Source organism: Spinacia oleracea, chromosome 6, assembly GCF_020520425.1.
Source record: "Spinacia oleracea cultivar Varoflay chromosome 6, BTI_SOV_V1, whole genome shotgun sequence".
Taxonomy (NCBI): Eukaryota; Viridiplantae; Streptophyta; class Magnoliopsida; order Caryophyllales; family Amaranthaceae; genus Spinacia; species Spinacia oleracea.
This window is the reverse complement of record NC_079492.1, coordinates 115,259,982-115,332,070: the sequence shown is the minus strand read 5'-3', so window position 1 is coordinate 115,332,070 and position 72,089 is coordinate 115,259,982. Positions and strand designations below refer to the sequence as shown.

Below are 72,089 nucleotides of genomic sequence, written 5' to 3'. Positions count from 1 at the left end.
TAGAATCGCCCTTAAGGTACTATTATTTTCGGCACTTTATAGGCAAATGTGTGACTGAATTTTTCTCTCAAAAACTCACTTTGAATACTTTGAAACTTGTGTTATAAATTGTGAGCCCTAGCCTCATATTTATAGCGGTATGGAAAGGGAATCGAAATCCTATTCAGATACAAATTAATCAAACCTAGAATCCTACAAGAACTCTAATTTAATTAATTTATCAAATAGAATTAGGAATTTAATCATTAACCGAACTCTGCATGTTTTAGGAAACGTGCACGAACACAAACACTTGCACACACACACACGACAGCCACGATGGGCCTCATGCGTGCGCGCGAGCAGCAGATCACTCAGCGCCCGCGCGCGCTGCGCGCTGCGCGCAGCCTGCTGGGCCTGGCCTTGCTGTTTGTGCGGCGCGCTTGGCTTGCTGGGCGATGGCCTGGCTTCGTGCTGGGCCTCGTCCGGCAGGCCTCGTCCGATGCTTATTCGTACGATGCGCTTCCGATTAAATTTTCCGATTCCGGAATTCATTTCCGATACGAACAATATTTAATATTTCCGATTCCGGAATTAATTTCCGTTTCGAACAAATATTTAATATTTCCGTTTCCGGAATTATTTTCCGATTCCGGTAATATTTCCGATTCTGACAATATTTCCGTTTCCGGCAATATTTCCGATTCTGGCAATATTTCCATTTCCGATAATATTTTCCGATACGTACCATGTTTCCGTTTCCGGCAACATCTACGACTTGGATAATATTTATATTTCCGATACGATCCATATTTCCGTTTCCGGCAATATCATCGTTTCCGGAGTATTCATTTCTTGCCTGTGACGATCTTAGCTCCCACTGAAACCAAGATCCGTCGGTTCCGAATATTCATAGATAGAGTATCTAATGCCATTAGATACTTGATCCGTTTACGTACTATTTGTGTGACCCTACGGGTTCAGTCAAGAGTAAGCTGTGGATTAATATCATTAATTCCACTTGAACTGAAGCGGCCTCTAGCTAGGCATTCAGCTCACTTGATCTCACTGAATTATTAACTTGTCAATTAATACTGAACCGCATTTATTAGACTTAACATAGAATGCATACTTGGACCAAGGGCATTATTTCCTTCAATATAAACTCATACTCCTGTTTATTCTATCATTCAACCTTAAATACAAACTCATGCTCTTCCGGTACTCTAACAATCAACCTTAAATAATTCATAACATAAAAGTTCCTTAAAATAATTCATATCCACAAAATCATGCTTTTATTAATTCTTTCATAAACTTCCTTGAGGACATTAATGATCCTTAAACATTTCATAACATGTCCTTGACAAAATATCTATGACATGATTCAAATCTAAAACAGGAAACTTAGGTTCAAACGTACATAAGAACTAAATTGAAATGGTATCAGCGTTGGCGTCATCTTCTTCTTCCTTGTCAGCTCTCATCATGTAAGCTTTTCCAGATATTGGTGGTCGTGGTGGATCATGATTAACCCTAGCATTGTTGTTGTTTCGTTCATGATTGGTCGAGGTTGCTCTTCCAGTATCTGTGGGAGGTGGTTTAGGGCAGTCCCTGACAAAATGATCTTTTCCTCCACATCGATAACACGTCTTCGTTCCTGCACGATATTCACTTTCAGTATGGTTTCTCTTTCCACACTTAGCACACCATACACTACGAGCTGCTCTATCATTATGACCTTGGTCTCTTCTATAATTATGGTTTCCTTGGTTTGGCCTTTTAGCTCCTCCATGGTTTTGATTATCATTCTTCCTTTTATCACCAACATTTTGTGCTTCTCGTAGTAATACAACTCGTTCGACATTAACTGCAATATCAACCATATCTTGATAGGAAGTAAACCTTTGAGGTGCCAACCTATCTTGGTATTTCAAATGAAGACCTCGCTCAAAACGGTTCATCCTAGATTGTTCTGTCGATACCAGCTCCAGTGCAAATCTTGACAATTCCATGAACTTGTTTGCATATTCCATAACACTCATTGTTCCTTGTTGCAAGTGTAAAACCTCGTCTTCCTTTTGTTTCCTCAGGGATGGTGGATAAAACTTGTCACTTAATAATTTTTGCAGTTCGGTCCAGCCAAATCTAGGCTCATTCTTCCTTTCCTTATTAACTTTCCACCATAAACTTGCTTGACCCGTTAAGTAAAACACGGCGAAATCGACTCTCCATTCCTTAGGACATTGCAAGGTTTCAAACAACTGATCTATGCGATTAATCCAATCCTCGAATTCTATAGGGTCGGGCTTGCCATCGTAAGATGGGGGGTTTAGGGATGAAAACTTCTTGAACATTGATGCATTTTCGTTCGCCTTCGTCGATTTCTTTTTCTGAGAATCTTTGATTAATTCAGCTAACATCATGCTAACGGTTTCTAATCGTTCCATCCTTTCTTTGTGATCTTCGATAGGTTGATCGTCATAGGGATCATCGTGGGCAACATCCTCGTAGATAGTGTCATCGTTGACATGGACGTTGTGCTCGTTGTAAGCTCCATCGTTAATATCGTTAGCAGCCTCGATAGTCGACATTCTGCGTAATATACTCGATTAGGAAACATAAACAACAGGAAAATAATCCCTTTTTAGCCCGTTCCTACACTCACACTCATTTCATTTTAACTTAACATGATTTTAACATATTCTTTTTAACTTATTCCTTAAAATTCTTTGCTTAAAGCCTATTGAATTCTACTACGCGCAAAACCCGTAAGGTTTAGCACTTATGGTCCAGAACCTTGGCTCTGAATACCAAACTGTAACACCCCGACCTCTAAATCACTTATTAAGGAATACTTAGCAGCGGAATTAACCTAATTCGGTCGGGACATTACCTGCCGTAACTCCCTCTTGGGAATTACAAGGCAACATCAATCATAAGCTATTAAATCCTCCAAAATTAACATAATAATCCTTTATATTCCCAAAGTAAAAGTACATAACTTACTAAAAGTCTTTAATTAAACTATTAAAGCATTAAGCATAAACTAGGTGAATAATATTAAAGTGAAATTTCTCGCCTCTACTCGTTTCCATCGATCCCCGCAGTACCTAAAATGGAAAACAAAACGGTGAGTCGAAGACTTAGTAACGAGTTACCCTAGCATCGTAACATCATTTCAATTCATTTTATTTAATAAACAGGGAGAATAGAATATAGTAAAACATTTAATAAATCAACATTTCAGAAGCATCATTTCGAAAATATCATTTCAAGAACATTAATTTCAAGAACATCGTTTCAAGAACATTATTTCAGGAACGTCATTTCATTAATCTTTTTCCTTTTAACAGTATTATTCTGGTCGTCAGGACTTTACAGGAAAACATGGTAGGACGTCTCCTACGAACAGGGGAAGCCAGTGCTTCATAACAGGGGGAGCCAGTGCTCCATAACAGGGGAAGCCAGTGCTTCTTATCAGGGGGAACCTTGGTTCCATATCAGGGGAAGCCAGTGCTTCTTATCAGGGGGAGCCTGGGCTCCATATCAGGGGAACTTGACCAGTTCTTACACTTTCATTTATCATGTTTACATTTCTTTTAGTTGAACATTAATCAGGAAAATCTCATTCATTCAGGATTGTTCAATAAAACCATTAAATCTCGTTATTTCATAAAATCATTACTTTCAGGAATAATAAGTCATTAAATCAATACTTTGCATAAAGCTGCATTATCGTAAATCAATTCAATCAAAACATACTTGTAATCCCGCAAATCATAAAACATCATTATAAAACATCAACCATTCATAACATCATTCGTACATAAATACATTTTGAAGGGATTGCGGGTACTAGCAATAACCGTTACCTCAACCGCAGTTTTTATACTCCCTATCTGATGGATCGTCCTTCCTGAGCTCCAAGTCCGATTTCTTTCAGAATATTAAATTATTGGATTAGTACTACAACGGTAAATAATCTAAAATCAATATTTTATAAATGATAAATTTTATAAGTAATGAATTTATAGTTAACGAATTTTAGTAAAAAGTATAATTCCGAAATTTAATAAAAATATTATTATTAAACGAAATTTTAATCGAAATATATATATATATTTATATTTCTTAAAACCGGTTTTCATGAAAATATTATCTAAACTCCGTTTTTATAAATAAAACCAATAACTTATTTTAGGAAAATCAATAATTAAACCTGAAAATAATAAACAATTTATCAGTAAATAATAATTATTATATCATAAAAAAAATTTATTAAAACATGGAGATTAATAAGTTACAAAATCTGAAATAGCAAACTAGTTTCTTACCAAAAGCCCAAATTAGAGTGGCCCAATTAAACTATGGGTTTGGTTAAAGCAATAAAACAAAGTCTGTATTTAGTTTTTGGTTTGTGGAGGTCGACCAAAAGAGAGAGAGGAGGGTGAGAAACAGGGGAAGCACGAAGAAGCAGGGGAAAGCAGGGCACGAGGGAGGAGGAAAGGACGGCGGCGACTGGGTGGACCGGAGCTGCCGGATTTCGCCGGCTAGGTCGACGGTAGTGGGGTGGGGTTCGCGGCGGCAGAGCCACGAGGAAGGTGAGGGAGGTCAAACGGAAAAGCAGGGGAGTTTGTGCGTGACGTGGGTGGTTCTGGGGGGGTAGCAGTGGCTCGGGGTGAAGGTGGATGCAGCGGTCTACCCAGGAGGTGGTGAGGTGGTTGGAAGTGGTGGTAGCTGCGGCGTGGGTGGTGTAGCGTAACAAAGAAGGGGAGGGAGACAGGGGAACGGGGCAGGGGATGCGTGCGGAGGAGGGAGAGGGTGAGGGAGGTGTGGTGGTGGTCGAGGGTGGTTGGGCGGTATTGAGTGGTGGTGATAATGGTGGTGGACGGTGGTGGCTGAGGTGGTTGTTGATGGTGGTGATGGTTCGAAGCAGAGAGGGGAATGAGAATTGAAAAATTGGTTTTGATTTTCTGATGTTGAATTCCAATTGGTATTATGACTTATTTGTATAGTCAAGTAGAGTGAAAGAGAAGCTGAAATTCTTGGTAAGCAAGGCATGAATCAAGACTGAATTGAGGGAAGGAGAGAAATGAAGAATTTTTCTTCATTCTTGTTTTGTACGTGGAGAGCAAGGAGAGGAAGTGAAATGGAATTTTGCTCTTCAAGGGCATTTTCGTAATTTCACAATATTAGGCCAAAATTCAGAAAATTGATTTATATTATTAGGAAATTAATTAGAATAGAAATGGTTAATTAAAACTAAGTTTCGAAATAATCTTTTTTTTTTTAAATATCGTTAACAAAAAATAAATTTAGTTTTCGAATAAAATAAGAACGTTTCGAAATTATCAAAAATCCGAAAATAATTAAGATTTAAAAAGGTCGTTAAGCTCGTAAATATAAAAATTAAATTATAAAATCCGAAAAGTAAATCGTGTAACAAATCTTAGAATTTCAAGAGAAATAAAACTTCGTAATTAAAAATAAAGTTCGAAATTAGGATTTAAAACGATTTTAAGCTAAATAAAAATAATTAAGCCTAATTAATCGAGTTTTAAAAATTCGGGGTATTACAAGAACACATGAGCATTTCAATTTCTATCTTCAATATTCAACGTTCTATATTCAATATTCAATGATGTTTAAGTGAGATCAACTTCTCTTTAAACTAGAATCACTTTCAAGTCATGGAGCATATTAAAGGTGAGGCCTTTTAACATGGAAAGGCCTAATCTTTAAGAGTCAAATACCCTAATTTCAATATTCAAGTTCTATATTCAAGTTGAAGTTTCATTCCAAATTCTATATTCAAAATCAATGATGCTTCAAGATGAGCAACTCATCTAAAGTTAAGATTTTCTAGAGAATTGAATCCGTGTCAGGCACACTTATTTTTAAGAAGTTGCTTAGCGTTCGGATTTCAACTATAATAGTACAATTTCAATATCGTCATTTCAATATCACACTTTCAATATCGCACTTTCAATTCCTCACTTTCAATATCGCAATTTCAATATCTCACTATTTACTCGTCTTTTCAAGGCGATGTGGTTTTGTACGCATTTCGATAAATCCTATTATTTGTAATGATGCTTTACATGTTTATCGCTTTCATCGCTTAACATCTAAATACAACAATATACAAAAGGTTACACCACGCTTAACAAAGATAATTTTTGGACAAACCGGCCTTAGGATCCCTTAATTAACTTTAAAGCAAAGTGACCACCATCAAATCCTTATTCAAAACCTTTCAAAAATAGAGTTCCAAATCCAACTTCAAATGCCTCAAACCTATGGCGGCATAATGTCGGGTTTTCAAGTTCAAAAGTTCCAAATCCTTCAAACTCCAAATTCAAGGTTTCATCTTCTATACAAAACCTCTCTTTTAAAATTCCAAGTTCAATCTCCAAAATCAAACTCAAGTGTCAGATTCAATGTTCGAGCTACAAAGATACTTGTCTACCATTACTCTAAAATACAAATTCCAAAAACATTTCCAACGGGTTGAAAATCCCTAGAAATAATACACAATTCAAAAACATTCCTATTGGGTTGAAACTCCCTAGAAATAATACCAGATTCGGTCTCTTCCATTGGGTTGAAACTCCCTATAAATAATACAAGATTCAATCTCCCTTGGGTTGAAAATCCCTAGAAATAATTCCAAAACCTTTAGGTTGAAAATCCCTATAAATAATTCCAAAGCCTCTTCCAATGGGTTGAAACTCCCTTGAAATAATCCATACCCCTTTACTAACTCCAAATACAAATCCAACGGGTTTAAACTCCCTAGAAATAATTCAAGATTCAATCTCTTCCATTGGGTTGAAAATCCTTAGAAATAATACAAATTAGATTTCCAAGTCCATGGGTTAAAATTCCCCTAAAATGTTCCAAATTCTATCTCGGGTTGAAAATCCCTAGAAATAATACAAACTCGATTTCCAAAATTCTATCGGGTTGAAATCCCCTTGAAATATTCCAAGTTCTATTGCCGGGTTGAAATTCCCTTGAAATATTCCAAGTTCTATTGCCGGGTTGAAATTCCTTTGAAATATTCCAAGTTCTAATATCGGGTTGAAACTCCCTTAAAACATTCCAAGTTCTTATTCAAAGAAAGGTAGCCTCCACAAAAGAATGAAGCTCCTTTTGAAATATTTCCAACGGGTTGTAAATCCTGATACAAGTAAAAGTTCCAATAGGTTGAAATTCCTTTGAAATATTTCCAATGGGTTGCATATCCCAATACAAGTACGAATATCCAAAATCCCGAGTCTTCGGAGTGGCACATAGAGTCAAGTCTAGGTCTCATTCATCTTCATGCATATCATATCATGTGTCGGGAAGTCCAAGTTCTAAACCCAAGTCGCGTATCTCATAGATGCTCGGACTCGTTCCCTCAGAATACAATTCAAGATGACGTCACTGGCAGCAGCTATCGCCGAGTCTATGGCCGCGTTGATGAAGCTGAAGCTCTGATAAGGGCTCTCGAAGACAATCAAGAAACTCTTTTCAATGTTGTAGGCCCTTTCTAGGTGGAGGAAATTTCTCGTACCCATGTGAGCTATCTCAACAACCTGGAACCTACACTTGACCCTGTACAATCTAATGTGGTAAACGAAGATTCATAGTGTGGGTTCATTACTGGGTTTGCTCAAGGGGATATATCTGGGATATGGGCTAGCGACGACGAAGATGTGTACCATTACCCTCCTATTGATGAATGTCAAGAAATTGTGAACGCCGATTGGTACTTGGGCACTAAGGCAGAAAAAAGTGTTCAGGTCATAACTCGATCCGACATAATTCAAGAGCCAGTCACCAGGGCTGCCCCAGCAACTAATATACCTCCACTCACCGAGGAGAATCCCCTGATAAAGTAATTGAAGCGTATAAAAGCAGAAGTTGACATTTGACAGCTCATAACTTCCTCAGTTGAGCATTGCACTTCCCTGATCAATGCTCTAGTCAAATTGAACATCACCCCCGAGGTTACCCCTGATGAATTGGTAGGGTTGTTAGCAAATCTAGAAGAGGGGATTACTTTCACAAATGAAGACCTTCCACCCGAGGGGGCGAGCCACCATAAGGCACTCTATATGACTGCCGAATACAAAGACAAAATCATTCCCATGACTCTAGGGGACAATGGATCGGCCATCAATGTTTACCCACTCCGCACTGCTGAAAATTTGGGGTTCACTCCAAGTGACTTTTCTAGTTCCTCCCAGGACGTTCGTGCCTATGATAACACTCATCGAGAAGCAATGGGAACCCTCGGCCTTCTCCTACGGACATGCCCAATTGAGCGCAAGGTGAGCTTTTAATTAAGTGCTCAACATCAAAGCAAGTTTCAATCTCCTTCTGGGTAGACCTTGGATCCATGATCTCAAGGATGTGCCTTCTTCACTCCATCAGAAAGTTCGAATGGAGGTCAAGGGGAATATCATCACCCTGAACCCGTCTCATCCAAGGACCAAGATAGCTGACAAAGATCTGATACTGATAGAGCACGATGACAATGATGAAGACCTTTGGGGGTTCAGTGCTGAGGTAGGAGCCATCGAATCCAAAATGAACCCCATGGCAAGGCATATAATGATCAAACATGGACGCTTCTTGGGCACCACTCTGCTACCACCTATTGAGTCTCCTTTCAAGATTTCGGGACAGACTAATTTCTTTGGTCTGGGATACAAGCCAACTAGGCACGACGACAAGCAACAAGAGGCCAAGCTAAGGGCCCGTCGAGCCGGTAACGATCAGTTCGAGCTATACCACCATCAGCGCACACTCAATGGGCAATTCGTGAAGGAAGGATAAGATGACTTGTACGTCGACTTTCCGGAACCTTTCAATGACACTTCAAATGGGATCATCTACCCTGGGTTCGTAATCTTCCAAGACTTCCATTTCCTCGAAGATGCCCCTCTAGTACAAGACAAAGTTGTCTCTGAATGCCTTGATTCATCAGCTTTTGGTCTGCTGTTCGGCCAAGAAATAGCACCGATCATCTCCGAAGACACCATGGTCCTGTTAGGTTATGATACATATGACAATTCATAAATCATGCGGAAAAACCATAAAGCCAGGAATACATATTATTTACACATAATCATTTAGCATAGTTTAGATGCATACTATTTGTTGCGTGCCTTCCCTAGCTGCGCCCGAACCGAACAAGAACAAGTCTTTAGGGCTCCAAGTGTCGTCCCTCCGTAGATAGTCCACAGCACGTCCGGATCCGCCTTAAGATTGACAACTAGAATCGCCCTTAAGGTACTATTATTTTCGGCACTTTTAGGCAAATGTGTGAGTGAATTTTTCTCTCAAAAACTCACTTTGAATACTTGAAAACTCTATGTAAATATGTGACCCTAGGCACCTATTTATAGAGTTATGGAAAAGGATTTGGAATCCTATTAGGATACTAATTTATTTAATTATAACCCTACTAGGACTCTAATTAAATAATCATTATCTAATAGTTTTAGGATTTAATCATATTTCGAATCCCGATTGCTTCAGGATTCCCGCACAAGCATTGCACGAGCACCGTACACCCGCGCAAGCCTTGCGGCCCACGCTAGGAGCACAGCGCTCGGCCTACTGCTGCTGTGCTCTCGCGCGCGCGCCCTTGGCCTTGGCTGGGCCTGGCCTTGCGCTGGGCCTGGTCGAGGCTTGGCATGCGATGGTGCGTGTTGGCTCGCTGGGCGATGGCCTGGCTTCGTGCTGGGCCTTCGTCTAGCGGGCCTCGTCCGATGCTAATTCGTACGATACGCTTCCGATTAAATTCCCGATTCCGGAATTCATTTCCGATACGAACAATATTTAATATTTTCGATTCCGGAATCAATTTCCGTTTCGAACAAATATTTAATATTTCCATTTCCGGAATTATTTTCCGATTCCGATAATATTTCCGATTCTGACAATGTTTCCGTTTCCGGCAATATTTCCGATTCCGGCAATATTTCCATTTCCGATAATATTTTCCGATACGTACCATGTTTCCGTTTCTGGCAACATCTACGACTTGGATTAATTTTTATATTTCCGATACGATCCATATTTCCGTTTTCGGCAATATCATCGTTTCCGGAGTATTCATTTCTTGCCTGTGACGATCTCAGCTCCCACTGAAACCAAGATCCGTCGATTCCGAATATCCATAGATGGAGTAATTAATGCCATTAAATACTTGATCCGTTTACGTACTATTTGTGTGACCCTACGGGTTCAGTCAAGAGTAAGATGTGGATTAATATCATTAATTCCACTTGAACTGAAGCGGCCTCTAGCTAGGCATTCAGCTCACTTGATCTCACTGAATTATTAACTTGTTAATTAATACTGAACCGCATTTATTAGACTTTAACATTGAATGCATACTTGGACCAAGGGCATTATTTCCTTCAGTCTCCCACTTGTCCTTAGGGTCAAGTGTGCATTTCCTAATTCCTTTGTCGCTCGATGCTTGCTCTTGAACATAAGGTAAGAGTTGTCATCCTTATTATGTCCAGAGGTGTTTCTCGGTTTCAGAGTTCAACTGATCAAATAAACAGATAATCATAGCCTATGATTCATCCGAGCACGGCCATGCATTTCACAGTTTCTAGCTCTCCGAGTGGCCTTGTACAACTTTTAAGCATCTCATCCCGATTTATGGGAGGACAATCCCAATCTTGCGATCTTGAGATTAGACTTCGTTTGATAGGTGATTACCTGAGCGTTGCCTTTATAGCCTCCTTTTACGGTGCAACGGTTGGTCAACGTCAAAGTAACCAGTTCTCAAACAAGTAATCTCAAATCACTCAGGTATTGAGGATTTAGTGTCTAATAATTTTAATGAAATTTACTTATGACAGATTTTCATCTCTTACAGTAAAGTTTCATAGGTCTTGTCCGATACTAGTCTTCCCAAAGTAAGTATCTATGCAAATGATTATGACATTGGCATGTCCACATAGTTCAAGAAACAGAACTACTAGTCATCTTTCATTCTAGTCGTCTAACGTTTTCTATGCGTCCAATTTTATAGAAAACTTCGACTAGGGACCATTTTCAACCTTTGACATTCAAGTTCACTTGATAGACATTTCTTAGTCACAGGACTGGTCCTGACAGTCTATCTTGAATATATTGTCAAATTGAAGGGACTTATCATTTAACAAACCACAATTTAAATGGAAAAATGAATTCTTTTTATTTATTGTGAATGATTAACCAATAATGTTTTACAAAGATTTAAACTTTAAAACATTAAACAGGGTCATCAAAGCCATTCTCCAATATGCTTGATTCCCATAGCTGCAGTGTGCGAGTTGTGCTTCGCCTGCGGCAGAGGTTTAGTCAATGGATCTGATATGTTGTCATCAGTTCCAATTTTGCTTATCTCGACTTCTTTTCTTTCAACGAACTCTCGTAGAAGGTGAAATCTACGAAGTACATGCTTGACTCTCTGGTGGTGTCTAGGCTCCTTTGCCTGTGCAATAGCTCCGTTATTATCACAATACAGGGCTATTGGTCCTTTAATGGAGGGGACTACACCAAGTTCACCTATGAACTTCCTTAGCCATATAGCTTCCTTTGCTGCTTCATGTGTAGCAATGTACTCCGCTTCAGTTGTAGAATCCGCAATGGTGCTTTGCTTAGCACTTTTCCAGCTTACTGCTCCTCCGTTGAGGCAGAAGACAAACCCAGACTGTGATCTGAAATCATCTTTGTCGGTTTGGAAACTTGCGTCCGTATAGCCTTTAACAATTAATTCATCATCTCCACCATAGACCAGGAAGTCATCTTTGTGCCTTTTCAGGTACTTCAGAATATTCTTGGCAGCAGTCCAATGCGCCTCTCCTGGGTCTGACTGGTATCTGCTCGTAGCACTGAGTGCGTACGCAACATCCGGGCGTGTACATATCATAGCATACATTATTGAACCAATCAATGATGCATATGGAATCCCATTCATTCGTCTACGCTCATCAAGTGTTTTTGGGCACTGAGTCTTGCTTAGAGTCATTCCATGAGACATGGGTAGGTAGCCTCGCTTGGAGTCCGCCATCTTGAACCTATCAAGCACCTTATTGATATAAGTGCTTTGACTAAGTCCAATCATCTTTTTAGATCTATCTCTGTAAATCTTGATGCCCAATATGTACTGTGCTTCTCCTAGATCCTTCATCGAAAAACATTTCCCAAGCCAAATCTTGACAGAGTTCAACATAGGAATGTCATTTCCGATAAGCAATATGTCGTCGACATATAATACTAGGAAAGCAATTTTGCTCCCACTGACCTTCTTGTATACACAAGATTCGTCCGCGTTCTTGATGAAACCAAAGTCACTGACTGCTTCATCAAAACGTATATTCCAGCTCCTGGATGCCTGCTTCAATCCGTAGATTGACTTCTTTAGCTTGCATATCTTTTTAGCATTCTTTGGATCCTCAAAACCTTCAGGCTGTGTCATAAACACAGTTTCTGTTAAAACGCCGTTTAAGAAAGCAGTTTTGACATCCATCTGCCATATTTCGTAATCGTAATATGCAGCGATTGCTAACATTATTCGAATAGACTTTAGCATTGCAACTGGTGAAAAGGTTTCATCGTAATCCACACCGTGGACTTGCCTGTAACCTTTTGCAACCAATCTAGCTTTGAAAACTTCAAGTTTCCCGTCCTTGTCCTTTTTCAGTTTGAAAACCCATTTGCTTCCAATGGCTTGGTAGCCATCTGGCAAATCGACCAAATCCCATACTTGGTTTTCAGACATGGAGTCTAATTCAGATTGCATGGCTTCTTGCCATTGCTTGGAGCTAGGGCTTGTCATAGCTTGTTTGTAAGTCGCAGGTTCATCACTTTCAAGTAATAGAACGTCATAGCTCTCGTTCGTCAAAATACCTAAGTACCTTTCCGGTTGAGATCTATATCTTTGCGATCTACGCGGGGTAACATTTCTAGATTGACCATGATTCTCACCAGATTCTTCTAAAGATCTCTGAGTTTCATCCTGAATGTCATCTTGAGCATTCTCTAGAGTTTGTTGTTTGACTCGAATTTCTTCGAGGTCTACTTTTCTCCCACTTGTCATTTTGGAAATGTGATCTTTCTCCAAAAAGACACCATCTCGAGCAACAAACACCTTGTTCTCAGATGTATTGTAGAAGTAATACCCCTTTGTTTCCTTTGGATAGCCCACAAGGATACATTTGTCAGATTTTGGATGAAGTTTGTCTGAAATTAATCGTTTGACGTTTACTTCACATCCCCAAATCTTAAGAAAAGACACATTTGGAGGCTTTCCAAACCATAATTCGTATGGAGTCTTTTCTACAGCTTTAGACGGAGCTCTATTTATAGTGAGTGCAGCTGTATTTAGTGCATGTCCCCAAAATTCTAATGGAAGTTTGGCCTGACCCATCATTGACCTGACCATGTCTAGCAAGGTTCTGTTCCTCCGTTCCGACACACCGTTCCATTGTGGTGTTCCAGGAGGAGTCAATTCTGATAGAATTCCACATTCTTTCAGATGGTCATCAAATTCATAGCTCAGATATTCACCGCCTCTATCAGACCGCAGTGCCTTAATCTTCTTGCCTAATTGATTCTCTACTTCACTCTGAAATTCCTTGAATTTGTCAAAGGATTCAGACTTATGCTTCATTAGGTAGACATAACCATATCTACTGAAGTCATCAGTGAAAGTGATAAAGTAGCTGAAACCACCTCTAGCATTTGTACTCATTGGTCCACATACATCTGTATGGATTAAACCCAATAGTTCATTTGCTCTTTCTCCAACTTTAGAGAAAGGTTGCTTTGTCATTTTGCCAAGTAAACATGATTCGCATTTACCATAATCCTCTAAGTCAAATGGTTCTAGAATTCCTTCCTTTTGAAGTCTTTCTAAGCGTTTCAAGTTTATATGGCCTAATCGACAATGCCACAGATAGGTGAGATCTGAATCATCCTTTTTGGCCTTTTTGGTATTTATGTTATATACTTGTTTGTCGTGATCTAATAAATAAAGTCCATTGACTAATCTAGCAGATCCATAAAACATCTCTTTAAAATAAAACGAACAACTATTGTCTTTTATTAAAAAGGAAAATCCCTTAGCATCTAAGCAAGAAACTGAAATGATGTTTTTTGTAAGACTTGGAACATGGAAACACTCTTCCAGTTCCAAAACTAGCCCGGAGGGCAACGACAAATAATAAGTTCCTACAGCTAATGCAGCAATCCGTGCTCCATTTCCCACTCGTAGGTCGACTTCACCCTTGCTTAACTTTCTACTTCTTCTTAGTCCCTGTGGATTGGAACATAAGTGTGAGCCACAACCTGTATCTAATACCCAAGAAGTTGAATTAGCAAGTATACAGTCTATAACGAAAATACCTGAAGATGGAACGACTATTCCGTTCTTCTGATCTTCCTTTAGCTTTGGACATTCTCTTTTGTAATGCCCTATTCCATCACAATAAAGACAGCTTGATGTGGACTTGTCCTGCTTTGATTTAGCATTGCCCTTGGACTTTCCACTTTTCTTGAACGGTCTCCTTCTAGCCTTGAGTAAATCTTTGGCTTCACAGTCCAGTATTATCTCAGCCTTTCTGACAAGGTGAACAAATTCTGCAACTGTTTCTTCTCTTGGTTCACTTAGGTATAGTTGCTTGAAGCGACCAAACCCACTGTGTAGTGAATTGAGCAAGATAGAGACTGCCATCCTTTCGCTTACTGGTGTTCCTAGTAGACTTAGGCGATCAAAGTATGAACGCATAAGATCCACATGGAACCTCAGTGGGACACCTACCCTCTGTTTAGTGCGAAGGAGCTGAACATGTGTTTCTTGGACTTCCATCCTATAACACCTGTTGGGAGAACTAACCTTTAGACCAGACATTGATTCAATCAACTCATGGACGTTCAGGTCCCTGTCCTCCGTGCTTCCACGACAGATATCCCTCAGATTCTTGATGAGCGTAAAAGGTTCATAGGCTACAAACCTTCTAGCCCAATCATCAGGGATATTGTTCAGCATGAGACTCATAACCTTTTTGAGATCCGCATCCCAGGCGAAAAATCTCTCAGGGGTCATGTCTCTGGCATAGTAGCTTGGCATGGGATGTGATAGTACATACTCAAGTCCATTGAGTTTGACTATTTCAATTAGCTTAGCTTCCCATTCAAGAAAATTTGCCAGGTTCAGCTTGACCATAAGCTCAGAACCCATGATGATGTTTTGATTGTTGTTTGCCATAGTTAAAACTACAATTGAAAAGAATAAACAAATAAATAACCATTCACAGTTTCTCTTAATAAACTTAAATTCTAGCATACATGCATAATTCAATGTTCATTAAGCATTTTATTCAAGTTATGTGTTCCGGCAGGTGTGAATAAAATGATTCCAAGATACTAAAATCATTGAAGAACTAAGCACAGTTTGTCGACTTAATCCTAAAACATCTTAGGTAAGCAAAAGCCTTTTGCTAATAGTCTAGAAACTATTCTTGGTTGATAGGTACGTCTAAGAACTTATTAGGTAAACCTATCGATTTTGCCACGACATAAAAGGACTCCTTACTTATATCGTTGAGTTTCACCAAAACTAACATGTACTCACAATTATTTGTGTACCTTGCCCCTTTAGGACCAATAAGTAACACCTCGCTGAGCGAAAACTATTACTAGATTGATGTAAAGGATATCCAAGCAAGTGTATATTTTGGCATGGCACCTTTTAACTCAATTTTTAAGTTTGGAACTTAAGGCTCTTACTATGTTGGTTAGATTTTAAGTGAACTAAAATCCTTAATCATGCAACATAATCAAGCTTTTGATCTCATGCATTTTAAGACATATTTAAAAGCAATAAATAACTTAAAACATGCATAAGATAAATGTGATCTAGTATGGCCCGACTTCATCTTGAAGCTTTAACTTCAAAGTCCGTCTTGAAAATCTCCGTGGGAGGCACCATTTTCTTCAAATAGGATAAGCTATAATTAAAACTAATTACAACTATTTGATGGTACGCAGACCATATTTGAATTGAAAAACAACTTTGGTACTTTAGACCAATTACATTCAAATTAATGGTACGCAGACCATATTTTCTATCCTATTTGGGCCATACTAGTCACTTCATAACCTGCAAAACAGTACATATACAATATATACCATTCACCCATTCATTATCATGAATGGCCCACTTAGCTGGTTAGTAAAACACATTATGCAAATTATTCAAGGGCACCAATAATCTACAAATTATTCAGTCCTTATTAATTCTAATCAAGTTGTTTTAACCTTAAGGATTTGTAGACCTAATCAAGAGTTTATGACAAAAAAAAAATGCTCCCACTTAAACCAATAAATTCATATGCTTTACTAATTTTAAACATAAAAATGTATTTCTAGTCTAACCGGAAACATACAAAATTTAATTAAAATTTAAATCTCATATAAATTTATAATTGAATCCAAAAAGTTCAATTTAAAATTTCAGTCGTATTTAAATTAATTCATGATTGTAATTTTAGTAAAATAATTAGAATAAATAAAATTTATTATAATTACAATATTCAAAATTAAAATCCAAGAAAATAATTTAAATTATTAATTTTAAAATTAATTAATATTACGTAAACTGAAAATTTCAAATTAAAATTTCAAAACGATCTAATCGCAACGCAACAATCCCACGCAACGCACGCCCAAGAGCCACACGCACACAGCCATCGCTGGCCATGTGCGCGCAGCCCATGCGCTGCGTCGCATCGCTGCTGCTCACCATCGCAAGGCATCAATCGAACACGCGAGCTGGTGCTCGCTGCGCGCGCCAGCGCTCGATGCACGCGAGCCAACGCTCGCTGCGCTCGCTTGCCAGCGCTCGATCCATGCGAGCCAACGCTCGCTGCGCGCCTGCCTTTCCCGCACGCGAGCTTGCGCTCATCGCACGAGGCAGCAGTATGCGAGCTGGCGCTCGCTGCTCGCGAGCCATCGACGCTGTGCGTAGCGCTCGTGGCACGCGAGCTTGCGCTCGCTGCGCGCGAGGCTCCGCATGCTTGCGCGAGGCAGTGTGCGCTGTGGCGCAGCACGCTTGCTGCCCACACGCGACTGCTCGTGCCTTGCCCTCGCCCCTGCCCACACGCCCATTGCTCACAGCCCACGACACAAGGCAGGGCTGCTGCCTTGTGCTCGTGCACCATGCCCTTGCTCGCTGCATTCGTACCGCATGGGCGACGAGCTCCCTTGCTCGTCGTCGCATGCCCGCACTATAAAACACCCCTTAAGGGTTACACGTAGCGTCCATTGCTTTGTGCGTGCAAGTTATATGAGCGAGTCGCATAAAAAATAAAAATTTATATTCAAAATTATTGACAAATTAATAAATAATATTAATTTCATAATTTTAGGGCGAAAAATCGAAAATTTATTATTTAATTGATTTCCGATTAACATGGATTCAAGTCTAGGTCATAAAAATTTAAAATTTAACTTAAATTTACAATTTTTATGGTGGTTTTTAATCATAGGTATCTAATTAAATTATAACTAATTATGAAAATCAAATTAATTCTAAATTATTCCAATTTTCAACAAATTAATCATAATTACAAATTAGATTGCATAATTAACAAGGCTAGGCATTCAAACTTGTTAAACATATACAGTAGGTCAATCAAAAATTCAAGATTTATCAACAAGAATCGCAAATATTTAATTTAACATCTTAAATTTACGAAATTTTGCATTCGAAAAACTAAAACCTCCGAAAAGTCATAGTTAGGCTTCGAATTTGAGAATTCTGGGTTCGGCCGAAAAAAACTTTTTTTGTCAAAATTTTAGAATGCCTTTCACATGCGGAATTGACACAGAAATCACTCGATTTGGATGAGTAACGAAGAAACTGCCGAAAAACTGCGTACGTATAATTAAATAAACGCAATTTGCAATTAATTAACAATTACGAAAATTAATCACCCCTTTTAATTCTTGCAAATTTGTAATATTTAACCATGTTCATGCAATTTAGATTATGAAAATAATAAGAGGCTCGTGATACCACTGTTAGGTTATGATACATATGACAATTCATAAATCATGCGGAAAAAACCATAAAGCCAGGAAAGCATATTATTTACACATAATCATTTAGCATAGTTTAGATGCATACACTTTGTTGCGTGCCTTCCCTAGCTGCGCCCGAACCGAACAAGAACAAGTCTTTAAGACTCCAAATGTCGTCCCTCCGTAGATAGTCCACAGCACGTCCGGATCCGCCTTAAGCTTGACCAACTAGAATCGCCCTTAAGGTACTTAGAATTTTCGGCTAATGTAGGCAATTATATGACTGAATTTTTGCTCTCAAAAATCACTTTGAATACTTGAAATCGTATATACAAATAATGACCCTAGGCCCTTATTTATAGAGGTATGGAAAAGGAATTGTAATCCTACTAGGATGTGGATTTGTTAATTAGAACTTTATTAGGACTCTAAGGGCGTGTTCGGCGGTAGCTTTTGAGGTAGGGGGTAGCGTTTTGACCGAGTCAAGACGCTACTTGTAAAATTTGTAAGTGTTTGGCGAGGTAGCGATTTAGGTAGCGCTTAGCGGTAGAGGTAGCGGTTGAGTAGCTTTTATCAAACGTTAAAATTAGTAGCGTTTAAGGTAGCGGGTAGCGTTTGACAAATTTATAATAAAGTTTTAAATAATATTTCATCTTTTATTTTATTTTATAATATCAACCGCTACTTTTACCGAACACTCATATCAGTTACCCGCTACCTTTGACAGCTAACCGTTACCCGCTACTATTGACCGCTACCCGCTACTCCAACCGTTACCCGCTACTGAACCGCTACCCGCTACCCGCTACCGCTACTTTTACCGAACAGGGCCTAAATAACAAAGCAAATCTAATAGGATTAGGATTTTAATCTTCGCACGAATCCTAATAGGATTAGGATTTCCCGCACACGCATCGTACAAGCCGTGCACCCGCGCAGGCCTTGCGGCCCACGACAAGCGCACAGCCCATGTGCGGTGCTGCGTGCGCGCGCGCCCTTGGCTGGGCCTGGCCTTGCGCTGGGCCTTGTCGAGGCGTGCGTTGCTGCGTGCGGCTCGCTGGGCGATGGCCTGGCTTCGTGCTGGGCCTTCGTCTAGCGCGCCTCGTCCGATGCTAATTCGTACGATACGCTTCCGATTAAATTCCCGATTCCGGAATTCATTTCCGATACGAACAACATTTAATATTTCCGATTCCGGAATTAATTTCCGTTTCGAACAAATATTTAATATTTCCGTTTCCGGAATTATTTTCCGATTCCGATAACATTTCCGATTCTGACAATATTTCCGTTTCCGGCAATATTTCCGATTCCGGCAATACTTCCATTTCCGATAATATTTTCCGATACGTACCATGTTTCCGTTTCCGGCAACATCTACGACTTGGATAATATTTATATTTCCGATACGATCCATATTTCCGTTTCCGGCAATATCATCGTTTCCGGAGTATTCATTTCTTGCCTGTGACGATCTCAGCTCCCACTGAAACCAAGATCCGTCGATTCCGAATATCCATAGATGGAGTATTTAATGCCATTAAATACTTGATCCTTTTACGTACTATTTGTGTGACCCTACGGGTTCAGTCAAGAGTAAGCTGTGGATTAATATAATTAATTCCACTTGAACTGAAGCGGCCTCTAGTCAGGCATTCAGCTCACTTGATCTCACTGAATTATTAACTTGTTAATTAATACTGAACCGCATTTATTAGACTTAATATTATATGCATACTTGGACCAAGGGCACTATTTCCTTCAAGGCACCCATATGATTTCAGGGATTTAGACATCATGTGACTCGGTGGAGTCTGTGAGTCTTGAGACCCTGACTACTTCTTCTTTTGTTGTTGTTTTTTCAGTTGTTGAAGAGTCTTACCAAGATCGGGATCAGGAGGAACCAAGGCACCCGTTCTAGCAGACCTGGGCATAAACAACAAACAAAGAAAACACAATGAGATTTGCCTCAATTGGAACTAAAGTTCCAATGAGACAATGGAAACAATTCAAACAATCAAACTAAAACTAATAGAATTTAGTCGTGTCCTCGGCAACGATGCCAAAAACTTGATGAATTAAAAAGTGATACCGCAAGTATGTCTGTTGTTAGCAGATACTTAGCATCCCACAGGGAGACAAGTTCTATTAGTTTTTTCAAGTATAATAAACTATTTCAATAAACGAAGTGTGAATTATGGATTTATCAACTAATAAAACTAAAGGAATAATATAAATGTAGAATTTATCAATGAATTAAAGATATAAGGTATACGTTCGGTCCACCCCATTATTATACCAATCCAAGAACACAAATAAATTCAATAATGAATAAACTAGGCCGAGTAATTAAAGTACATGTTAATCCTACGGTCGGGTCGCTAACATAATCAAAATTTCCAATTGCATCAAGCCTCTAAGAGGATGATCTTTCGATTCTAATTCCTATTAGCTAGATAATCAATCCATGATGTTGGCCAATTACATGAATCAACAATTTAGAACAAACCAATTGGAATTACTCAAGCATAATTTATAAATTAACAAACTTTAATGCATAACAATCATGGTATAAACATGGCTTCCCTTACTAGACCTAGATCGACTACTCGCTCATAACTAAGTTAACAAACATGAAATATAAAATAAAGATGAAATTCATAAGGAACAGTAATAAGAACAACAATTTAAAGCAAGAAGAATATTTTATGAAAATACCTCTAAATTGATCAATGGAATGAAACGTACTAGGCTTAAAGAATGAAGAGACAAACCAAAATTAACGTAGAAAAAGGAATTCTCTGAATAAAAAACGTAAGGAAAATAAACCCTCGAAGTATTTATATGTTTCCTAAATTCTAATAAAAATAAATAAGGAAAAGAAAAATATGAAAAATAATAATTTCATAAGTTACGATTTAATTGGACGATAGACGATAACTAGAACGAACACGAGGGCGAGAAACAACACGTCGGTAGGCTTGAATGTGCGGAAACCAGCAGGGGAGATGGCTGCCCGCTGTGTATTGCGTGTTGCGACGTTGGGCGCGAAAACCAGCGGGAATGCTAGCCGCCCGGTGGATTTCCTTGCTACGATGTTGATGCTTGGGAGCGGAATCAAGCGGAGGCGCTGCTACTCGCTTGATTTTCCTTGCTACAACAAGTTGAATACTACGATGTTTACGACGCTAGGCCCTTAAGATTTTCCTTTCGCTAAAACTCCGAGTAATGCTAGCATCGATCATGATATTCCTAAGGTGTTCTTGCCAATCGGTAATGTATATATACGATCCGAATCAACGCAAATTGTTAACTTTTCCGATCAAACTCTTCGTCTTCGACTTAAATCTTTCGATTATCATTCGGATCAACTCTAAGCACCCCGAAAGCATCCAAAAGACCACAGAATCACCTAGAATATTAAGAAAAACACAAAGCGAGCGCAATAGAACACAATAAACGTAAGTTATGCGAATGCGACTCTAAAAGAAACTAATATGATATAAATGCCTAATAATGCAACTTAAATGCGGCTTAAATACCCTATAAAAATATGATTCATCAGGCGACTAACCCTTTCTGAGTTGGTTTTCGAGCCCTCTTTTTTCCACTTCAGGGTTTGGGGGGATTGAGTTTCTCTTTGGATGCCTTTATGTTCAACTTCTTCCATAACCCAATTCCTCCAGTTCCTTCAGCACAACAAACGCTATCTGCTTTTCCTTCCTTATATGTCGGTGGACGATCTTCCGTATCTTCAGTATTTCCTTCCTAAGGTTTTCAGTATTTGCACCCGTGTCGTTTCCTTACCTTTTTTCTAGGACACCTCCACTACTAGCACCACCACCAGCTTGGTCATCATCATCATCATCATCATCATCATCCGGTTTTCGTTTTTTGCCCGTCTTCTTTCCATCATCTTGATCTTCACCTTCCTGGTCTTCATCATCCTTATCTTCATCATTTTCAAATTCTTCCTCCTGCCCCGTCTCCTTTCCTGCACCTTGGCCTTCTGTGGGACCTCCTTTTCCTGCACATTCTCCTTTTTAGGCTCCTGGTGTGGCGGCTCCTGATGTGGTTGCTCCTGGTGTGACTGCTCCTACTAGTGTGGATCATCCTGCTATTGTGGTTGCTCCTGGTGGTGTGGCTGCTCCTATGGTGGCTGCTCATGTGGTTCTCCTTGTGGCTCTCCATGTGGCTACACCTATGGAACTTCCTTTGACATATCCACAGCATGTAGTTGCACTGGATCTGCCCTGGAATAAAACCCCACCATCCTTAGAGTTCACCCCATCAGGTTCACCATGTTGGACTTCTTCGACAACAGGATTTATCGTTTCACGTACCGAGGAACACCGCCATGGGAAAGGATTATCTCGTAAGAACTATCTTCCGCCGAGTAAAAGTGACCCCTCTTCTTCATCAGATTCGTCATCACGAACATCTACAAAGTCTAAGTACTTCAAAACCTTATTCACATACTTATCCACTGCCATAGCCTAACCCTCAACATCAATGAATGCATGATTGCCTGCTCGGGATGAACGGCTGGTAGAAGGATCTTTCTCGCGCACACTATCCTTCGCCCCCAGTCTCCGTATAATTATCTTCTCTCGCAGAATGCCACAAATCTCTTGCAATAATGGGGCAAGCTTTTCCATCACCTAAAACAAAACATACATAACAAATAAAAAACATTATTATACATACTTACACAAATAAAATCTACTATTATTACGTTTGGTACGATTTGTTTTTGTACCAAACTAAAATAAAATGAAATTCCAATTATAATGATGGTACCAAACTAAAAAAATTATATAAATGGTACCAAACTAGACCAAAATTATATTGATGATACTAAACTACAACAAAATTATATCGATGGTACCAAACTACAACAACATTATGCTGATGGTACAAACTATAAAAAAAATATATTCTTTCTGACTACACCCAACCATTTATTCAAACAGGTACAATTAAATACTAATGAAGTAACTTCAATTACCATTTCAGCAACCTCTTCTGCAATGGGCCTTCTCCTTTCTTTACCAAACAGGGGATGAGGCTCCTGGTACAAAACATCAACCGTCTGATAAGATACAAATAAGGATTTTTATTAACATTAGTGTTGTTGGAATTGATATTATGATATGATATATCAGATTTAGGAGGTTACCCACCGTCAACCTTCCATAATCTTCACTATGTTTCCTATCTTGAATTTTCACCTTGTCCACTTCCTCCTGAGTCAAGACTTTTGTTCTAGGGAACTCATCCCACCTAACAGGAAGCCTCCATAAACGGTCCAAGTAGAATATTTGTACAAAAAAAGCACGTTCATAAATACATATCTATTAATACATAAGAAAGCGGGAAACGATTAACGAATTTTAGAGGTTTACCAACAAACACAACACACAACCACCAGTCCCATCCGCATAACCCTGCACTTCTAACTTTCGTTGGCAGGTAGTGGCATAGTATAACAACCATTTGTGACAGAACTCACACCACTTGTACTCTAATGCATTTGTCGCAACGCAAATAACACCTAGCAATTTCGTCGACATGTTGCCACCATTAGTAGAAGGACATAGAATTTGTCCCAACAACACAATCATGAAGCTAGTTCTCCATGAACTCAGCCCTATCACGTTGATTTTTCAGGGGCATTAAGTTGTCGTGCTTGTCCAAGGGACCTTGCAACACACCGACAAAGTTTTATATAAGTATTGTACTCTTGGTGTTTGAAGAGTTTTTCTCATTGTAGTTGACGACAATCAATAAAACTTTGCTTGGCGGCAATCAGACTTTTTTTCAGGCACTGGAAGCACGTTGTTCTTCATTCCAAAAACATATTCCCATGGACAGCAGAGGTCGGCAACACATGCCCGTCACCACCAACTAGATAACTATGCCCCATCCAACCTAATCATCAACCAGTAGCAAAGTTGTTGAGGAAGCATGGATATTTTCAGATCCAATGGCCCACCAAACCCCTTTTTTTTTTTTTAACACACGCTCCTTTAGATTCATCAAGCCCGGAAATAATCTTCGAGAATGTATCGGTGAGAAATATAACACTTGGTTGCTATAGAGAAATGTCATACGGGTGTTTCAGTCATACATACGAAAATACACAGTTTTTGTAACTAAACGAATAGGGGATCGGAAAATATATACCTTCCGGTCATAATTTTCTCTTTGCGGGACCACTACCACGCTATGACACTTGGCATACTCACCCCTAGACATTGGGTGTTGGGGAATTGGAACCTATGTAGAGGGGAACAAGAAAATCCTAGCAAATACATTAATAAAACCGGAATATAACACATTAAGCAACTTATATGAAGATAAAGTACTCCCAAAAATACTCTCATTTTCTTTCCTATAAGTCCCTTCTGTTTAACAAGAGACTTTCTTTTTGTTCGCCCTTTTTCCCCAGGCTTCTTACCCTTCTTCTTTAGCACTAATTGCTTCTTCACAGCTTTCCCCTCTTCTTCTTCATTATCAGATTAACCTCTAGGCCTCGTCCTCCTCGTCATCTTCAAATTTCTCTCCTTCAAACCTTTTTCTTCTTTTTCTGAGTAACCACGCTGAATTCTCTGGCATGGATGCTTCGACACCTTCTTCATCACTTTATGAACACGAATTTCCTCTTCTTCTTCTGATTCTTCCTCTTCCTCTTGATAATCATCTTCTTCTTCATCTTCCTCTTGTTCATAAGCAATACGCCTGCTTTTAACGGAAGGTTTTTTCTTTGTCTGCTTTTCCAGCTTTCTCTTACCAGCAAGATCATCTTCAAAAGAAGTAAAACCCTCGTCTTCTTCGTCTTCTAATCCTTCACCATCTTCTTCATACACCGATTCTTCACTGTCATCCACTAACTGAGATCCCTCTTCATCCTCTTCTTCTATTTCTTCTTCAATTACAGGTTCTTTATACTTCTTACGCTTATTAGTGGCTTCTGAGGCAGGATTATCCTTAACAACTTCATGTAATGCAAATTTCTGCTACAAAACATATTCATGAATACAAATTAGACATGCCCATTTTCACTACTAAATTCACAACAACTACCCATTTTTCACACAATTTACACACACCCATTGCTTATTCGATCCAATATGACCCTTTTTGAACACCATCCTGCAAATACCGTTGGCCCCATCAAAATACCAAACTATATCGATAAACATACCAAACTTCATCCAAAATAACAACAACTAATCACCATGTACCATCTAAAATCAGTTTTATGAATTTAGCACCCTTTATATTTGTGTGATGCTAATAAAAACAAATTACCCCTAAATTATACCCTATGTTCCCAAAAAATAATACCAGCCATTATACCACAATTATAAATTGATCGAAATAATCCAAATAACTTACATTTGCGTTATCACATAAGTTCCACAACTCGGGTTTCCATACATTAATCAATAACATACTAATACAATCACTTAACTAAATTCCTTCTAATTCAAAATCAATTACCAAATTTCATACCCATAAATACATAATTACCCCAGAACCCAAACTTCAACATATTCATGCTCATACAAATCAAGAAAATATGACCACACAATAAACAACCTAACGAACAAATTACCAGCATACACAAATTGCATAATTAAATTCCCGAAAAACCTAACAAACCCCTAAATTTGCAGCATACAGAAAATTAACAAAGGAAAAATAAATAATTGGAGCCAAACTTTATGTTTTAGGAAAGCAATAATCTTTACTTGGATTGAAGAAATAACTTGCACCCACTCTCTACAATTTACCAGAATTCAAAGCAATTATAAAATAACTCCTAGATAAACCCTTATATACTGAATTCATGGAAGTTAAAAAGGATGCATCGGTTATGAGGTTAAGCGTTTGAAGGACAGTTGAGCGTTTGAGGGGAAGTTGATCGTTTAGTAAGAGAGAGGGGGAAGTTGGGCGGATGTGCGCTGCGAATTTGGAGGGATTCGAAGAAGTGAAAAGCCTATGACCCAAATTTTACTTTGAATATCATAATTTTTGTTTGACTTTTATTATTATTATTATTATTATTATTATTATTATTTATTATTATTATTATTATTATTATTATTATTATTATTATTATTATTATTATGATCTTGAAAGCTTAATTACATCTTTAACGACTGTTATTTGTGTCTTTCTGGAGTAAAAATGTAAAGTCATAAAGTCGCTGAAGTTATTTGGTGATACTATTAAATGGTGATAAATTGATAATATTAAATTGTCATTCTATATACTACATATGTATCTTGTTCCTGAAAATAAGCAAATACAAGAACGAATTAACATAAACAACAATGGAAAAAGTTAGTATAAAATATACAATAGAATGTTTTAAGTTAAAAATATTTATGTATAGTGTTACAAACAAATCTAGCAGTTTATATATAGAACCAGGTTACGGTGAGAATCAAGTCTATAATGAGAAGGGAAACCAATTTCGCTCCTTAAAAGTAACGCAAAAACACATTAAAATAAACCATAATGACTCAAAAGTAAATAAGAAAATGTGCAATTTCTATACTTATTTTCAACTTTCACGGAATAAAATACATTAATAACCTTAAAGTATCATCATTAACAACTAACATTTCAATCTTTTTTAAAATTAAAATGTTGTTTCTGATAAGTTTTCATTTATTTTGTAAATGAAAAATGAAATTAGCCAAAATGTAAATAAAATTTCATTAAAAAGTAAAGAAACTGGAACCAGTTTGAAAAGTTGCATACTTACGAAAATACCATTAATGAATATCATTTGGACCATCTGATTTTGATGATTGAAGGGCCTAAGTCGGTTCTTTGTTCTCATTTTAGGGTGTGGTTCTCACCAGATCCTAATCCATTGATTGCTTAATTGGTTGGCTAAGATGGTAAGACACTTTTTAATATTTCGTATATCAATATAATGTTCATCTTAGCATGAAATGTGAAAATGAATATGAAGAGAGAAAAATATAAGTTTTCTATCAAGTATAAATGCGAAAACGATGTTTGTAAATGTGTAGTAATGACCCCTATTTATAGTAAAATATAAAATGTGTTTAATCTTGAATTTTTTTTTTTCCAGAATATGTTCGAAAATGGTAGAAGAATGTTGTCGTGGTAAGAAATATTCGATGAGAGCAACCGTGCTACGCCAAAATCAAGCGGGTTACGTATGGACCTGGCGGGGAGCGCAAGGACCATGCGGCAATACATGCTGCAGGAGTGGCTCGCCTACAAGATTTTTAGCATCTGCAAAAGCGGCGGATTGATTAGGTCATATATCACTTTTCCAAACTCTTTTGGGCCTATGATATATAGTTTGTTAGAAAGCTACGAATTCCTTCTATAAATCATCGGAATCATTGGACTATCATTTGTAAAACTTAAGATATGACCCAAACAGGGAACCATATACGGTTTTAGAAAAACGACTCATAACTCTTTTGTTACAAATCGGAATTGATTTGAAGGGCTATCCAACCATGAAATATTCATTCGATAATCAAGAGCTTATGGATAGAATGAACTCGATTTTGGTTATATTAGGATTATCCAAAGCTGATTGAGAAAAACTTAGGGCTTATTAGTTGGATTAGGCCTACAAGAATATTTTATAGAACATACAAGATGATTTGTATGTCCAATTGGCGAGTACGAGCCCACATATTTTGGGTTCGGGCCATTTAAACGAATCGGTCAAATTCGATTATAGGAAACTTTTAGGACTTTTTAAGTGTCTACGCAATGGTAACAACATGGACATTGACAAGGAGGACAGTGATTCCAAAGGATGATGATTGTACAAATATTAGTGTTTGTTTTTGTTGGAAGTTCTTGGTATTTTGGGAATCGCGGGAAGTTAATTTGTTAGTATTTTTATGTCTATTGGCTTTATTGGCTAAAGCCATTTTAATACAATTCTCTTTGTGAAATAAAGTTTTGAGTTTTAAATAAATTTAATTTTTAAAAGTATGACACTCTGTAATTTGTTACTTATCAATAATTTGCCACTTAATTTGCGAAAAGATTACCGTATGACTAAAAATTATGAAGTTGGTACAACACTATTTTACCAAGCATAAATATTTGACCTTTTAACCTCAAGGTCGTGAGATCAAACCTCACTAGAGGCTATTTGAAGATTAAGATTCTCTTATTATCACCCTTACTTTTAATGCAAACTTTTATATGAGGGATATTACACAAAAGACCACATTGGTGTCATATAAGTTCAACAATGGAACCAATTAGATAAGCACTGAAACCAATTAGTTAAGCACTGAAACCAATTAGTTAAGCAATGGTACGTACAAATTAGTTAAGAACTCGAACCAATTAGTTAAGCACTAGAACTAATTAGTTAAGCAATGGAATCAATTAGCTAAACAATCAATAAAGAGGTGTTTTCGGTAAGGCGGTCTTACACAAAAGTTGTCGTACTTTTAACGAGTGTAGCCTGCAAAATTACAAACACCCATCAAAGGTCAGTTGTATTAGGTCCTTCCTCGTAGCTTAAAATAAAATAAAATGTGAAAAGACCAAAATGTACCATTATGGCATGATCTAATTTATTTAGAGATGTCAAAACGGTTACTTGAGTCGGGTCTGGGTCGGGTGATGAGCCGGTCGGGTTGTGTTGGGTTACTTTATCACCTAAGTTTAGGCCAGGTTCTTTCGGGTTGGTTTTCGGTCGAGTCATGTCGGAGTTTTTTCATTACGAGTCCGGGTCACATTCGGGTTCGATACTTATCGAGTAGGGTTTAAGTCGGTTTTGTAGCAGGTAATTCAGGTTTTGGTCAAGTTTGGATCAGATAATTATCGGGTTGATTAAAATTCAGGTCTGGTTCACTCCATTACACGGGTAAAGATTGGGTCCGATAACTATCAAGTCTGATCAAGTGACCAACTTGTTAACCTATGTTTTTTTTTCGGGTTTTTTCATGAAATACCCCTGAGTTTTGGCGTAATTCACCAACTGCCCCTCGATTTTTAATAATACATAAAATACCCCTAAAACAAAACTTAATACCCCAAATACTCTTACTTTAACTTGTCGTTAGTGCTCCGTTAGCCCAAATTTCAAACTCAACAAATACCTCTATTTTTAAACTTATTTCGCCAAATACTCTATTCGGAAACTTAATCCATCAAATACCCATATCTTTGAAGTATTCACTTTCAATCTCAGCGGCTAGTTTTTGTGTTTGAAAAGTAGTCGTTAGTTATCCTTTGCATATAAATACCCCTCTTTTGCATTTTGAAAAAGAAAATACAATCATTCAATGGAAAACTTAATAATTTAACATCATAAAGCAATAGTCACACTCGTACTTTTTTCTTCTTTCTTAATGTTGGCGGTATGTACAAAAATATCGATCACCAATCACGACTACAAGATTCAACAAAAAAGTCTTTTGCTATTATTTATCTGGACAAAAAACAAAAAACAAGTAAATAGCAGTAAACTAAATGAAAGGCAGCGACACATCTGAATTTCATGTGAATAATCAAAATAAAAGACTCGGGTAGGGAACCCAGTTGCTTATAAGTTGGTTCCTGTTGGCATCGCGGCTAACCTACTTGGTCTCGAGGATCCACCCCAAAGGAGAGGGGCATTTATCAACAACCAAATATGGGTCACGTACTCCGTATAATAGAAGTGCATAAGGAGTGGGTTGGTCGGTTGTTTGTTTACCAGAGCCATGGCGAAGACACCCTCACTACATGGTCTAAAAGGTAAGTATATATTGTGCTAACATAAGATTTTATCTGCAAGTGTAAGTTTCTCCATTATGTCTGCGCGAAATTATCAGTCTTTATATCTGCTCAATACTTGCAGGGATATTATATTGAAATGGAGTTCAAGTTTATCTACAATGCTTTGATTCGAGATACTTTGACAAGATGGAATTTTATTTTGCAAGGATATTGTTATGTGGTACACCTTAGGAATCCAACATGTACATACCTTGTCAGGCCAAAGGACTTTCCGATCATGCCAACAGTGTCGTCAAGCTTTAATATCTTTGAAGCCTGTCAATTTTCTTGGGAGAAATCCAATCCTCGGATGCCTCCAAACTTTGAAAAGGACCTCCCTGTTTGCCAGACAGCTTCTTCAACTTCTTGAAAAGGGTATCATTCTGAGCTCGAGTATGTTATGTGTTGTATGATTCTGCAACATGTAAGGCAAATTCACAATTTCAAAATTCCCGATAGTGATACCCATTTATTTTTCACCATGCAAAACAGGGGTATATATACGCAAAGAATAACCACTGGCTACTTTTTCAAACACAAAAAATAGCTATTGAGCATCAAAATGGTACTTTAAAGACATGAGTAGTTGAAGAATTATGTTTTTGAATATGGGGGTTTTTTTTACGGGATTGGAACATGTATATTTGGTGAAATAAGTTTTAAAATCACTACTACATTTCGGAGCAAATGCGAGGCCCAAATCCGTTGCATTAGAGCCCAAAACCCGTCGCATTAGGCCTAATGCAACGACTCATGACCGTTGCATCCGAAGGCGTTGCATCAGACCTAATGCAACGGCAATCTGATCTAATGCAACGGCTCTGACCATAACCGTTGCATTAGATAAATATCTAATGCAACGGTCCACTCTATTTAAACGGTTGGGTAACGAGGTACAATAAAGACCTAATGCAACGGCTATATATACAAATATTTATTTCATTATAAATATATGATGCTTAATTTGATTTTAATATAAATATAACTTAAGATATTAAAAATGAATATCATTATAATAAAAAAAGATGGATAAAATTACATTGTTCGACTTGGGAAAAATTACAAAGCCAAACAATCTAAATAATCAAAGCTAAATTGGTATTCCCCAAACAACATATTTAACATTACACAAAGGCATAAGCCACAAAAAAACCGCAAGAACCGAGATAATCAAAAGAAAACCATTGTCGTTTGTCTCACTTGTTAAGATGACAGGTTCCTAATCTTGATCAACCTCTACTATCTCAATGCAATGTGATGCTACTAGCAGCTTTGTTCATTTAGTTTTCCAAATGATACTTCGGTTTGTGTCGCGATTGAGGCCGTTGAGGCTGAAGCAACACCAACAGCTACACCTGCAATGTAATGCTACCAGAAGCTATGGTCATTTAGTTTTCCAGATGATATTTCGGTTGGTGTCGCGATTGAGGTTGTTGAGGCCGAAGCGACACCAGCAACTACACCTGCAACTGATACTAACATATTATAGTTGGGCATTACGAGTTTTTAATTCATGCATATTTCCTTCATACTAGTCAGAATTATTAAATATAAAATGAGGCTAGATGAGATTACAGGAAATTTTATGGTGCCTACAGAAGAATTGAGGAAGGTAAGTTGGTTACGCAAATGAATCAATCAACGAACAAAATCCAATCTAGCGTGTGCTAGGAAAAGAGTGAACATGTAAGGGAAGTCTTAAGTTTACAACTGAAATAACGTAAAGAAGCATTTTCAAACCACCATATCAAGCATATTTACATACTTCATTCCTCAAAAAGTTCTACCTACAACGAAAATACATACCTCTAGAATGAAGTTGAGAGTAAATGGGTTTCCGCCTTTCATAATCTTTAGTTTTTCGACATTGTTGATTTGGGCCTGTCATAAAATCAAACAGATAGAATAGATTAAATAAAAGTAAAAGTATGAAAATTTGAAATACATTAACTGATAAAAACTTTCAATGGGAAAGTAGAGCCTAACAAAATCATTAGGTTTCCATTTACCATTTAGCAGGTAGATGGACAAATAGATCAATTTCGACCACAGGAACATAAAGTACATAACATATTAAAGAAACAAACTGCAAATGTTGTGAAAGTTGAAATTATACATCCAATGTGGAGATTACCTGACCTTTTCATGCAAGAAATGCTATGCAGCTAATAACTCTCAATGAATATCCTTGTTTCTCTTGCTACCCATGAATTTATTTTCCCTTAATCACCAAAAAGGAGCAAATATAAACAATAAACGTGCCAGACCCATTAGATATGGAAGGATGTATAAGTACCAAGGGTTCATTAAGTGCATGGTTAACATACCTCCCTTAAACTCAAAAACGGCTTTCTTTGATCTGTTCACTTATTTATTCTTGTTTCCATTCTCTCTTCCGTCATGTGAGTAAGCTCACAGACTTTCAAACTAGTCTTGACTTGCAATGTAGATCTTCTGATTGTCATACTCTTTCAATGTTATCTTTCCACTATCAGCAAGTAAATCCAGAGCTTCCTGGACTTGACACCAATTATGGAAGCCAAAAGTATAATTAACTAAATAGAATCAGTGGACAAAGCAAGGGGAGAATGCTCTAAAATTCCATGATAAATTCTAAACTCTAATCTTTTCTTTATTTTCTATTTAATCACCTGCAACTACATCTATTAACTGGCATGAAAAGGTTATATTCATACTTTTCAAGCCTTTAATCTAGTTATTGTTTGAAGCTTAATCATGTTAACAATCGATCTATTCTTCATTCCAGCCTCACATCTTTTTAAACTGTCAAAACAGTGGACAAACTAAGCTTTTCTATTTATTTAAACTAGGTGACAACTCGAATCCACAAAAGAACAGCCAAATCTCGCCCTTAGTTTCATAAAAAATATCCAATATCTTTTGTGTCACAAATATGAATGAATACAGGAACAATTAGGTTCCTCAGAACTCGAATTTAGAGCTATAAAGATACGAAGATCACTATTCCGGTACGAGTTAACAATGAATAGATCAATTCAATATAACTCCAAAATACAACTTTCTGAAATTACTAGTTGTTGAAGTAAACTGTATGAAAAAACCCAAATAAATCAGGGATGCATAATTTTCTCCCAGTGAGTTGAAAAACAAAAAAAATGGTATTCAAATCTATTATCTTGAATCACGGTTGATATGTTATGTCTGCAACAATTAAATAAGAGCTGTAACTAAAATAGAGACTGAAGAGAAGTAGAGGAGTAACTAAATTTGGCTCATTTCGTAAGAATAAGAGATAAATTGGGAAATCCCTAAAAATATAATCAAAGAAATCAGGAAAGATTTCTAGGTTACAATAGCGTCAATTCAGAAATACTCAATTTAGTAATGAAGATTATACTAAGAACTTGAATTACCAAATGTCAAACCCTAGATTGAGAAAAAGGGGGGAAAACTACAATTGATTTGCTAGAATGTCAATCATAAAGAATAAAAAGCCTATTTGTTGGTTTTTTCCATTAATTGATAAAAATAACTAATCAAGAGTTAAAGAACAACATAACCATACCTACAATTTCAATGGACCTCCAAATGAGACAAGGGTATGAAAATCTCTGTACAACTTTTCTTTGACTAGAAATTTGACATTATCCAAGATTAGCGAGACAAATCTTCAACGGAATTTAGATAATAATCTCTTCCTTATTATTCTAGTGCCCTAAGAGAGTGAGAGAGGTGGAGGGAGAGCTCGAGAAGAATGACGGCAAAAATGCACAGGTGAAAAAGTATGAGTTTTTTATTTTATTTTTATATTAGTAAATAAAAAATGAGTAAGAAGGACGGAAGGAGTCGTGGCATTTGGTGGGCTAATGCATCTGTATTAACTATTAAGGCAACCGTTGTCATAGCCTTACCTGATGCAACGGATAGGAAAGGCTCTCACATAAATTTACTTGGCGTTGCAGTAGACAGGCCTATTACAACGGCTTCTACTGTACCGTTGCATTAGCCCCTTTTGTGTCGTTGCATTTGATCGAAAATGTAGTAGTGAATGGGGGTATTTGGTGAATTTAAAATTGGTCTAACGGAGCACTAACAACACGTTAAAAGTAAGGGTATTTAGGGTATTAAGTTTTGTTTTAGGGGTACTTTATGTATTAGAAAGTCGAGGGTCAGTTGGTGAATTACGCCAAAACGCAGGGGTATGTCATGAAAAACCCATTTTTTCACAATGTAAAACTTAATGTTCAATTTATTTCAACTTTTAACTTTATGCAAATCGATCAGATCATCAACTCATCATAGGGGTGGGCATGGGTCAGGTACCCGAACCGAAAGCATTATCGGATTGGGTAACCGATAACCAATCATGCTAAAATTGATATTCATGAACCGAACCATTAAGTTCGGGTATCCAAACGTTTGGATCGGATATCGGGTACCCGGTATGATATCCAATTTGGAAAAAATAGACTTTATAACTAGATTTGTTGTAATGTCATTCAACACTAAGTACCAGCACTAACACATGATTTTGACTAATTAAAGTACAATTTTCTCAAATTATACATTGATTATTAACATTTAGGATTTTGAGCTCTTGGGAAAAATATTTAAATTGGAAAAAACTTAAAAAATGGCTTATCGGATCGTTATCGGGTACCCGTTATTTGTAAAACGATATCCACAACCATATCCAATGACCGAATTTCGGATCGGGTACCCGAACAGATAACTATATCAGTTCGGGTGCCCACTTTTTCGGATCGGATACCAGATCGGGTATCGGGTTTTTGGTTTTACGGATAGTTTTGCTCAACCCTAGTGTGTTCTTCCCAAGTCAATACATATATAAAGTTAATATGGATTTCGAGTCAAGTCAATACGTATATACAAGGTTCAGTTGTTTCGAGTTGGTTAAAAGAAGGATCGAGTAGAATATAGATTTAGAGTTACTATTAGGCATGGTCAATGACAAATCGGGCTAAGTCGGGTTAAATCGTTGCCAGGCCGGTTGTCGAATCGAATTCGGATAATTGGCTAGTCGGGTCGTTCTGTTATCGTTCATCTTTTGTTCGGATATCGGATTCAGATCATATAATATCAGATCAAAATTTGTCATTGGTTTTATCGGGTCGAATTCGGTCAGATTATGTACTTCTTGTTTTAACAACATTTCGGGTCCCGTTCGATCATGGGTCGATTCAGGTCAGATTTTCAGATCGAGTCAGTTTTTTACGGTTCTAAATTTATGGTTTATGGGATGAAATTTCTGGTAGATTTTAAATTCTCAAAGGATGATACTCTCAAAAGATGAAACGGCACCGTATTGTCACACTGATCTCAATTACGTCTTCTAGAGCAACACTCCAGGCTCTAGCAGTCCAGCTTTGAAGAAAAGGTGAGAAAAAATGGCGGCAATGAAGCTGATTGCACTGAAATCAGCTTGTAAAACTGCGTCGTTTCACTTAGGTTCGCAGAAAATTCCTCTTCGTCGGAACTATGTCCGCGCTTTCTCGGCGATCATGTCTCCGCCGGCAATGGCGGTTGTTTACGACCAGCATGGCCCACCGGACAAACTCACCAGGTCCCACCTCTCTCCTATCTCTCACCGTTACCTTCAACTTTCTCAATTCATATCTTCAATATTTGTGAGGTTTAAATTTGCAGAATAGTAGAAATTCCACCGGTTGAAATCAAAGCAAATGAAGTCTGTGTTAAAATGCTTGCTGCTCCTATTAACCCTTCTGATGTTAATCGAATTGAAGGTTATTTTGTCTTGATTTCATACTGTACTGTACAATTGATTTCGGGTTTGATCAATTAGGGTTTCTTACATGAAATTTTTTGTGGAATTGTTTGTGTTTGTTGTATTTCTTGCAGGGGTTTACCCAGTGAGGCCTGTGCCGCCGGCGGTAGGAGGTTATGAAGGTGTTGGAGAAGTTTACAATGTCGGGTCCGGTGTTAAGGGACTTTTCCCTGGTGATTGGGTCATTCCTTTTCCTCCTTCCTTTGGTATCCAACTTCCAAACCTAATTCTCTCGTTTTTGTTTTGCATCATTACGTAATTTTGCATTTTGGTAGATTTGGGTAACACACTAACACGAGTGTATGCGGGAGTTTTAGAATGATTTGGTACTTTATTAAGGAGAATGATTGTCATATTGTATGCACTTGTTTTATCCTAGAATTAGTGTTTGCATTGCCTTGAGTAATGACATTAGCACAAGCTTGTTTGTTTGCTAATTTATTTTTTGTTTAACATCAGACATACATAATCGTTCTATGGTCCGTTACCATTGTTATCAAGGTCCTTTTCTGATGTGCTTAACCTATGCAAATGTGAAACTATACCTGTTTGAGAAAGTTTTGGGTGGTCAACGTAACTATTAAGGATAATAATGAAGAGACTAAGGAGTAAGGAGACAGGAAGTACTATTCTGGGAATCTAGAAATTAAGTTGATACCACCTAGGTTGCACCGATACGGATACGGGTACGGGGACGGATACGGGGACGGGTACGGGGACGGAAAACGGCAAAATCAAAAATGCAAAAAACGGGTACGGCATGGATTCGGCAAAAAAAAAAAAAAAACAAGAATTTAACTAAATTAAACATCCGTACATAAATAGTTCAAAATACCAAAAACACAATAAATAGTTCAAAGTTCAAAATAATAGAGATTTTAAACATTAAGTTACTTAAATCACATTATCAATTTATCACAAAATCAAATGACATTTAATTATTTTAAAAACGAAAATAATAATTACACAAAAAAAAACGTCCAAAAAAAATGAATTGAAGAATAAAAATAAACAAACTAAATAAAGAACAAAAATATAAATCATTATTCTCAATTCCCATTCAAACACAAAGTCACAAACAAACAGAGAAATAAAAAAAATAAAAAAATAAAAGAAAAAGAGAAGGGTCTCACCTGGCGGCGAGAGTCGAGAGAGACAAGGAGAGACGGCGGTCACGGCGGCGGCGGTGGATCGGCTTCCTCCCTCGCCGTCGTCGTGTTCAGTGTTCACAAGGCTAGCCGAAATCGCTCACGTGTTCACAAGTTCGCAAGAAGAAGAGTAGAAGACTTGGAGTTCGAGCTTCCGGCTTCGCACCAGAAGTGGCCGGCGCCGCCTGGGCTGGTGGAGAGGAAGAACACCGGCGGCGAGTCGAATCGAAGAAGAGTCGAAGACTCTAACAGAGTAACAGGTGAGAGAGAAAGTTGAAATAAACCCTAAATTTCGAATTTGGGTATTAATGGCTGTTGGGTACTTGGTTTTTGTCCAAATACGTGTACCCGACCCGTACCCGTCCCCGGTATGGGAAACGGCAGTGGACAGCCGTCCCCGTGCTTCATAGGATACCACTGATCTGTCATGTGGTCAGTCCTGAAAGTTCTTGCAACGGGATGGCAGAAGTGTGATTGCATTATTTTCTATGCTAATCATACCTGAGGGCTTTTAGCTGATGCTGCATTTGTTGCTTTACCCAGGAACATGGCAGTCTTATATCGTAAAAGAGCAGAGTGTCTGGCACAAAATCAACAAAGACACACCTATGGAATATGCTGCAACAGTCACTGTTAATCCTTTGACTGCGTCTAGAATGCTTAAAGACTTTGTCCAACTGAACGCAGGTAATCTGACCTTTTTTTTGTAAAAATCTCTATTGCAATTTCAGAAACTACAGTTCAGTAACGATCCCATCTTTGTCACTTGTCTAGGATGGTTTAGATGTATGCAGCTCTGCAGCCTAGAGACCTAACTAGTCATGGTTGTTATATGCCAAATTATTTTTCTGCAGCCTTAAGCCTTTTGTTTTAATCCGGCTGAATTTTACTAGGTGATGCAATTGTACAAAATGGGGCAACAAGCATGGTTGGGCAGTGCATCATTCAGCTTGCACGAATTCAGGGTGTCCATAGCATCAACATTATTAGAGACAGGTGCGAGTCAAAAAATTCAAATCTGAGCTGTAACGATGAAGCTTATCAAATTGTTTAAACAATATTAGCTTTCAATTTGGTTTGAATTCCATGAGAGTCTTCCATTAATCCACTTACTTCAGGGCTGGGGCAGATGAAATAAAGGAAAATCTCATGAAGCTTGGGGCAGATGAAGTATTTACTGAAAGCCAACTGGCAGTAAAAAATGTCAAGGATATGCTGGTATTTTTCTTTACTATCAATGTCCTTATAGTCACTGGGGCTGCTTCAGTGTCTTACTCAAGCGTCTACTTCCTTTCTTATATTTGTTTGTTGATTATGGAAATCTGAAATTTCTAGGGAATTTCGCCTGAACCAGCTTTGGGTTTTAATTGCGTTGGTGGCAATGCTGCTACTTTGGTTCTCAAATTTTTGAGGTTGCGATTTTTAACATTTTTTAACTTGCTTTGCAATCTTAGCATCTCCGCTCTTATGGTGATATTTGCAGCATTTTCTGTTTGGCAGGAGTGGAGGAACTATGGTAACATATGGCGGAATGTCTAAGAAGCCAGTCACTGTTTCGACTTCATCTTTCATCTTTAAGGTAATTTTTATTGCATTTATCATGCTGTGTCCTTGTGTTCACCTAAGACAGGGTAATGTGAAGAGATAATCTTCTGCATTGGATAGGTGATCATCTCCAGTACAGTATCACTCTTCTGATCGAATCATTTACATTTGACTAGTTTTCTTTGATCCATGTTGTTTTCCAATGATTGTCTGTTATCAATACAGTTAAAAGTTGATTTCTTTTTCTCAACTACGAACCATATTGTATTTCTTTCAATCACTCGCTCCCCGCTCCTTATTTGTTGCCAAATACTCCGTAACAGGTTAGCGGGAGCTTTGTCACAGTTGTCAGATGTGTCGAGTTTATGAAATGGTGTGTTGTGTGTTGTTTGCTGAAATCCTTTGTTCCATGCATTTCTAGGATCTTTCTTTGAGGGGCTTCTGGCTTCAGAAATGGATGAGTACAGATAAAGCTGATGAGTGCAGAGATATGATTGATCGACTCTTAGTTCTGATGCGTGATGGAAAGTTAAAATACGAGTAAGTTCTTTTGGAGAAGGATATAATAATATTTCCATGTTTGACTGTGAAATTATATCTGAGAATGTTCCTGGATTGTTTGTTTAGATCAATAGCTCCTTATCACTAACTCTGGTTGCTGCATATAGAAGTTTTAGCAGGATAGCCTAACCTTTGCGTATGCTACTAATATTTTACTCCGTATTACTCAATTTTGCTGCAAAGTTAAAAGTTTAAGCTGGATACTCTCTCTTTTACTTTCTTGTTATTAATATGTTACCATGAGGAGCAAATGTATTGTTTGAAATTTAACAAGAATGATTTATTCCAGAGTTTGCCAGTCTTCTTATTAATAATCCCTAGCTTTTGATAATCTCAAATTAATCCTAGATTTGGATACTATTCCCAAAATGGATCCATATTATCTGAAGTATAATTTATTTATGGAGCATTGCATGCAAACTTGGGAATTCTTGCTTGTGTGTGTGTGATCATCAAGGTTTTAAAAGAAGACTGGGATTACCATGATAATATGCTCAAATAATCCATTATACTTTATCTGGGTTTATATAAATCTTACTGCCTTGTCTTGAAATCTATTCCTTGCAGCATGGAACTTGTTCCTTTTAAAGATTTTCATTCTGCGCTGGATAAGGCCCTTGGTAAACTGGGGAGCAACCCTAAACAAGTCCTCACTTTCTGATTGTGGCGATGGTGGCTGGTGTTGTTACATAATCGTAGAAAATTTGTTTGGGAAGTTCACATTGAAAGTTCAGGATTCCGGGACATTCATCGTTGAGCTGATCTCTTGCATACTACTCCGTAGTTGATATGTTAACTCTATCTGTATACCCTTTTCCTTGTACAAAATGTTAATACAGTTATATTTTTTGTATTTGTTGCTTAACTTGCCCACCAGAAACAAGATGTCCTTACATATGTGAATTGGAAAGGTGACTTTAGGATCATTTGTTTTGAAATATCCCAGATTTCGAGTCTTGGCTGGAGATTGAAATATCAAACATTCACACCACATTTGCAATACCTTATTCAAGTTCAGCTCATTATTAGATTGATAACTTAAACTAAATGTTTTAGCTCAGCGTAGCCCTAAGAAGTTAAGAATTGTGGATAAGTATCTAAAGGTGAAAATAACATCTAACAATACTAAACGACATGATATTTTACCAAAATTAACTTTGTACTGTTTTGGAAAATGTATCCTTGCTTATACATACATGAACAGCCGATGGCAGCCGAAATAATCCCAAAGGCTTTCATCACAAATTAATGAGGTACTCCGAAGTTCATATTGACCATAACTGGAGCATCCTCCCAATGAATGTTATGTTATACGGTTGACAATTGTAGCTCAATCCAAAACAGACGACCACACTTGAACATGAACAATTCTATAGGTCGTACCTCTGTTGCTCAATCCAAATCAGAACTTCAGCCTTATACCAACCAATTTTCAGCTACTGTTTTCCTTGTCCAGTATAAAGTCCACAGCATCTTCAACAGTGTCCACAACCTACATAAGTAAAACAAACGGCGTTCATACAAAAGTACACACAAAAGGCAGTTCCCATAGATACTATAAAATAGGTACAACGCGAGACTCGGAACTTTGCAAGCTTCATAATTTGTAGATGAGAAGAAACCCTTGCTCTGTTTCGGAAAAAAAGATTTCTCAAATAGTATCAAGCTTGATCTCCAATTAATCTTTCACAAGAAAAAAAGGGTACTTCTCATGTCCCTAGTCCCTAGACCCTAGATAGGTCGTGTTTGGTTGAGGGTCAATTTTAAGGAATTGAGTTAAAACCAATGAATATCCTTCACAATTGAAATTATCACTAAATACCTCATATGTAGACTTCCCTTAGAATTGAGTTGATCAAGTCAATAAGGATAGTATAAGGAAAGTTCAAAATAGTACCTTTTTACTCAGTTACCAATTTCAGATAAGTGGTATATGGAGTATATTTTAGGGACAGAGGGAATACGGAGTATATTTTAGGGACAGAGGGAGTACTAGACTTGAACATGCTTAACGAGTTATTGACATCAATGAAGGACCTAAAAGACACATTGCCTACATTCAATCATGCAAGTTAATATCTATAGAAGACTCCTACTCTTAATAAAATTCAACAGACTGCGGACTTTGGACAATCAGAATCGTGAAAGAGGCTTCAATTAAAAATTAAGACATGCTTATAAAAACGTCAGATACTAGTGCATGGCAACCATCTCAAGCAAAGTGTTCAGCAATTACATACCATATCTGCTGGATATTCCTGATCATTTTCCTTCCCTCTAAAAACTCCAGTCCTAGTTAAAATAGAGAACCAAGGACGTCCTGCCTGAAATTATATTATTTGCAAGTACATTAATGTCATAGAGCACTACAACGTCTGATTAGATTAATGAAACAAGTTATTACGGGAGAAATAATCAACATAAGATGTGATGTAGCCACCAGAATTTGCCAATGCGAACAAGTTAAGAGACTATTCAGACTAACCTCTTGTGCACCTTTAATGTCAACTGATGGGTTGTCCCCGATCATATACAGGGTTTCGAAAGGACTAATGCCACCACAATCCTGATTGGCAATCATGTGGTTATAAAGTTTACGTAGTGTAGTTTCAGCATTCTTGAAAGCAAGCGGATTCGGCTTCCCAACAGCAGAATATTGCAAAGGATGAGGGTGAATACTACACAATCAAGCACACTTCTATCAGACCACTACATCAGCATAATAAACCAAATTAGACAACTTATCATTTTATTGAACATGCTACCGCTGAAATAATCAAATAGATGGAGAAAGGAATACGTTCAACCAAGTGGTAAAACCAAAAAACACCCAAAGGAACAGTATATACTTCGGACTTGCTTTCTACCAGACTACTAATGATTCTTAAGGCAGGAATTTTTATCCCTGATCCCAAGTTAAAGTGAGAGTATTTAAACAATCTCAGAGATAAATATTTGACTCTGATGGTCAAGGTTAATAAAGAGATTTTCATTTTAAAATGTTGGTACATTTACAGATAATTCATAAATCCACCCTACAACAACAACAACAACAAAGCCTTAGTCCCAAGAGCCAGAAATACATTGTTAAGAATTCGTATTTATGGTGTTGTAATTCTGTAGAAGAAATCAGGAACCAAAAACAAAGCAGTATTAATTCTCAGCACCTTTCTCTTTCAAAACAACAGGAGTACAGGACAAACACATACATGACCTACAATTTATCAACTTTCAGATGGTAAATCAGGAGATTCCAAAAGCCTTACCTGTTGAATACAGATTGTAACGAAATCCTAAAAGCACCTATGCCAAACCGCTCAGTGGGGAATGCACCCTACTTTCAGTGACACCACATCAGTAACAGATAAGAGAGTAACTCAAGGAAGTGATTCCAAGAAGTATAAGATGAAAGTAAATTGACCTGGTATTTAAGATCATCATGGGCAAAGTATAGTGGAGGTTGACTTCCAATTTCTCCTCCGGGAAGGCCTCCAGTTCTTAATATGTCACAGAGAACCTAATGCTACAAATGAGTTAGTGACTTGGAATAAACAATGCCATTGTATGGAGACGTACTAGACCTATCAGACCACTACGAACAAAGCAGAACAACATGGTCCTCAGAAGACTGCTTGGGCAGAAAGCTGGCAGGTTGCTAGATAAGGAATATTAGGTGCCAAGTCAACCACGCAGACCAAATGGTTCCGATACCAAAGCCTGGCAAGACGACAACAGGAGTGTGTCGTTAAGCAAGGCAACAAATAACAAGTACATCGTTGACATACACGTGGCGACATGTGAATAGGCCAAAATACTGAATAGTACGCCTATAAATACCTCTATCTTCATTTATTTGAGGACACATTCAATACAAGTACAAGCTCTCAACCCTCTCTATTTTCTCTCTCAAAAAATATTGACTTGTTTACTGACTTGAGCATCGGAGGGGGTTTCCTCGGTTAAACCCCCGAAGTTAGCTTACGTTTGTTCTGCTTGACAGGATAAGATCGTTCTCCCAATTCCATACTCGAAACAAGTGGCGCTAGAAGGAGGGGAACTTTCCAGACCTTTTCCCTAACATTGAACACCCAGTTAGTAAGCAATGATAACACCTATGTTGACGAACCGGTAATACAAAAAATAGAAACACTTACTCCAAAAACCACACCAGTGACCTTAAGACCCCCTCGTGCAACAGTTTGGCATGCCCCAGAATGTCGGACAAAATAAGGAACCGATATTTCCTGAGACTAAGGCAACTCCAAGCCAAGTCATCCAAGCTCCGACTGCAGCGTATCTGGAAAGGTTGGCTTCCCAATTCTCACCAGACCAGATGCGCACAGCCCTCCAAGACAGCCCTCACCCAACCTCTCCCTCAGGAGGATCAGACCAAGAAGCGTCATCCTGATGTTGAAGTAGAACAGAAGCAGAAGAAGAGGCATAGGCCCCAGAAGAGTCCGAATGTTTGGAAGAGGAATCTCGCAGGGGAATTGGAAGTGTAACTCCAGTCAGGACCCAGAAAAACAAGTGAAATAGAAGAAAGTCTTATACCAACATACCACTCTGTGTCATGTACTCTATACCCTAACCGAGTTATAGTTAAGCGTGATAAATCACCTTTTTGTGATAAAATATTATCTGAAAAAATGGAAAAGATAAAGATGCCCACTTGCAAGTTCTATGGAAAGACGGATCTGACCAATCACCTATCTGCCTACGAAGTACGAAGGGTATATGACGCTATACACGGACACAGATTCCATGTGGTGCAAGGTTTTCCCTTCCACTTTGGATGGGATGGAATTGAGCTGGTTCAAAACTATCCCCAGAGGATCAATTACTTCGTTCCGACAGCTAGCTACTATATTTATCACTTTTATTGCTGTTATGATCATCAAGAACATAAAGCTCAAGTTTTTTGGAATAACAAATAGACTTCCCATATTCTCAGCTTCATCCTTATCTCTCATTCTCATTTCCACAAAATTCTCCTACTCTTTTTCCATAAGTCAAATTCATCATTTCCACAAAATTCTCTACTCTTTTTCCATAAATCAAAGTCATCATCTTATTTCATAATCGAATTCCTGGCTTATAATTTGGTTGACCACTAGAACACTAGGTAAGCATGGTTCCCTGTGTTTCTTTGTTCACTTTCTTTCTCAATCTATTCCCTCTTCTCATTGATTTGCCATCTTGGGGTATTCACGATTGGCCTAAAGATGAACACAATGTTCTCAACAACTTCAAAGAATCATTTTTTATTGAAAATTCTTTTCACTTCGGCATTGATGAAAGTGGTGTGAATATTTCAACTTCACGGAATAACACAGATTGTTGCGAGTGCACAGATTGTTGCGTGCTCGCTACGTTATTGGGCTTGACCTCCAAGAATATGGTCTTGCTGGCCTATAGCGGATAATAGCAGTCTCTTTCAACTCCGTCATCTTCGTGTAATTGGTCCGTTCTACAATGACTTTCTCCGATCCACTATACTAATTTTGGTAGGTTTCCTTTTCTCCAATAGGTCACACTTAAAAGGACGGGTCCCTCATAAACTAGCCTAACTTTCTCGGTTGGAAATTGGAATACTTATGTTCCGAGTATGGAACTGGGAGAACGATCTGGGAGTACCTTGTCCTGTCAAGACCACGAGTTTTAACCGACGCCTACTCCTGAGAGCTCTCACCAGTACAATGCCTCTTACCTTCGCGTCGTACGAAAGGAACGTCTTCTTCCTCATTCGTTATCTCAACAGACACAAAACATGGTTAACAACATGCTCCCCTTGAGCAGCCCGCTGAACATCAATAGCCGTCTACACAACATCAAAAGATGTGCCTTCCATGGCAGCTCGTGAACGCCGAACACCTGATAATGCAGTACCACCCCGGCTAGTTTGCCCGCGGGGAGCAGAACTAGTATGAGGCGGAGTCGCCTTAGGAGCAGGGCTAGATCGAGGTGCAGGACCAGCACCAATAACGCCACTTCCTCTACCAGAGCGAGGCGCAGGACCGCCGCCTCCCATGCCACACCTTCCCGCAGTTGCAGAAGAAGTTGAACACCTCCCCCCCCCCCCCAACCCCTTGTCGTCCGGCAGGTGCTAGCCGTGAGACCACCGACTATATTTGCTATAGTTCGGTAAGCTTTAGACAGAACCTCAACAGGCTCATCTGTAGCTAACCCTAGACGCTCCATGTTAAGGTGTTGGCGACCTGAAACGCACACACAAAAGTAAGCACGCAAGTAATCAAGGAATTCGGAAGAGAAAAAACGACTAAGTATGAAAGAAAGCACAATACCTTGGGGGTGAGTATTGCACAGGTGCATAGGGGATAACACGTTGTTTCGCGGAATATAACTAGATTGAGGAAGCCAATTTTTTGAAGCACGGTCAATCTCCTTGCCCTGATCATCCCGCTTCACCATGGAATCAAACCAGGCGAAGATCACGTCTTCCAAGTTGTGACCAGTCAAGATCCAACTCCATCCATCTTCCCATTAGGAGGCACAAGAGTTCTAGGCTTAGAGAAATCAGCTTACGTTTGTTCTGTTTCACCGGACAAGGTACTCCCAGATTGTTCTCCCAGTTCCATAATCGGAACATGAGTTATTCCAACTGAGAAAGTTGGGATAGTTGATGAGGGACTCGTCCTTTAAAGTGTGAGCTACCAAGACTTAAATATTGGAGAAAAGAAAACATACAAAAATTGGGAGATATAGAAAGTTGGAGAAATTCATTGTAGGACATGTCACTTACACGAAGATGACGGATTTGAAAGAGACTGCTACTATCCGCTATAGGGCCAACAAGACCATAGTCTCAGAGGTCAAGCCCAATAAGGTAGCGAGCAACAAGGTGACAAGTAATTCCTGACCACTCGCAACAATCTGTGTCGTTCCGTAAAGTTGAAATATTCACACTATTTTCATTAATGCTGAAGTGAAAAGAATTTTAAGTAGAAAATGATTTTTTGAAGTTGAGAAGAGCATTGTATTCATCTTTGTGGCAACCGTGAATACCCCAAGATGGAAAAACAATGAGCAAACTGAGTAGATTGAAAAAGGAAGAGAACATAGAAATGCATCAAACCAAGCTTACCTAGTGTTTTAGTGGTCGGGGCAGCAAAATCATTAGCCCAGAAATTGGATTATGAAATAAGATGATGAATTTAATTTATGGAAAAAAGAATAGAGAATTTTATGGAAATGATGAATTTGATTTATGGAAAAAGAGTAGGAAATTCTGTGGAAATGAAAAATGGGACAGAAGGGTGAAACTAAAAGTAGGAGAAATATATTTGTTATTCCAAAAATTTGAACTTCATGTTATTGATGATAATGATCATCAATAACATGAAGCTCTAAATATATGATCATCAATAATATGAATATCAAGTTTTTTGGAATAACAAATAAATTTCTCATATAACTATATTGCCCAGGTATATTAAATATATGATTATCAATATGATCATCAATAACACTTATATTGCTGTTATGATCATCAAGGACATAAAGCTCAAGTTTTTTGGAATAACAAATAGATTTCTCATACTCTTAGCTTCACCTTATCTCTCATTTTCATTTCCACGTAATTCTCCTACTATTTTTCCATAAATCAAATTCATCATTTCCACAAAATTTTCACTCTTTTTCTATAAATCAAATTCATCATCTTATTTCATAATCGAATTTCTGGGCTAATAATTTGGCAGCCTGACCACTAGAACACTAGGTAAGCATGGTTCCATGCGTTTCTTTGATCTCTTTCTTTCTCAATCTACTCTTTATGTTCATTGATTTGCCATCTTGGGGTATTCACGATTGGCTTAAAGATGAACACAATGCTCTCATCAACTTCAAAGAATCATTTTCTATTGAAAATTCTTTTCACTTCGGCATCGATGAAAGTGGTGTGAATATTTCAACTTCACGGAACGACACAGATTGTTGCGAGTGGACAAGAATCACTTATCACCTGTTGCTCGCTACGTTATTCGGCTTGACCTCCGAGAATATGGTCTTGTTGACCCTATAGCGGATAATAGCAGTCTCTTTCAACTCCGCCATCTTCGTGTACTTGATCTGTCATACAATGACTTTCTCCGATCTACTATACCTATATTGGTAGGTTTCCTTTTCTCCAATACTTATTTCTTGGTAGCTCACACTTTGAAGGGTGGGCCCCTCATAAACTAGCCTAACTTTCTCAGTTGAAATACCATATGTTCCGAGTTTGGAACTGGGAGAACGATCTGGGAGTACCTTGTCCTGTCAAGACCACGAGTTTGGACCGACGCCTACTCCTGAGAGCTCTCACCAGTACAATGCCTCTTACCTTCGCGTCGTACGAAAGGAACGTCTTCTTCCTCATTCGTTATCTCAACAGACACAAAACATGGTTAACAACTTGCTCCCTTTGAGCAGCCCGCTGAACATCAATAGCCGTCTCCACAACATCAAAAGATGTGCCTGGTCCTCCCCTGCCACACCTTCCCGTAGTTGCAGAAGAAGTTGAACACCTGCCCCCCACCACACCAGAGCCACCACCCCTTGTCGTCAGGCAGGTGCTAGCGGTGAGACCACTGACTATATTTGCTATTGTTCGGTAAGCTTTAGACAGAACCTCAACAGGCCCATTGCTCAGAGGAGTCCCATCTGTAGCTAACCCTAGACGCTCCATGTTAAGGTGTTAGCGACTTGAAACGCACACACAAAAGTAAGCACGCAAGTTATCAAGGAATTCGGAAGAGAAAAAACGACTAAGTATAAAAAAAAAAAAAAGCACAATACCTTGGGGGTGAGTATTGCATAGGTGCATAGCGGATAACACGTCGTTTCGCGGAATATAACTAGATTGAGGAAGCCAATTTTTTGAAGCACGATCAATCTCCTTGCCCTGGTCATCCCGCTATGGAATCAAACCAAGCGAAGGTCACGTCTTCCAAATGGTGACCAATCAACTCTATTTCAAGAAATCAGCTTAAGTTCATATGTTTCACAGGACAAGGTACTCTCATATCGTTCTCCCAGTTCCATACTCGGGACATAAGGTATTCCAACTGCGAAAGTTGGGCTATTTGATGAGTGTGAGCTACCAAGACATAAATATTGGAGAAAATAAAACATATCAAAATTGGGAGATATAATAGATTGGAGAAAAGCCATTGTAGGACAGGTCGCATACACGAAGATGACGGAGTTGAAAGAGACTGTTATTATCCGCTATAGGGCCAACAAGACCATAGTCGCGGAGATCAAGCCCAATAACGTAGCGAGGAACAAGGTAACAAGTAATTCCTGTCCACTCGAAACAATCTATGTCGTTCCATAAAGTTGAAATATTTACACTACTTTCATCAATGCCGAAGTGAAAAAAAAATCAGTAGAAAGTGATTCTTTGAAGTTTAGAAGAGCATTGTGTTCATCTTTGGGGCAACCGTGAATACCCAAAACGGAAAAACAATGGGCAGAAGAAGTAGATTGAGAAAGGAAGAGAACAAAAAAAGGCAGCAAAACATGCTTAACTAGTGTTTTAGTGGTCGGGACAACAAAATTATTAGCCCAGAAATTGGATTATGAAATAAGATGATGAATTTGATTTATGGAAAAAGAAAAGAGAATTTTTATGGAAATGATGAATTTGATTTATAGAAAAAAGAGTAGGAGATTATGTGGAAATGAAAAATGAGAGAGAATGGTGAAACTGAGAGTATGAGAAATCTATTTGTTATTCTGAAAATTACTTCATGTTATTGATGATATATGATTATCAATACATGAAGCTCTAAATATATGATTATCAATAACATGAATATCTATTTTTTGGAATAACAAATAAATTTCTCATATAACTATATTGCTCAGGTATAACTATATTACTCAGGTATAATAAATATATGATCATTAATAACACTTTTATTGTTGTTATGATCATCAAGAACATAAAGCTCAAGTTTTTTGGAATAACAAATAGATTTCTCATACTTTCAGCTTCACCCTTATAGATTTCTCATACTCTCAGCTTCACGCCTTCACCTTTATCTCTCATTTTCATTTCCAAATTATTCTCCTACTCTTTTTCTATAAATCAAATTCATCATTTCCACAAAATTCTCACTCTTTTCCATAAATCAAATTTATCATCTTATTTCATAATCGAATTTCTGGGCTAATAATTTGGCAGCTTGACCACTAGAACACTAGGTAAGCATGGTTCACTGCGTTTCTTTGTTCTCTTTCTTTCTAAATCTACTCGTTCTGCTCATTGTTTTTCCATCTTGGGGTAATCACGATTTCCCTAAAGATGAACACAATGCTCTCATCAACTTCAAAGAACCATTTTCTATTGAAAATTCTTTTCATTTCGGCATTGATGAAAGTGGTGTGAATATTTCAACTTCACGGAACGGCACAGATTGTTGCGAGTGGACAGGAATCACTTATCACCTGTTGCTCGCTACGTTATTAGGCTTGACGTCCGAGAATATGGTCTTGTTGGCCCTATAGCGAATAATAGCACTCTGTATCTTCGTGTAATTGATCTGTCCTACAATGACTTTCCCCGATCTACTATACCAGTTTTGGTAGGTTTCCTTTTCTCCAATACTTATGTCATAGTCGCTCACTTTAAAGGACAGTCCCTCATAAACTAGCCTAACTTTTTCATTTGGAATACCTTAAGTTCCGTGTATGGAACTGAGAGAACGATCTGGGAGTACCTTGTCCTGTCTAGACCAGGAGTCTGGATCGGCGCCTACTCTTGAGTCTGGAAGAGAAAAAACGACCAAGTATGAAAGAAAAGCACAATACCTTTGGGGTGAGTATTGCACAGGTGCATAGCGGCTAACACGTTGTTTCGCGGAATATAACTAGATTGAGGAAGCCAATTTTTTGGAGCATGGCCGATCTCCTTACCCTGGTCATCTCGCTTCACCATGGAATCAAACAAGGCGAAGGTTGCGTCTTCCAAGTGGTGACCAGTAGAGATCTCAACTCCATCCATCTTCCCATTGGGAGGCATAAAAGGTCTAGGTTTTGTTGAAGTGCAAGGCAACCGCCTTTCAGAATGGAAGCGGCAAGGAAGAGAAGATTGAGAAAAAAAAAAAGCCTAAATAACACCACTATTTCTTCAAATTAACATCTTACCTGGCTAAAGAAATCTAATTCGACCCAAAACCCTCAATCAATTGCATGGGTTTGCTTCAATTTCCGACACCGATTCCCTAAATCAAAGACCAAAATCCTAATTTTAGAGTGACTCAAAATTTGAGGTCTTCGGTCACTCGATCTGTGACAGAGATTGTCGGCGAGTGCACTGGTGTCTCTGTCGCCGGTCATATCACCGTCGGTGGCCGTTGCCGGTCTTACTCGTTTTCTCCTTCTGGTTTCCCTTCCACAATTTTTTTCTTTTAATTTATAAAGTATGGCTTATACCTTTACTGTGTGTAACTTCAAGTGGGGAGACAATGAGCTGTCATCCGTTTTTTTTTACTTTATTATTATTATACTAAAAAGTTACTTTTTACTTTTGATTTGTCACTATCCAGTATCCACCGGTAGGCCTTCAGATTTGTTTTTAATGTTTTATTACTTTTACTTTTTACTTTTTACTTTTGAGTTGTCACAATCCTAACAATCTAAACTTTTAATTTGTACAGGTATTTTATAGTAGATGTAACTTTTCTGTGCTCTTTTATTTCAAACTGTACACAATACAAAAAATAAAATTATATCTATATTGGGTCGCCTCACCTACAAGAAGCGCGCGCCTTTGCCTAGCGCTTTACGCCTAGGCGATAGGGACCCTTTGCGCTTTGGTGCGCTTCACGCTTTTCAAAACTAAGAGCAGAACAACATAGTCCTCATGGTCCTCAGAAGACTACTTGGGCAGAAAGCTAGCAGGTTGCTAAATATGGAATATTAGGTGCCAAGTCGACCACGCAGACAAAATGGTTCAGATACCAAAGCCTGGCAAGACGACAACAGGAGTGCGTCGTTAAGCAAAGCGACAAATAACAAGTACATCGCTGACACAAACGTGACAGACATCTGAATAGGCTAAAGTACTGAACAGTACGCCTATAAATACCTCTCTCCTCATTTATTTGGGGACACATTCAATACAAGTACAAGCTCTAAACCCTCTCTACTTTCTCTCTCTAAAAATATTGACTTGTTTACTGACTTAAGTATCGGAGGGGGTTTCCTCGGTTAAACCCCCAAAGTTAGCTTACGCTTGTTCTGCTTGACAGGACAGGGTACTCCCAAATCGTTCTCTCAGTTCCATACTCGGAAGTCGGAACAGCCATGGATAAAGATAGATTTAGAAACTGAGTTGAAATTTGATAAAATAAAGACTTTGAAAGTTAGTTGTACAGAAGAATAACCTGAATGTCCCTGCTCCAGTCAACAGAATCACTAACAACAAATACTGCCTGAACCTTCTGCGAGCGAACATATTTCTTAAGCTCCGGTGATGGTTCTGAGCTTCCATTCACTGTCCATTTTTTCTGAGGTGCCAGAGGATCAATGTTGTCAAAGCACAATGTATAGTCGTCTATAGATATGACATCCCTGTAAAAATGAAACAAGCGCATAAGAAGTTTGGCAGTCGGTATATTATGCTCCCTTTTACAAGTGGCAAACTTTAGATGTACGTATCCTTTAGTAAGTGTCCGTTCATTCAAAAGCATGGCACTTATCGGAGGAATAAGTCAGTTAAGTTGATTATGATCATACTTGAATCCATATTCAGACATCACGGCAGCAGGTTCTCCTTTGCCAACAGCAACAACAAAATCATTCTCAAACCTGCACCCGGTCAACGCCAGGAAAGTAGAAGAGGAGAAATAAGTCTTATATCCTACGAAGAAAGGGAATTGCTTTTTTTGATAATAAAGAAAGGGGATTGCTTTGGTTCCCAAAGTTGATGTATTAAACAGCTAAGCACAAAAGGTTGTAACAGCGGATACTTATGTGCCAATTGTTTGAAGGGTGAATGTCCGTGCAAAACCTGATATAAAGATAGTGAGAAAGGTATGATGATGTGCAGTCCTTGTAGATATTAATTGAAAGTCACCAACATATAAGCCTTAGCTGAATAACATACAAACTTACTTGTGAAGAAGAAACTCCTACACCAAATAGTTTACTCAACTCAATAGCCCTCTTAGATTCACGAACACCACCCCCTATCAGACATAGAATGCTAGATTAGTCACTCCAAAATCAAAAGCCAGGAACACCAGCAGCTATTAAAATTAGGAGGCGTAAAGATTTTCACAACGTTGACCTAAACAACAAGACTAACAACAATTTGGTGATCCCTGTATCGGTGTATACCACCTTCAAATTCAGGAAATGAAAAGCCAAAGAACACCTTAGTACCAAAATCAGGAGACATCAAGATCTTCACAACATTAACCTACACAACAAAACTAACAACAACTGTGGTGTATCATGTATCGGTGTCTATATCATCTTCAAAGTCATAAAACATCAAATCATAATGAAAACCACAAAACAGTAAGACAAATTCACAGCAAATACACTATTACATGCTCTTGATGATTCACTAATTGATAACATTTCCTAAGGCCATAAAGTAAGTATGACAAAAACTTACCATTTGTTAAAAAACAATACGGGACCTTCAAGGAACCTGCATTCACAATCATAAAATCAAATCATTGCAAAACAAGAGGAACTAATGAATTAACCAAAGCTAACATGTTTCCTCAATTTCGAAAGAAAGCTTGTCGCTGGATTTCATCTTAAAACCAATTGACAACAGGATTGGCCCATAAATGCTATACACTATGGGATCCAAGGTAAATTAGTTGTCACATTACTAGTTCAACGCTACTATTAAATCGAGACAGAGCGAGTATTAAAAGAAACAAACCCTCGGGATGGTAAAGCTTATTGAGAGCTTGAGGGGATCCTCCAATGGGGGAATTACCCCGAATAAGAACGCCATCAATATCAAATGCAATTCCAAACGCATTCCTGTCAATTTCTCCATTAAATCAGATTACGTAATTAAAATTAAAAAGGGCGGAAAAGTAGAAAAATATGATGAGGGGAACCTAGAAGAAGAGTGAGAAAAGGAACGCCAGAAAAGAGACGAAGCTTGGTTTTTTCTCTGTGATACTGCTGATGATAACTTGCTCACTGTTCTTTGCATTATTCTCGTCTCTTTTGTTCTCTTTTGTTTTTGTTTTGTTTTGATTGAGAGAATAGGAGTATTATTATTGGATTTGAAGCACTTTGTGTATTGGAGAACAATGAAACAACACTACGCACAAGTCACAACTATTGCACAAGGAACAACATGACAACACGAGTCTGGGACTCTGGGGTTGTGTTGACCCGGTTAGTTTTTACTCGATAATTTAAAGCTTACTAGATCTATAACTAATACGGACTAATACGGAGTATAGACTTCACACAGGTCATGCTATTTAATTGATTGTATTTTTAGAACCCGAATCTAAAACCTCTTATTAAGTTGAAACAACTCCCTTACCAGTTGATCTGACCATTTGTTAGTTTAGTTTCTTAGACAAAATCTGAGTCTTGGCATGTTTGGATTACCCATACACATCTTTTATGTGTTGCGACTGAAGTACATGTTGGATATACCTAGATTATACTTCGTTATACTAGTTAGCCAATTATTGAGTCAAGAAATTAGGTTAAATCACTTAAATGGAGTATTAGATCACAACATCGTAATCCAAGATCTAGGTGGTCCAAGAGATTCAAATCTATGGGATGGTGAAAGAGTAGACAACATAGTATTTCATGTGTGGATGTCAACTAACCTAATTGGTAAAGTTTTGAGTAGGTGTTATGTAAGCCGTGGGACTAAATCCTGTGTACACCATCACCCGTTATCGCTTTGCACTTTGTGCCTCTATATCACGTGGAGGAAGTAAAAATCCCATGCTGTGATGTATCACCAAAAACATAACACCAACAAAGAGACAAGATAGAGAAAAGACAAAACTGTTTGCTGTCATACTTTTTTTGGACCGATTATGGATCGAACAAATGATGTAATGGTACAAAAAATTAAATGAAATGGTATTTTTTAAATACGGTTTTTTCATGAAATGCCCCTGAGGTTTGCAATAATGCACCAAATACACCTGCGCGTTTCAAAATTCATAAAATACCCCTAAAGTTCCGTACTGTTCATTAAATGCTCCTGGATTTAACGGACGTTAGCTTGCCGTTAGTGATGTTTTACCAATTTGCCCTTAATTGTTGTTTGGCGCGATTTAGGTAACAACTGTGACTGAAATTCCAAAAAAAAAAAAAAAACTTCTCAACTTCTCTTCTTTCTCTCTCCTCTCCCCTGTTCTTCAACCCTCGTCAATTCTACTGTAACTGACAAAATTCTGGGTAGATCTTCAAGAATTTAGTGAAATTTGTTGCGTTCTCTTTTGGCGAGTTCGTGGGTGTTCGTTTGGTGAATTCGCGAGAAAAAGGGGGGAACTTGGAGGCGATTTAGAGCTTCGGGTGCAGTGGACGAACAAGGGCCCTTTTCCTAGTTGGATTATCTACTTCAAGGTAATAATCCCTTCTTCGCTGATTTATTTTGCTTGTAAAGTACAATTTTTTTCGCGAAATTGATTAGGGTTAGGGTTTTGCGAAATTGTCAGTGATTTTTTGAAATTGTCAGTTGAGATTAATTGATTGGTTAGAAGTTAGTTATTCCTTTGATTTGTTGTGAATAATTGTTTGGTTAGTTGTAAGTTGTGATTGTGACCTGTTGAATTTCATTGTGATCATGATTGTGATTGTTTATTGATGAATTGTTGTTGGTTGAATCGAAATTCATGTTTTTTTTCTTAAATTTTCCCTTTAGGATGACTGCAATGTGGTTGTTATTGCATCATGGATCACATAGCTTTGATGTGAGAGTTACAGACATGGAAAAGTATCGTCTTTTGAGGTTGTTTTTGGATATTTTTGAGGAATCTGTTAGGCAGGATGTGTTTTTACCTAGTACATTTGCCCTGTTTATTGAGTCTCCCTGTGGTAGAGTTGAGTTGGTAGATGTTAAGACAATGAAGCTAATGTGGGGATGGAATTGGGGTAAGGACACTGCTGAAATATGGGTTGAGGGTACAGACACCAGGAGTGGTGTTTAGAAATGTTGTTGCCACAATTGAGCATCATAGGAAGGAGAGTGAGAGAAAGCTCAAAGAGAGACAAGATGAACTTCTTAGGGCTCAAAGAAAGGAGGAAGAGGAAATGAGGAAAAAACGGGAGAGAGAGGACATTTTAAGGGAACTTCAGGAACAAATGGAGTACACAGTAGCTGTGGAGGTGCCTGTGGTTGATTGTGAGGACTTAAGCACTGAGTATGTGAGGATTATAAGCAAGGATGGTGCTGATGAGGTGTTTCCAGGAGCCTCTCAACCACAACCCACACAAGAATCTTCACCCTCCAAAAAACCTACTTCTCCTAAACCAAAACAAAAGGCCAAAGTCAAGCCAACTACTCCAAAAGATCCTAAGGTTCCTAAAGCCAAGAAACTGACCCCTAAGAGGAGACCCTCTTCATCAGCTCCCACACCACATCAACCCACCCCAACTCAAAAACAGGCCAAACCAAAGGCAAAAAAACCCACCCCAACAACAAAAAAGCCCACCTCAACACCACAGCAACCCACCCCAACTCCAGAACAATCAATCCCACCAGCACAACAACCCACCCCAACAACACAGCAGCCCATCCCACCACCACAGCAACCCAACCCATCACCACAAACACACCCCACCCATTCCCCACCACCACAGAACACCCAAAATGATCAGCCACCCCATTCCCCACCACCACAGAACACCCAAAATGATCAGTCACCCCATTCCCCACCACCACAGAACACCCAAAATGATCAGCCACCCCATTCAACACCACCACAGAATCAGCCTGAAGCTGTTAAAAGGAAGGGGGGCAGAACTAGACCTACAGGGTTCAGGGTGAACAAAGTGACTGCCAAGAAAGCTGGAACTTGGGTATCCAAAGGGAAGGGCATAAGTAGGAAGGGTACAGGGAGGTCAAAGAGTGCAAGGGTGTTCACTGATGTTGAGGATATAGGTTCAGAAGAGGAGAGTGAGGATTCAGATTGGGAGGAATCTGAACCAGACTCTGAACTAGAGGAGGATAAACTTGATGATTGGGTTGACTCTGATGTGGAGGCTGAGGTGATAACAGATGATGTGCCTGACTTATTGTTTGAGGAATGTTTGGATGGTTCTAGTAAGATGGATAAGGCCTACAAGAATGGAAAGATATGGACTCATCAACCATATGGGTCCATCAAATTAGAACCTTGGTTGATCTTTCCAGACAAGTCCACTTTCCTAGATGTTTTGAGGAGTTTTTGCATACAAGAGGGGTTTGGACTTAGTGTTGAGAGGGCTGACAGTAAGAGGTACACTGCAGTGTGTGCAATTGAAACTTGTGACTGGAGGATACATGCAAGTAAGATGTTTGACAGTGTCAGTTGGGCTATTAAGGGGATCAGTGGGTGCCACAAAACTTGTGGGAGATTGGAGGAGAACCCTGTGGTGACCTCTGAGTGGCTATGTAAGAACATGATGAGTCTAATTGAGGCCAACACTGAAATTCTTGTTGAGACATTGAGAAGGTATGCACAGGAGACATTTCAAATGAGGGTTAAAAAGAGATTGTTGTACAAAGTAAGGAGTATGGCAGTAGAGAAGATACATGGTGGTTGGGCTGAATCTTATGAGTTGCTTCCTAGGTATGCTGAGATGATTAAACAGACAAACCCAGGAAGTTATGCACTGATTTCATGGGGTGCTACAAGTGGGGATGTGAACCCCAAGTTCAGAGCTTATTTCTTCTCCTTTGCTGCTCAAGTCAAGGGGTTTTTGAGGGGGTGCAGGCCTATAATTGGAATAGATAGGGCTCATCTAAGTGGGTTTTACAAGGGAATCCTACTCACAACTGTTGGCATTGATGGGAACAATGAAATATTTGTTCTGGCTTATGGGATAGTGGACACTGAGAGCTGTGATAGTTGGACATATTTCATGAGATGCTTGAGGCAGATGTTTGAGCAAGAGGGTTGCAACAAAGATGATTGGACCTTCATCAGTGACAGGATGAAGGTATATGTTCATTTTGCTCCTTTTTTGTTTCAATTTTCTAATATTGCAACAGATATGATTGGCCTAAAATGAACCTATTTATATTCTGTGTAGGAGTTGACTTGGCAGTGAGAGATACTTTTCCTAGAGCTACTAGGAGAGTTTGCTGCCAACACTTGTACATGAATTGCAAAAACAATGGATTTAGTGGATATGCTTTCTTCAAACTGTTTTGGATAGCTGCAAATGCACACAATGAGTATGTGTATGGTAAATCATTAGAGAAGATCACTGCTCATGATCCAAATGCTGCTGCATACTTGGACACATGCCAGGAGCAGTGGTCCATGAAGGAAATAATGCCCTTGGTCCAAGTATGCATTCAATGTTAAGTCTAATAAATGCGGTTCAGTATTAATTAACAAGTTAATAATTCAGTGAGATCAAGTGAGCTGAATGCCTAGCTAGAGGCCGCTTCAGTCCAAGTGGAATTAATGATATTAATCTACAGCTTACTCTTGACTGAACCCGTAGGGTCACACAAATAGTACGTAAACGGATCAAGTATTTAATGGCATTAAATACTCCATCTATGGATATTCGGAATCGACGGATCTTGGTTTCAGTGGGAGCTGAGATCGTCACAGGCAAGAAATGAATACTCCGGAAACGATAATATTGCCGGAAACGGAAATATGGATCGTATCGGAAATATAAATATTATCCAAGTCGTAGATGTTGCCGGAAACGGAAACATGGTACGTATCGGAAAATATTATCGGAAATGGAAATATTGCCGGAATCGGAAATATTGCCGGAAACGGAAATATTGTCAGAATCGGAAATATTATCGGAATCGGAAAATAATTCCGGAAACGGAAACATTAAATATTTGTTCGAAACGGAAATTGATTCCGGAATCGGAAATGTTGAATATTGTTCGTATCGGAAATGAATTCCGGAATCGGGAAATTAATCGGAAGCGTATCGTACGAATTAGCATCGGACGAGGCCTGCCAGACGAAGGCCCAGCACGAAGCCGGGCCATCGCCCAGCAAGCCAGCGCGCCACAAACGCACCAGCCAAGGCTGCGCCAGGCCCACCGCAAGGCAGGCCCAGCGCGCGCCAAGGCTACGGCAGCGTGTGGGCTTGCGGCAGTGGGCTGCGAGCACGCGGGCTGCGCGCACGCGCATGGCGCCCCTCGTGGGCTGCTATGCGTGTGTGTTTGTGTGCTGCTCGAATCCTAAAGCTACCGGGATTTGTCATATGATTAAATCTAATCCTAAAAGATTTAGTTTATTTAATTAGAGTCCTAGTAGGATTATAATTAAATAAATTAGTATCCTAATAGGATTCCAAATCCTTTTCCATAACTCTATAAATAGGTGCCTAGAGTCACATATTTACATCGAGCATTCAAGTATTCAAAGTGAGTTTTTGAGAGCAAAATTCAGTCATACAATTGCCTATAAAGTGCCGAAAATTCAGAGTACCTTAAGGGCGATTCTAGTTGGTCAATCTTAAGGCGGATCCGGACGTGCTGTGGACTATCTACGGAGGGACGACACTTGGAGTCCTAATGACTTGTTCTTGTTCGGTTCGGGCGCAGCTAGGGAAGGAACGCAACAAAGAGTATGCATCTTAACTATGCTAAATGATTATGTGTAAATAATATGTTTTCCTGGCTTAATGGTTTTTCCGCATGATTTATGAATTGTCATATGTATCATAACCTAACAGTGGTATCACGAGCCTCTTATTATTTTCATAATCTAAATGGCATGAACATGGTTAAATGCAAATTTGCAAGAATTAGAAGGGGTGATTAATTTTCGTAATTGTTAATTAATTGCAAATTGCGTTTATTTAATTATACGTACGCAGTTTTTCGACAGTTTCTTCGTTACTCATCCAAATCGAGTGATTTTTGTGTCAATTCCGCATGTAAAAGGCATTCTAAAATTTTGACAAAAAGAGTATTTTTCTGCCGAACCCAGAATTCTCAAATTCGAAGCCTAACTATGACTTTTCGGAGGTTTTAGTTTTTCGAATGCAAAATTTCGTAAATTTAAGATGTTAAATTAAATATTTGCGATTCTTGTTGATAAATCTTGAATTTTTGATTGACCTACTGTATATGTTTAACAAGTTTGAATGCCTAGCCTTGTTAATTATGCAATCTAATTTGTAATTATGATTAATTTGTTGAAAATTAGAATAATTTAGAATTAATTTGATTTTCATAATTAATTATAATTTAATTAGATACCTATGATTAAAAACCACCATAAAAATTGTAAATTTATGATAAATTTTAAATTTTTATGACCTAGACTTGAATCCATGTTAATCGGAAATCAATTGAATAATAAATTTTCGATTTTTCGCCCTAAAATTATGAAATTAATATTATTTATTAATTTGTCATTAATTTTAAATATAAATTTTTAAAATTTTATGCGATTCGCCAATATAACTTGCACGCACAAAGCAATGGACGCTACGTGTTACCCTTAAGGGGTGTTGTATAGTGCGGGCATGTGACGACGAGCAAGGGAGCTCGTCGCCCATGCGGCACGAATGCAATGAGGAAGGCCATGGTGCACGAGCACAAGGCAGCAGCCCTGCCTTGTGTCGTGGGTTGTGAGCAATGGACGAATGGGCGAGGGCGAAAGCAAGGCACAGCAGTCGCGTGTGGGCAGCAAGCGAGCTGCGCCACAGCGCGCACTGCCTCGCGCAAGCGTGCGGAGCCTCGCGCGCAGCGAGCGCAAGCTCGCGTGCCACGAGTGCTACGCCCAGCGTCGATGCCTCGCGCAGCAAGCGCTGGCGAGCGCGCGCAGCGAGCAATGAACCGCACAAAGCGAGCGCTGGCTCGCATAAAGCGAGCGCTGGCGAGCGCGCGCAGCGAGCGCTGGCTCGCATGAAGCGAGCGCTGGCGAGCGAGCGCAGCGAGCGATGGCTCGCGTGCATCGAATGCTGGCGCGCGCAGCGAGCACCAGCTCGGGTGATGCCTTGCGAGGGAAAGCAGCAGCAGCGATGCGACGCAGCGAATGGGCTGCGCGCACATGGCCAGCGATGGCTGTGTGCGTGTGGCCCATGGGCGTACGTTGCGTGGGGTTGTTGCGTTGCGATTAGATCGTTTTAAAATTTTAATTTGAAATTTTCAGTTTACGTAATTTTAATTAATTTTAAAATTAATAATTTAAATTATTTTCTTGGATTTTAATTTTGAATATTGTAATTATAATAAATTTTATTTATTCTAATTATTTTACTAAAATTAAAATCATGAATTAATTTAAATACGACTGAAATTAAATTAAACTTTTGGATTCAATTATAAATTTATATGAGCTTTAAATTTTAATTAAATTTGTATGTTTCCGGTTAGACTAGAAATACATTTTTTATGGTTAAAATTAGTAAAGCATATGAATTTATTGGTTTAAGTGGGACCCCTTTTAGTCATAAACTCTTGATTAGGTCTACAAAACCTTAAGGTTAAAACAACTTGATTAGAATTAATAAGGACTCAATAATTTGTAGATTATTGGTGCCCTTGATTAATTGCTGCAAATGTTTACGTGATGCATAATGTGTTTTACTAACCAGCTATGTGGGCCATTCATGATAATGAATGGGTGAATGGTATATATTGTATATGTACTGTTTTGCAGGTTATGAAGTGACTAGTATGGCCCAAATAGGATAGAAAATATGGTATGCGTACCATTAATTTGAATGTAATTGGTCTAAAGTACCAAAGTTGTTTTTCAATTCAAATATGGTCTGCGTACCATCAAATAGTTGTAATTAGTTTTAATTATAGCTTATCCTATTTGAAGAAAATGGTGCCTCCCACGGAGATTTTCAAGACGGACTTTGAAGTTAAAGCTTCAAGATGAAGTCGGGCCATACTAGATCACATTTATCTTATGCATGTTTTAAGTTATTTATTGCTTTAAATATGTCTTAAATATGCATGAGATTACGGCTTGATTATGTTGCATGATTAAGGATTTTAGTTTACTTCAAATCTAACCAACATAGTAAGAGCCTTAAGTTCCAAACTTAAAAATTGAGTTATAAGGTGCCATGCCAAAATATACACTTGCTTGGATATCCTTTACATCAATCTAGTAATAGTTTTCGCTCAGCGAGGTGTTACTTATTGGTCCTAAAGGGGCAAGGTACACAAATAATTGTGAGTACATGTTAGTTTTGGTGAAACTCAACGATATAAGTAAGGAGTCCTTTTATGTCGTGGCAAAATCGATAGGTTTACCTAATAAGTTCTTAGACGTACCTATCAACCAAGAGTAGTTTCTAGACTATTAGCAAAAGGCTTTTGCTTACCTAAAATGTTTTAGAATTGAGTCGACAAACTGTGCTTAATTCTTCAATGGTTTTAGGGTCTTGGAATCATTTTATTCACACCTGCCGGAACACATAACTCGAATAAAATGCTAATGACTTGTTGCATGATTGCTTTAATTTTCAAGTTATTATTCATGATAAATGTTTAGACTTTGCATGCTTCAATGTATGTTTTAATTATTGTTTATAATTAAATATCTTGCACTGCAATAAATCCTTTTAGAAAGGTAACAGTAAATTTCCTCGATTGGTAGTGAATCCAAGAACGATTCACGGAAATGAGAGAAAATGAGCAATTTAAAATGTACGTTTCTTATAGCGACTTTTATGGTTGTTTTCGAGTATCAAAATCGAATGGCAAACCAATTGGTGCTTGTGAATTCAAAATACACTGTAGTTTTGAGATCATAAAGCATTGAGCTTAAACGCTCAGCTTTACCAATGGTTAACAACCTAAACATCTTTGTCCATTTAATTCTCGAATGAGTCTAGTCCCTAGACATTCGAATAGATCGATGCTTAGAGAACTTTAGAAGCTTCTGGTAAGATCATCTAGTTGAAGCAAAATATTCAACATAAATTAAAATGGTAAAAACCTTGTTGGTGACATTGGACATGTCTAACAAAGTATAAAAGTCAACACTAAAGAAATCAATTCTTAAGACTATAAGAAAGGGTACAAGAAATAGGAAAACGAGGAACAAATGAAAGGAATTTACGATTCCGTTTCTACCTATAAGTTTATGTTTAAAGAGAAGTGACCTAGCAATCAAACTTCCTTGGTATCATATACCGCTTGAGGTTCTTACTTCGGTAATAACTCAAACGATGGAAGCTAGGATACACTAATGACCTACAAGTGGGAAATGAAGCATGGCAATGCTACATTAGTTGTAGGGTCATCTAGTTTGTTTTAAGTCCTTTCAAAGGCTGGAACTTAATGGCTATTTTGTTCCATAATCAGCATACCTAAATTTCTGCTTCAAACACAGAAAGACTCACATTCAAGAAAAACAAAAACAATTTTTGTTTGTTTATTTGAATGAAATGGTCAATTATAGGTTGAGTCAATATGCTTGATTAAAACAAACAACTCTTTAAAGAACTTTACTAGGTTCAAATCAACCCCTTGATTTGAGTTCCACTAATCTTTGGCATTGTTGCTTAGACCATATCAACAAATTAACATTCAAAAGCTCTATTTTGATGGACTTTTGAAAGTTCATTGATTTCTAGATCAATTTAAGACGACTAGTCTTACTTGTTGAAAGTAACAAAAGATATGAACTATTGTTAGAACGCCTAGACAATAGAGTTCAAAGCTAAAGAAAGGTTTTATGACTTTATTATTTCACACAGATTTGAGTGAATATAGATTTATTTACTCAATGTGATATAAGTTTGAATCTGTTTGGCTAGTTCAAAGATTCAGAAGTATAAATCCCACTTGGTAAGAAATAATAAAGATCTAGGTTAGATCATGTTGATGATTACTTAAATCAAGAATATCATCAATGATTGTGTAGTAAAATTCACAATCTAGGTCCATAAGATATGGCATATCTTAGTTGGAATAATCGAAGTCAATTAGTACTTGATTCGATTAATGATGAATCATAAAGACTTTTCCTATAATTTCTAAAACAAAATGCTCAACTGCCACCAAACTAAACCAAATTCGTCAAAGCTATTGAAAAGTAATTTCAGAATAACTTTTCATAAAATATTTCTAGAGAGTTGCAAAACTCAGTGGGAGCTTAGTGTTTGTCATTCGACAAACTAAGGCCCAAGTATAGATATATGTTTCATTGTGATTTATTCAAATGAGACACAAGGGTATTGTTTCTACCACGAATTTTTGAGAACATAATGTTTGTTTGCTCGAAATTATGTCCTTTTGGAGATTCGTTTCCAAAATGACAAGTGGGAGAAAATAGACCTCGAAAGTCTTCGAGGCGAACAACAAACATAAACGGACATTCCGGAGGCTTTTCGAAGTTCTTTAGAAAATCCGAACACGTATTCTTTAAGGACTTTAGAAGTGGCTTTAAAGAATAGACATCTCTTAGAAGACTTTACAAGTGCTTCAAGGAGAACAGAATATTCAAAGGACTTTTAAGTGGCTATTGACATTCTGTTGTTTGATGTTCTATACCCTTGTAGGCATAGAGTTCAAGTCACTGAAACTATGAGATTCTTCTATTAGATAGTGAAGAAACATGGAGTTCAGGTCACTGAAACTATGCAATTCTTCTATTAGATAGTGAAGAAACCTACAACTTGCAGTCAAACTATTATCATGTAGATTAATGAGTTTGTGACCTGTAAGAAAGCTATGACGAAACCCAGATTCCCTAAAAAGGTTAGAGGCCTTATATAGACTCAAATGTTTTAAATGGTTAGAGGCCATAAAACATACTCAATGTTTTGATGACAAAATTGAAATTTTGTTGATTTGCAAGAATAGTTTCACACCTATTGGTTGCAAGTTTGTTTTAAGGATAAAAACCATCAAACATGGAATTGTGTTCACACACAAAGCTAGATTAGTTGCTAAAGGTTACAAGCAAATTCATGGCATGGATTGTGTTGAAACCTCATGCATAATCGTAATGCTCAAGTCTATAACTCAAGCAATGATTGCATATTGGTACATATGACAATTGGATGACAAAACGTATTCCTCAATCAAATGTTGGAAGAAAACAATGTACATGGCATGTCATAGGATTTGTGGATCCAAATAAATGCTTGAAAAGGAATGCTAACTTATGAAATCTAAGTACAGATTTAAGCAAGCAATTGGGAATTAGAACTATATTTTAGTGAAGCTAATAAGTATTTTAGTTTCATAAAATGTACATGATTCTTATAGATATATAAGAAGTTTAGTGGGAGTACATAAAACTTAATTGGTCCTATGTGTATCACACACATATCTCTCTATTGTGAAATAACATTCAAATGCTAATGACTTAGATTTGAAATTATTCATCAATGATGGACCAAGGCGAAACTTAGTACATACTGGGTATTAAGATCTATTTACAAAGATCTTATATTAATGTTTTAGATTAAGTAATGGCATTTACTAAATCAAACACGAAAGACTCCATTGGAGATATTCGACCCATGTGAATAAATCTAAGTAAAGAATGTTTGAACTATGTATAAGCATTTACTAAGTTAAAACATCAAAGGATCTAAGTGAGATTCTTAACCTATATTATATGTCAAAGAATTTAGCTGGATTCAGTATCTACTGAAATTGAATGAGCTAAAGTTACATGAATAGAATTCAATTGAGGATTATTCTGCAAAAGAATTTATCATGTATGATATAATATGAGGATCGCCAAAAATGTATCGTATGACTTTAGGCATGACGAACATATACCAATCTCTATTGATCTAAGTGAAGATCAACTAGATTGAGATCAAGAATACTTATGGTACTTAAAAAGGTACATAGGAATAGTTCTTAATTCAAGGAAATAAAGATGTGCTAAATATTGATGCTACACGCATAAACACTGGCAAAGAATCAAGCAAGACCCTATGGAGTTTAACCATTGACAAAGACGAGCTATAGAGCATCGTGTTTTGAAATGGCAACATGGATTGGAAACCATGAGTTGTTGCGTGGGAAATTAAATTTCTAAGTTCTAAGATATAGTTGGAAAGTCTTCCGCATATCTGTGAACTGCTTGGATAAGTAAATCCAAACAAAGCATCACTAGCAACCTATACAGTTGAAGTAGAAGTACTTATTGCCTAAGAAGCAATAAAACAGAGTTGTTTGTATTAATGAGTTCTTCATTGAACTTAGGTAGATCACATGTCTGCTGACTTAATGATTCTTCATTGAAAAATGCGTAGAACCACTATCGAAGTAAGAAAGACTAGATCACATAATAAACAAACTCAAAAGATCTTATCATCCTATCTCGAATATTATTCGATGAAAAGGATATTAAGACCAGCAAAGCATGATAACTAAACCTATGCAACAAGTGAGAAACAACACTCACATTGTAGCACTGGAAATCAAGCATAGCTTTGAATTCCATGAACTGTTTTAGAAGATGGGTTTGAGGCCCATGGTGGTAAAACATTGGGGTTGAACATTTATCATATATGAAATGAATTTTCATATTCCATTTAATCTTGGTTTAGTATTAAATGATGAGTCCCTTCAATTTGACGATATATTCAAGATAGACTGTCAGGACCAGTCCTGTGACTAAGAAATGTCTATCAAGTGAACTTGAATGTCAAAGGTTGAAAATGGTCCCTAGTCGGAGTTTCCTATAAAATTGGACGCATAGAAAACGTTAGACGACTAGAATGCAAGATGACTAGTAGTTCTTTTTCTTGAACTATATGGACATGGCAATGTCATAATCATTTGCATAGATACTTACTTTGGGAAGACTAGTATCGGACAAGACCTATGAAACTTTACTGTAAGAGATGAAAATCTGTCATAAGTAAATTTCATTAAAATTATTAGACACTAAATCCTCAATACCTGAGTGATTTGAGATTACTTGTTTGAGAACTGGTTGCTTTGACGTTGACCAACCGTCGCACCGTAAAAGGAGGCTATAAAGGCAACGCTCAGGTAATCACCTATCAAACGAAGTCTAATCTCAAGATCGCAAGATTGGGATTGTCTTCCCATAAATCGGGATGAGATGCTTAAAAGTTGTACAAGGCCACTCGGAGAGCTAGAAACTGTGAAATGCATGGCCGTGCTCGGATGAATCATAGGCTATGATTATCTGTTTATTTGATCAGTTGAACTCTGAAACCGAGGAACACCTCTGGACATAATAAGGATGACAACTCTTACCTTATGTTCAAGAGCAAGCATCGAGCGACAAAGGAATTAGGAAATGCACACTTGTCCCTAAGGACAAGTGGGACACTGAAGGAAATAATGCCCTTGGTCCAAGTATGCATTCAATGTTAAGTCTAATAAATGCGGTTCAGTATTAATTAACAAGTTAATAATTCAGTGAGATCAAGTGAGCTGAATGCCTAGCTAGAGGCCGCTTCAGTCCAAGTGGAATTAATGATATTAATCCACAGCTTACTCTTGACTGAACCCGTAGGGTCACACAAATAGTACGTAAACGGATCAAGTATTTAATGGCATTAAATACTCCATCTATGGATATTCGAAATCGACGGATCTTGGTTTCAGTGGGAGCTGAGATCGTTACAGGCAAGAAATGAATACTCCGGAAACGATGATATTGCCGGAAACGGAAATATGGATCGTATCGGAAATATAAATATTATTCAAGTCGTAGATGTTGCCGGAAACGGAAACATGGTACGTATCGGAAAATATTATCGGAAATGGAAATATTGCCGGAATCGGAAATATTGCCGGAAACGGAAATATTGTCAGAATCAAAAATATTATCGGAATCGGAAAATAATTCCGGAAACGGAAATATTAAATATTTGTTCGAAACGGAAATTGATTCCGGAATCGGAAATGTTGAATATTGTTCGTATCGGAAATGAATTCCGGAATCGGGAAATTAATCGGAAGCGTATCGTACGAATTAGCATCGGACGAGGCCTGCCAGACGAAGGCCCAGCACGAAGCCGGGCCATCGCCCAGCAAGCCAGCGCGCCACAAACGCACCAGCCAAGGCTGCGCCAGGCCCACCGCAAGGCAGGCCCAGTGCGCGCCAAGGCTACGGCAGCGTGTGGGATTGCGGCAGTGGGCTGCGAGCACGCGGGCTGCGCGCACGCGCATGGCGCCCCTCGTGGGCTGCTGTGCGTGCGTGTGTGTTTGTGTGCTGCTCGAATCCTAAAGCTACCGGGATTTGTCATATGATTAAATCTAATCCTAAAAGATTTAGTTTATTTAATTAGAGTCCTAGTAGGATTATAATTAAATAAATTAGTATCCTAATAGGATTCCAAATCCTTTTCCATAACTCTATAAATAGGTGCCTAGGGTCACATATTTACATCGAGCATTCAAGTATTCAAAGTGAGTTTTTGAGAGCAAAATTCAGTCATACAATTGCCTATAAAGTTCCGAAAATTCAGAGTACCTTAAGGGCGATTCTAGTTGGTCAATCTTAAGGCGGATCCGGACGTGCTGTGGACTATCTACGGAGGGACGACACTTGGAGTCCTAAAGACTTGTTCTTGTTCGGTTCGGGCGCAGCTAGGGAAGGCACGCAACAAAGAGTATGCATCTTAACTATGCTAAATGATTATGTGTAAATAATATGTTTTCCTGGCTTAATGGTTTTTCCGCATGATTTATGAATTGTCATATGTATCATAACCTAACAGTCCAGGCATATGTTTGACCCTGCTGTTTGTTGTGATCACAACACAACAAACTTTGTGGAGTCATTCAATGCATGCAAAAAACCATACAGAGACATGCCTGTATTCTCATTGTTGGAAGGTATAGCTCACCACTTCATGTTCTGTTCCTTTATTTTCTGATGTTTGTGATGTTATGTGTATAATGTTGTTGTGTTGTTGTACAGCAATCAGAAAGTGGTGTATGGAGAGGGTTGGGGCAAGATTTGACATGGCAATTGATATGGAGGATGGTCAGTTGACTGAGTATGCCAAGAAAGAGGTGGATGAAAGAACAGGAGAGTCTAGGTTCTGCTATGCTACAGCCTGTGGTGGGGGGGAATTTGAAGTCAGAGATGCACATGTGAACTTCCCCATCAGGTTATCAACTAGAAGATGTGGGTGTGGGAAGTGGCAAATTTCTGGAATCCCCTGCAAGCATGCACTAAGGGTGATTTATGACCAAAGGCTGAACCCCATTGATTTTGTCTCCCCATTCTTCAAGTCTGCTGCATACAAGCTTACATATGCAGACCACATTCACCCCATGTCAGACCCAACACAGTGGCCTAACTTTTCTCTCCCTACCATTCAGCCTCCAGTCATCAAAAGACAAGCTGGCAGACCTGCTAAGAAGAGAAAGAGAGGACCAAATGAACCCAGGAAGGGGAAGAGGAACAACAATGTGAAATGTGGAAAGTGCAGGGAGTTTGGTCATAACTCAAGGACATGTAAGAATGGAGGACCAAGCACTGGACCAAGCACTTCAGCAGCAGCAGGAGCAAGTACATCACAAGGGGGTCCAAGGGGGAGGAAAAGAGCAAACACAGCAACTTAACCATGCACAAAGTTAAAAGTTAGTCAGTTTTTGGTGAATTGTAGGTGCACAAAGTTAAAATAGCTTAGGCAATTTACAGTTAGTATAACTTTTTGGAAAGAACACAAGTGCTTAAACAAGATGATTTTGTGCAGTTTCAATGGCATTTGTCCACTTAGAAATCAGTTTTTGTAAATCTCATATGCTTAAACAAGTCATGTTATTGCTTGAAATTTGTTACAACTCTACTTCATTGCTATCCAAATTAGAAATGCAAACATTATTACACGAATTTTTATTGCAAACTTGAATTGTTGTTTCTGTTGTTTAAGTTTCTTCTTCAATAGCTTCAACTCTTCATGCATTCCCCTGCTTCCTTCTTGCATTCCCCTGTTTTCTTCTTGCATTCCCCTGTTTTCATCAGCTCTGTTTCCCTTGCTTTGAGCTTCATCAAATGTCTGCTCAACAAAACCTTTGCACCACTTGAAATTATCACAAGGATCACACTTGTAGTAAAGCTTTTGCGGATTTTTAGCCGTTTCCGAGCTCCTAATTGCAAATCTTCTCCCACAATTGCAGTTTTTATTTGGAACTCTTAGGTATGACAAATTTGGGATGGAAGAGGATCCGGTTTTGGAATTAGAACTCATGGCTATTTAGGAAATAGAGGGCTAAACATGGAGCAAGTCAAGTGAACAACAGCCTTACTTATAGGCAGCATGAACATAACGGCTATATTGTATTAAAACTAGCCGTTGGATTCAAATTATGAAGTTTGGGTATTTGGTGCAAAGAACTTTACAAATAGGTGTATACTATGCAAAACCTTTATATTTAGGTACATTTTATGAATTTTAAACATGACTTAACGGAGGACTAACAGAAAGTCATAATAGGGGTATTTGGTGAACAGTTTTGAGTAAATAGGGGTATTTTATGAATTTTGAAATGCGCAGATGTATTTGGTGCATTATTGCAAACCTCAGGGCATTTCATGAAAAAGCCGTTTTAAATAAGAATGACATTTTGTAAAAAAACAAATGGTGTTTTGTTAAAAAATGGTACTTGTTTTTTAAAGAATGGTACATTTTAAAAGAAAATGGTACTTGATTTTTAAAGAATGGTACATTGTAAAAGAGAAATGGTACTTCATGTCACTTTCTCTCTCCTCTTTTTCTGTCATTCTCTTCTCTTTTATTTATTAATTTTGTCCTTTTCTGATTGTCCTATTCATTTTGTCATATTCCTAATTTGTTTGATGTTGGTGTAAATTTACGAAAATACCCCTGTGATGTGTTTGCTCATACATCACAGCATGCCCCCTCTCCAACCTCATATCACGTGTGGAGAAACAAAAAAAAACTCGTATCTTGGTTTGTATCGTCAAAAGGTCTTGCGCGCACAAGGTGCACAATAACTTTATTGTACACCAATATAACTTTTACTCATTTTCTTGTAACTTTAACCTAGTTTTAATTAACTTTTATATTAGTAAAAAAAAGTTGATAGATAAACATTTTAAAGGGTTATATGATTAATTTTATACATTATTAGTGATTTTGAAGAAATAAGTTTTATTAAAATGAAAAAAAAAATCACTAAAAAATAGATAACTTTTACATATATAAGCTTGACTTTTAAGCATTTTGAGTTAACTTTTACTCTAGTGTACAATATTTATTGTACAACCATTGTAAATAAGAATTTGTGTTGTATCGTATTGAAATCCCTGGTAGAGTCGCCAAAATTACCATTTTCTCCAAAGTAGCCGTCAATGGGAAATATCCATTACCAAGTAGGCAAGTAGTAGTAGCTCCAATTGGCCCACGTTTACGGTCTACATACATTCTACCACAACACCCCAAAATCAGACAGAAACAAAACCGCAGAAATTGTAGAAAACTACATTATCTAATTTTTAATTTATCCAATTTCCACTATTTTGGCTCACGCCGGTAGTTAAAGGGCATGGCAATTGGGGTTTTTTAGGGTCCGGAAGAGCTGATTGAACTCAACCTTCATCATTCTTTGGCTTATGTTTGGTATGTTCCTCATTTCTCGCTCTCTAAATATTTTTTAATTTTCCTAATTTGCTAGTTGGTGGAGTTTCAATATCCAATATCATTTGGTTTTTTTTTTGGATAATTCTGCCTAATTTCATGTACAATTTTATCTTTGCATGATCAAAGTTACTTTTATTCATCAATCTCTGACTGATTTTTTCAATTGAAGTCCATTTTATTCCCCGAAATCCTCAATTTTGATTTTTGTTGTAGATTGTTTTCTGGATTTTTAATTAAGTGGTGGGTTTTATCTTTAAATATTTCTTAATTTTTCTGGTAGGTGGAGTTTCACTATCCAATATCATTTGTTTTTTGGATAATTCTGCCTAATTTCATGTGCAATTTTGTATATATATGATTAAGTTTATATATATTCATCAATCTCCAACAGGGTTTTTCAATTGAATTCCAGTTTATTCCCCAAAATTCTGAAGTTTTGATTTTGTTGTAAATTGTTTTCTGGGTTTCTAATTTTAAGTGGTGGGTTTTATCTTTTAGGTTATTTTCTGGGTTTCTCTTGAAATTGTGAAAATGGTGAATGCAATTGGGTTTGCTCCGTTAAGCTATTGTTTAGAATCATCTTACCCTAGGTGGAAAGACCTTGTTGCGTTTAAGAACTTGAGGATTGAAGCATGCTCTAGGGTTTCGATTACTCAAAACTGTGATAAAAGGCTGAAATCTGTAGTCTCAATTCGGACTAAAGCTAGAGAGTTTAGGCTCTTTAACTCGGTTGAGTTGGACCGAGTTTTGACTAGCGGGGAGGAGGATGAAATGAGTGAAGAGTTCTTTGAAGCAATAGAAGAATTAGAGCGGATGGCAAGGGAACCATCGGATGTTCTTGAAGAAATGAATGACCGATTGTCGGCCCGAGAGTTGCAGCTGGTGTTGGTGTATTTTTCACAGGAGGGGAGGGATTCTTGGTGTGCATTAGAGGTGTTTGAGTGGTTGAAGAAAGAGAATCGCGTAGACAAGGAGACGATGGAGTTGATGGTTTCAATTATGTGTGGGTGGATTAAAAATATGATTGAAGCTGAAAAGGAAGTTGGGGAAGTGGTTGATCTTTTGGTTGACATGGATTGTGTTGGTCTGAAACCCAATTTTAGTATGATGGAGAAAGCCATTTCTGTTTACTGGGACTCGGGGAAGACAGGTCAAGCAGTTTCTTTTGTTGAGGAGGTATTGAGACGCGGAATCATGGCTTTAGAGGATAATGGGGATGATTTACGCAGGGGAGGCCCTGCTGGCTACCTTGCTTGGAAGATGATGGTAAGATTTCTTTTTTCTATTTCTGTCTAATATTGAATTCTATCTATCATAGATTCATAAGTCATATTACAAGTAGCTACGTATTACTTATAAATTTCAGGGCTAGGGAAATATGGGCTGTTTAAGAACGATGAACATTTCCAACTTTCAGATATATCTCCATATATGACGTCCAATAGAATTGATGA

The 72,089-nt window shown here is 38.1% G+C and overlaps 3 protein-coding genes and 1 long non-coding RNA gene across 10 annotated transcripts in view; 2 read left to right on the top strand and 2 right to left on the bottom strand.

Annotated features, from left to right (window-relative positions):
• Nucleotides 1-30,848: 30,848 nt before the first annotated feature.
• LOC110798955 (uncharacterized) lies at nt 30,849-33,675 on the bottom strand. 6 transcript variants are annotated; one of them, XR_008924443.1, is made up of 5 exons: nt 33,404-33,675; nt 32,184-32,411; nt 31,996-32,077; nt 31,663-31,737; nt 30,849-31,325 (listed from the first exon to the last, which is right to left on the bottom strand). It is a non-coding gene; the product is annotated as an uncharacterized lncRNA (long non-coding RNA). The 6 variants fall into 6 exon arrangements; XR_008924444.1 differs by having other exon boundaries at nt 31,991-32,077; nt 32,184-32,375; nt 33,404-33,673; XR_002536262.2 differs by having other exon boundaries at nt 32,184-32,375; nt 33,408-33,661.
• A 1,471-nt stretch (nt 33,676-35,146) lies between these two features.
• LOC110798951 (enoyl-[acyl-carrier-protein] reductase, mitochondrial) lies at nt 35,147-39,824 on the top strand. Its single transcript, XM_022004148.2, has 10 exons — nt 35,147-35,422; nt 35,506-35,603; nt 35,719-35,850; nt 37,336-37,479; nt 37,686-37,788; nt 37,911-38,010; nt 38,128-38,204; nt 38,293-38,371; nt 38,759-38,877; nt 39,466-39,824. Exons 1-10 carry the CDS (start codon nt 35,247-35,249, stop codon nt 39,557-39,559), a joined length of 1,122 nt encoding a protein of 373 aa, XP_021859840.1. The 5' UTR covers nt 35,147-35,246; the 3' UTR covers nt 39,560-39,824.
• Nucleotides 39,825-39,981: 157 nt separating this feature from the next.
• Nucleotides 39,982-53,173, bottom strand: LOC110798952 (uncharacterized protein YKR070W). 2 transcript variants are annotated; one of them, XM_056831829.1, is made up of 12 exons: nt 52,992-53,173; nt 52,808-52,911; nt 52,529-52,564; nt 52,021-52,094; nt 51,816-51,916; nt 51,643-51,714; nt 51,291-51,477; nt 42,320-42,415; nt 42,165-42,232; nt 41,384-41,576; nt 41,139-41,222; nt 39,982-40,390 (listed from the first exon to the last, which is right to left on the bottom strand). In XM_056831829.1, exons 1-12 carry the CDS (start codon nt 53,087-53,089, stop codon nt 40,331-40,333), a joined length of 1,173 nt encoding a protein of 390 aa, XP_056687807.1. In that variant the 5' UTR covers nt 53,090-53,173; the 3' UTR covers nt 39,982-40,330. The 2 variants fall into 2 exon arrangements, with proteins under 2 accessions (XP_056687807.1, XP_021859841.1); XM_022004149.2 differs by having other exon boundaries at nt 51,876-51,916; nt 52,992-53,171.
• A 17,165-nt stretch (nt 53,174-70,338) lies between these two features.
• Nucleotides 70,339-72,089, top strand: part of LOC110798947 (pentatricopeptide repeat-containing protein At2g30100, chloroplastic) — a 3,057-nt gene continuing 1,306 nt past the window's right edge. The window contains exons 1-2 of the mRNA XM_022004143.2: nt 70,339-70,614; nt 71,134-71,901. Coding sequence (XP_021859835.1) covers nt 71,167-71,901 — 735 coding nt within the window. The 5' untranslated portion in view covers nt 70,339-70,614; nt 71,134-71,166. The remainder of the gene's footprint in view (nt 70,615-71,133; nt 71,902-72,089) is intronic.

What these genes read in the sequence shown, in the direction of transcription:
- LOC110798952 (XM_056831829.1), bottom strand. Translation starts at nt 53,089, where the DNA reads ATGCAAAGAACAGTGAGCAAGTTATCATCAGCAGTATCACAGAGAAAA. An exon ending in GTATTGTTTTTTAACAAATG is followed by an intron (nt 52,095 to 52,528) that starts GTAAGTTTTTGT and finishes TATGTCTGATAG; the next exon opens with GGGGTGGTGTTCGTGAATCT. An exon ending in ACATTAAAGGTGCACAAGAG is followed by an intron (nt 41,223 to 41,383) that starts GTTAGTCTGAAT and finishes ATATAATTTCAG; the next exon opens with GCAGGACGTCCTTGGTTCTC.
- LOC110798951 (XM_022004148.2), top strand. Translation starts at nt 35,247, where the DNA reads ATGGCGGCAATGAAGCTGATTGCACTGAAATCAGCTTGTAAAACTGCG. An exon ending in TGATGTTAATCGAATTGAAG is followed by an intron (nt 35,604 to 35,718) that starts GTTATTTTGTCT and finishes TATTTCTTGCAG; the next exon opens with GGGTTTACCCAGTGAGGCCT. An exon ending in TCCTTTTCCTCCTTCCTTTG is followed by an intron (nt 35,851 to 37,335) that starts GTATCCAACTTC and finishes TGCTTTACCCAG; the next exon opens with GAACATGGCAGTCTTATATC.